This window comes from Pezoporus flaviventris, unplaced genomic scaffold, assembly GCF_033815535.1.
Source record: "Pezoporus flaviventris isolate CSIRO_AGI_PZ_B2104156 unplaced genomic scaffold, CSIRO_AGI_Pfla_v1 ptg000002l, whole genome shotgun sequence".
In the NCBI taxonomy this organism is placed as follows: Eukaryota; Metazoa; Chordata; class Aves; order Psittaciformes; family Psittacidae; genus Pezoporus; species Pezoporus flaviventris.
The window spans coordinates 21,213,449-21,284,458 of NW_026892550.1; the positions used below are offsets into that span (position 1 = coordinate 21,213,449).

General features: G+C 39.1%; 2 protein-coding genes across 3 annotated transcripts; one reads left to right on the plus strand and one right to left on the minus strand.

Annotated features, from left to right (window-relative positions):
• Positions 1-229: 229 nt before the first annotated feature.
• Positions 230-34,617, plus strand: FAM114A1 (family with sequence similarity 114 member A1). 2 transcript variants are annotated; one of them, XM_061470994.1, is made up of 14 exons: positions 230-334; positions 1,822-2,171; positions 3,528-3,615; positions 12,509-12,622; positions 12,783-12,889; positions 13,913-14,047; positions 15,640-15,792; positions 17,218-17,341; positions 25,107-25,192; positions 26,350-26,517; positions 27,738-27,877; positions 29,120-29,192; positions 32,402-32,455; positions 34,031-34,617. In XM_061470994.1, the coding sequence occupies exons 2-14, from the start codon at positions 1,830-1,832 to the stop codon at positions 34,130-34,132; spliced, it is 1,686 nt and encodes a 561-aa protein (XP_061326978.1). In that variant the 5' UTR covers positions 230-334; positions 1,822-1,829; the 3' UTR covers positions 34,133-34,617. The 2 variants fall into 2 exon arrangements, with proteins under 2 accessions (XP_061326978.1, XP_061326988.1); XM_061471004.1 differs by having other exon boundaries at positions 25,110-25,192.
• A 13,691-nt stretch (positions 34,618-48,308) lies between these two features.
• On the minus strand, positions 48,309-68,587 carry TMEM156 (transmembrane protein 156). The gene is made up of 6 exons (XM_061471016.1): positions 68,439-68,587; positions 63,738-64,016; positions 61,953-62,201; positions 59,658-59,765; positions 56,507-56,611; positions 48,309-51,300 (listed from the first exon to the last, which is right to left on the minus strand). The coding sequence occupies exons 1-6, from the start codon at positions 68,536-68,538 to the stop codon at positions 51,191-51,193; spliced, it is 951 nt and encodes a 316-aa protein (XP_061327000.1). The 5' UTR covers positions 68,539-68,587; the 3' UTR covers positions 48,309-51,190.
• Positions 68,588-71,010: the final 2,423 nt, after the last annotated feature.

Here is a 71,010-nt window from a genome sequence, read left to right on the forward strand (position 1 = left end):
GCCTTACTCCCGGGCCAGGCACGGCGCGTGTTTCCTGACAGATGCGGGAGTTTGCTGTTAGGCGCTTTGCTCCCATAAGGAAGGTTTAGCAGACAGCTGCAGGACCCTTGGCCTGAGTGGCTCCCCAAAGATGACTCAGTCCTGCACGGTGTATGTGATCTTTTAAAAGTTGTACTAGTGCTGGGCATTGTTTTATTCCGATCCAATCCCTGTAAAAATTGTGATGCACGTGTGTACTGATGCTACAAGTTTCGGAAAAGGATTCTCTTATCTGACGGTGAAATTTGTTTTACAAACACAAAACCTTTCTTTAGGTGATGTTGCCCATCACACAGTGAGTACTGTTAAAACAATGGCCATATTTACCCACGCTAAAGCATTTTATGGTATTTGCTATATTTGTAATGGAAAACTGCAAATACTTGTGGCAGATGCAAAGGTTCTGTCTTGTAAATTGGTGTTTTCTAAAGGTAATTAAGTTACAGTGTAAGCTAAAGTAATATGAGTGGTACTAAGTGCCTGTTTGTTTTTTTATGTTTGTTGTTCACTGATCCTAAGTGCTATTCTTGGACCTGTTCAAACAGATGATCTACATCAGCTAGACAAACAGGCTGCTAAAGCCACAGATGTACATGATTCTATAGACTAATAAAATACAGCTAAGGGCAGATTTCTCTTAAATCCCAGTCATACGTTGCTTTTTACCTTTCTTTTTTCCTGTTCCTCGGTTTCTCTTAGACCCTCAGGCCTTCCTAAAAGTACGAAGCTTTGAACCATATTTAATCTGGGAGTCCATGAAAAGACAACACCTACAGAGAGTGTTGTGTGAGTTTATTCTATGCTGTGCAACTCAGCATATAGGCAAGAGCTAGCAGTAACAACTCTTTGTCAAGGGCTGTCCTCACAGTGGCAGGCATGCTGTTGATGCCAACAAGTAAGTGTTAGTAATCACTGTAGAGTAACCCTTTTGGATTCTATCAGTGCCACTCCTTAATCAGCTGCTCAATGGCCATTTTTTTCCCTTTCCTGAATCCTCAGGCTGCTGCCTGCACAGTGGTGGAAAATACTTAGAAAAAATAAGTTACATTGGAAGATAAGGAGTAAATAAGAGAAAACTGATTTGTAACGTACCCGAAAAAAATAAAAATCAATAACTGTACCTCGTGCAAGCTTACCTTGGATTCAAAACTGAAGTTTAATCACACAGATGGAACTTTAGGAGCAGGTGAGAAGCATTGCACTCCCCAAACAGTAAGCCTTTGAGACAGGCGATGTCGAAACAGTGTAAGCAACGAATGCTTCCTATCTGCAAAATGGCTGCAGGGACGACGGCCTGTCATGTTCTCAAATTATGCCCTTTCTCCAACACATAAGTATCACCACTGTGTTTGTCATCCTCCTCTCCATCAGTTAGTAGGCTATAGGAGCATGTTTATGTGGAAATGATGACAAGGAGAGCAAGAGGTTCTTGGCTATTGCAGTTCAGATTATCCTGTTCACCAGTGGCCTTTCACAGGTAATAGGTAACATCTAACAGAGAACATAGGAATTAACCATGTGGAAGCTCTTACCTTTGACTCCTCCAGATAAATGAGCATCCTTTCTCCTTCACCAAAGTGTATTTTGGAGAACAGTGATGCTGCTCTTCATATTTGAGTGAGATCCTGCAAGATGAATAGTGCTGTATGTGCCACAGGGTTTTCTCAGCAATAGCTTGTAACAGTGGGGTTTTTTTCAGCAATAGCTTGTAAATGCTGCATATTTTATAGTCATTCAAATGTTTGTGGAGCCTAAAAGATGTAATTTATTTTCTGTATTCAGAATTGAAAATGTCTGAAGACATATGTGATGGCATCCCAGCTGAAGAAAAACCTGAAGTAATGGAAATGCCCAGCAAGGAGGTGTTGCCTCATGAGTCAGTACCACACCTTGTGGAAGCTGAGATCTTGCATGAGTCTTCACAAGATGAACGTGGACAGGCTGCTCAGAGTGCCAGTAATAGACAGGAAGGAGAAATATTTATTAATGAAAACCCTTTGACTGAAAAATTAAATGAAAGTCTGCCTTCCAATGAAGAGGCAACTGAAGACGTGCCAGCTGAATGCAGTGATACCGTGAGCCTTGATGCAGAACCTGAATCTGAAGAAACACTGAATGAACAAAGCAGTCCAGTAAGTAATGCCTTTTTCTTCCATAAAAGCACTCCCCTCCCAGCTTTGTAAGGACAGAATGTTGTACAGTGCGCATACTGTTTTTCGCAAAAGCCTAAGGAGTTACATACAAAAAACCTGCATGGAAATTATGAATAGTTGAATTTCTCTTTGCCAGAATGATATTAATTTGGTCTTTCTTGCTTGTTTGCAATAAAACTATACCAAGAATATAACTGATTTTGTATAGAAATAATACTACCATGATTTTGTTATGTGGTTTTCTGTACAAATCTACTTCATTCAGTTCAGAGAATGAACCTAGAAGAGGACAGAATTTAAGCTGCATGTGAAGCACTGAATCTTGTGTGTGCTAATTTTCAAGTCACTGACTTTACGAAAACCGTGTATGATTTACAAGGCTTGGTGAAATGGCCAGTGGTTTTTGATTTGTTCTAGGCCAGTAGGTTTTGATCTATGGTCCACAGATCTTCAGGAGCCCTATGAGTAACTGCTTAATAATAAATAAAAGAAATAAAAATTAAATAAAAGAAATACCCCCCCCCCCAAATTCTAATAATGAAATAAAAGAAAACAAACAAACAAACAAAAAACAAAACCAAGGCTTTTTTACGGTCTATACAGCATCCAAATCCAATGCCTGTGACATAGCTGAAGATATTCTCGTCTCCACTGAAAATTTTTCAGGAATCCACAAACTGGACAACTTTTAGCCCTTCCACCAATGATCCCCCTTTCATAGGGGGAGATCACTGGTGGATGCTGTATGCTGCACCATGCAGAGCTACCTTGGCATACTTCAGCTTTTGGTTTTGAATTGGTTGTGTAGGGATAATACATTACTGGAGACTTTTTTGAAACAACAGTTTCTTAATATGATTTAAATATGGAATACTGGTAACCACTTAATGCCACACATTAATGTAAAACATGGGCAGGAACTCAGTTGTTGGGAGTTCCAGGTGCACATCTACTGTCTTACCCCTCTGAGGAGACTCAGGCAGAGAAGCCTTTAACTCTAGCTGCTGGTAGAACTCAAGGAAGGAGATGGGTTCCTGCTTCTCCCTAATACTAGCTCTAATAAACTTATATGGCTTTATAGAATCAGGTACCTGACGAAATAGTAAGATGTCTGTAAAGACATCTCTGGTGTTTTAGGTGCTTTTAAGAACAGGTTATGTGAGCTAAGCTTCCTATTCTGCTTTCTTGTGCACAGAAGCTTGAACTCCACATAATACCCAATCTATCATCACTTATTAGATGCTGGACTTTGTTACCTGACAGGTTATTTGTGTTTTCTCCTGTCTTTGGGAAACATGAGCTTTAGACAGTGGAGTAATATTTCTGTTCTTATAGGCCACAGACTCTTCATCTAAAGCAAGTAGATGGGGAGCTTGGGGTACCTGGGGAAAGTCTCTCCTGTCATCAGCTTCTGCCACAGTGGGTAAGTGTTCAATCAGTAAAGTTCATGGAAATAAATTATAATCTTAATATGTTGTTAGACACATTACTGTTGTATTTTCAAGATTCATAGACAGTTTTGTCCTGATATGCTTGGCAAGCGTCATTTCATTTTTTATTTTTTATTTTTTTTCAGTGGGAAGAAGGACCTTCCTAAACTGTCAACAGCATAAATATTTCTTGGTGTCAGATTATGGAAAAGTTACTAGGGTTGTTTGTAAAGTTAGTGGATGACCTCACTGTAGCTTCTTCACAGAAAGGACACATAAATTGATGCAGTTACTATCAGCCAAAGGCTTATAGTTTTTGAAACAAAGCACTCTAAGTCAGATTCAAGCATGTAGCTGTTAGTGGTTTATACACCATGACTTCTATCTCTACAATATGAATTTGCCTCTCATAAATCATTCCAGCTTTCAGTGACACCCAGTGAAACTGTTAAGCCATCATACCAGACTTCAGAGAGCAGAACAATGTGCTGAAACATGGACCCTATACTCCCTCTCCCTATACTGTCATTTCCAATAGTATGTCTGTTTAGTATGTCCTTGCAAAGACTTTTGATAGAACTTGATCATTACACATTGAAACTCACAGACAAAAAGTGAAGCATGCAAATACCTAGTTACCAGTGGGAAATCATTCCTTACAAAAAAGCTACTAAGCTGTTAACTAACCAGTTCTCATAAAGGATCCACAAAACACTTTTAAAAGATGAAGCTAGTAATTAAAATGAATTGCTAATTACTAAAAGTGACAGATTCAACAGAGATACTGTTTTTATAATCCCATATAAGGGTAAATAATTCTCCTTATTCTCCTCTGTTCCATGGGCAATAAATTATTCCTCTGTCTTTCTGGGAGAAGGAGGGAGCTTCCCCTCTCTTGTGTTTTTTTTCAGTAATGCTCACACTCAAGAGTTCCTAGCTATCTTTTCTTTCAGACAATCCAACAGATGAATGTATCTAAATGCAGAATGAGCTTCTAAGATGTCTTTAAATTGGCATAAGTGATGGTTACTGCTGAAAGGAGCAGGCCTGTCTTGCCCCAGCAATGTATTTCTTCCTTCTCGTATGCGAACAGTAGTGTTCATGTAGTGATGTGGGGAGCTGGTTTATGAGACTGATTTTTGAAAAGTACAGATGAAGTAAGAGCTGGATCTTCAGCTGGATCAGTTGTAAATTCCCTCATCTGGTTTACCATTTGGTGACCCAAATGCTACTGAATGGGGAATGATAGGAACACGGAGAGCATGCCGATGGGGACAAGGACAACTTAGCTAGCTGTGGAACTGCATGAGTGTTCTCAACTTGTATTTAACCTTAAAGCTAGCACTTCTCTTTCAAATGTGAAGAAGGATCCTTGTGTTGAAAATTTTACCCACCTTTTTTCTAGCACTATCAGTAGGTCTAATAAAAGGTACTGCTTTCACAGATATCCACGAGCCTTGCCTCTCTTGCATCCTCAGACTATCTAATAACAGCATTCTGAAAAGAATCTGGCTTAGCGGAAATAACTAAAGAAGAAAATTTATATGCATAAAAGTAATTTTACTGTTGAGCAGTTGGAATTGTAATGCTGATGAATTATTCAGTTTATTTTTATAGTTGCAGCAGTAGTTTACTCAGAACAGAGCTTTTTCAGGTCATTCAGTTTCTGCCTGTGAGATAGCCATATTTATATTCTGTTTAGCTTTTGCAATAAATAGTATTTCATCAAATGGCCATTCTAATATTGTTTGTGAGTAATAAGATTATTTGTTACGAAACAGTAACTATGCTTGCAGGCTTGCAGCAGCAATCTGCGTTACAGTCTTCTGTTGCTTTGAAGTCTCGGCCTCACTGAGCAATAAGTTTAATGTCACATAGTGCATACGTTTTCTGTGGACAGTATGGCCATAGATATTTTTTTGCCCAAATGACCTGAGCTTGCCTGAAAACAATAAATGGTGTTGGAAGAGCTTTGGGAGACAAATGTTAACATACCATCTGACTGTATTTGCGTCATAACCATCTTCACAGAGTGCAAATATGTGAAAAAGTTTGTTGTCTAGGCAGCCTGACTTGATAAGGTCATGCAATGGTGACTATTTTGAATATATATATTGTATATATATATTTAGAATTATTCAATGAGCACAGTTGGAACAGGTCAGGTTGCCTTGGCAAAGCAGCATCTGAAACATGCAGAAAAGGAGAAAGAAAATTTAAAAATCGTTTTGATTTTACATGAGAATGGTTGCACTGTGTCACACTGAAGACCCCATGTGTTATCTAGCTTCTGCCAGTGGCCAAGAGCAACTGGGAAAGAGCCTAAACTCAGATGTATGTGAAGCAGCACTTACTCAGTTTTCTGTTCCCATTTCCTGGAATCTACAACCTAAACTTTCTGATCCTGGGATCAGGGTAGGGTTGAGTTCAGATATTACTATCTAATAATTTTGGATCTATGTTTTCTCTGTCAGTTTATTAAATGAAATAGACTTCGAATTAAGCAGAAATCAAATGTACATTATTCCCTGTTCCAAGGTAACTTGAGAGACCACATAGATAATCTCAGATTTGTTGCAGAAAATCAATGCAGCAGGTAATAGTTTATATTCCTGATATAGAGGGCTTATTTCCTCGTTGCTTGTTATGGAAATTCATGCTTGATCCTGTGAAGTATCTGTCTGTCACTGTCATAGACAGGATGTGGAATGGCATATACCATGTATCTGCTTCAGTATGATAATTCCTAGTGAGAGACAGAGAGAGGGAAAAAAAAAAGCTATTTTGAATTTCTATAAGCTTTCTTCTTATTATTAAATATTTATTTTTCCCATTCAAGTTATTCTATTTAATATCTGAGCAGTTCAAACAACACTTCATCTCCTATTCTTCTTCAGAAAATAAGTTTGCTACAATCCAGTCCATTTTAATGTTGCTTAAAATGTTGTCAGTGTAATAAATGACATAAATAAAGCTGCTTTCTTGGAATTAGGCTTATCAGCAACACCTTCAGTATGTGATTTTTCTGTTGCTCTGTTATTATCTTTGTACAACAGAGCTGCTTGCCTGGTTAAGTATGACAAATACTTACTGTTCCTTATATTTTTCTTCAAAATTGTACTCTTGTCAAAATAGCAGAAACAGTTTGAGGTAGACTAGATAACATCTTAAAGGCCTAAGCAAATACATTCAGCTTCTAATAAATAGTATCATAGAACAGCCTAGGTTGGAAGGGACCTTGAAAGATCATTGACTTGATTGACAAGGGGTAACAGGTTAAAACTTAAACAGGGGAAGTTTAGATTGGATATAAGGAGGAAGTTCTTTACTGTAAGGGTGGTGAGGCACTGGCATGGGTTGCCCAGGGAAGTTGTGAGTGCTCCATCCCTGGCAGTGTTCAAGGCCAGGTTGGACAGAGCCTTGGGTGACGTGGTTTAGTGTGAGGTGTCCCTGCCCATGGCAGGGGGCTGGAACTAAATGGTCTTAAGGTCCTTTCTAACTCTGACCGTTCTGATTCTATGATCATCTAGTCCAGGCTTTTGTGGGAAAGGGTGCCTAGATGAGATTATCTAGCATCTTGTCCAGTCACATCTTGAAAACATCCAGCAGTGGCAAATCTACCATGTTTCTGGGGAGGTTGTTCCAGTGATCATTCTTACTGTAAAAAATTTCTTTCTTACATTCCTTTCTGTTTAGGACTGGCCTGAAATGGTTGTTTAAAGGATTTTGGTTTCATAGAATCATCACGGAATGGTTTGGATTGGAAAGGACCTTAAGCTCATGTAGTTACAGCCCCCCTGCTATGGGCAGGGACACCTCTCACTAGACCAGGTTGCTTTAATGGAAGGTGTCATTATGTCATTTCATTATTCTTCAAAGCCTGATTTATTGTTCCCAAAAAGATTAGCATTTTTACTGCATGGCTGTACTTTGTTTAGCATAGCTGATTTTAGTTTCTAATAATAAGTTAGTTTCCGTATAATTTGTATCTTATTTCTCTTTAGCTAACTGCACATACAGCCAATGATTGTTCTGGAGATGGTTTTGGATTCTAAAGAAAAGATTTGTTGTCTTTGAACTGATTTTGACATTACTTGGATCAAGGTCCCAGCCACAAGGCAGATGTGATACTCCCCTACACAACAGAATCTGTAATGCCTTTGAATTAGTGGTAGTCACTGCCTGAACCATGCTTAGTGTCTAACACTAGATGTCACACTAAGAAAGTTATTGAATCTGTCTCATTAATGAGGTGAAGTTTTCTTTTGTTTTTAAAAGGTACAAGAAGTCTGGTTTCCCTCCTTGTGGAACCACAGTAGAGTAGATCCACTGAAATAGTTGCTGGGATGATGAGACGGGAGAAACAGCGTCACTACGATCTGGAGACACAAGTTCTTGTACTTACCATTACCATTTTACTCTTTTTCTTTTAAACTGAATCTTTTAGTAAATCGGCAATTACACCATCCAGTCTTTTAGTAAGAGTGTTGATAAAACTCTGCTCTAACAGTGGGTTACCATTACAGCTAAGCCAATCTAATGGGTAGCAGCCACTGAAATGTGCAGTCCTGCACTTCTTTTCCTGGCATATTTCTTCCTCTTTCCTGTGCCATCATTCGTGCTTCTCTGAGCTCCTGGTAATCCAGTCAGGAAGCTAAACTGACATAAGAATAACTCTAGAGGAAAGAAAAATCCATTTTCTGCCTCTTCAGTTCATTGAAATAACTCACTAGATAAGTGCCAGGGCAAGCAGAAGGGATAAAAATGGAAAATGGGAGGAACAGCACCAAGCACCAGCACCAAGAAGCCATTAGGTCATCTTAGCTTTAACAGCAAACCTTTTATCCCCAGGTGATAAAAAAAGTGAGGAATAATGTATTCTCACTCTGTACTTGAAGCTTGTCACTTCCATTTTTTAAAACAGCATGTATACTTGTAGCAATAGTACAATTATATACAATAGTCTATTGCTATTATTAAAACGTTTACCACTGCATTAAGGAGATCTGAAACTAGTCTTGTTTACTAGCTGAATTGGAGTTACTCCTGATTTACAGACTGGATAACATATGAATAATCAGAATCTAGTCTTTGGTTTTGTTTTAACTACAAGGAAAAGAATTTTTCTAAAGCAAAGCCTTGGAGTGAATACTCCAATACTACCAATAGGGTAGCCTCAAAGTGAGCATAATGGTGTCCCACTTTTTAGTGTACAAAACTAGAACACAGCTGGCTTTTCCACGTATGTATGCTTCATATGGTGGAGTGACTCCCCCCTCCAGCCATCTTTCACGTTCATCGGTTTCTCAGTGTCAGATGCTAATTTAAGGCCTCAATCTTCATCTTTAGCTCAAACCAGCTGAAGCTTCATTCATATTACTTGACTGAAGTTTGATCACTTGCTCATCAGAAGTGCCCTTGTGGTGCAAGACAGCTTGTGAAGACTGTGTGGTAGCCAGGGACAAAATCTCAAAGTCTTCTTCTCCATCTCTACCATAGAAGCAGGGCGTCCAATAGCCTGGGAGTACTGGATTGACAAGGGACAGCAATTCCTTCCGAGAATGGTTTAGATTTCAGACATGCGGAACTGCCTCCAAGGTGTCTGTTGGCCTCTTTCAGCTCTGCAGGGAATCCAAAGCTACTAAGCTGGAAGGTGGAAGATAAAAGAGCCTAAAGTAGGATGTATCTGACTAAAGCATTTGTGAGTGCTGTAATCTGGCCTTGGGCAGATCAGGCAAACTCAAAGGCAGGCCACATGTTTAGGCACTGCTTGTAAAACCTTCCCTTTCAAGTGAAAGATTCCAACCAGCAAGGTGAACAACATCATTCTGCTGAAATCACCAGCCAATAGAAGGAAAAGAAATCATGTAGGCAAGAAAAAGCAGCAACACAGGGAAAAAGGCATGCTTTCTTCAAAAAGTATGCAGGTAATATCCACTGCATAGCTCTTCTGTCCCTGCTGCCACTAATGAGTAAATGGAGGTGTTGGAGGTGTTCCTAAATCTACAATATCAGCTCTGTTGTGTCACCCAGTGTAACAAAACCAGTGCGCTTTCTTCTCTAAAATGTAGCCTCATCTCCCATAATCTCTTTTATTTCTGTGCCTTTTAAAATTACAAATAATAATTTTAATTTCTAAAGCAACATGAGCTTCTGCTGTGTTTGTGCATGTACGTGTATCTAACACTGCTGATATGCTTCAGTTGTGGTCTTCTGATCTCATCCAGTTTTGTTGTTGTTATCAAACATATGTGCCATCCGGCTTACTCCAGCAAAACTAGTCCTAGTTGACCTGAGGTATTTTCTTATCATTATCATTATGATTCTAGTGCATGTAACCACAGCCCTGAAAATGCTACCTATTGTAAGTCTGTAAATATCAATACAGCAGCTGTGTGCCTCCTTTTCTTGAAAGTATGAGATTGTCTGCAGAACTATGAGAACCAAATTACAGAATATTAAAAAAAAATAAAACATTTTTAGGTACAGGAAAAAAAAAGGGAAATTAATCTGAAAATCCATAACTTTCATACACAGTTAAAAACAAATTTATGCTTAATGTTCATAGTTATTTTTTCTGTATAATTACAGGACAATAGTATTTTATTAGCAGGTCAAGACCTCAAGAAAAATTAAGTCAATGGAAAGAATAGAACTTTTTTGCTCATTTAAAAAGTTGTGAGCAAGAGAAATGGAAAGGAATGTGGTATGGAGCATCTATTACATGAGTTTAAAAGCACAATTAATAATTATTTGAGTCTCAAGAATATGTAGAGTAAATAAATGGCTCAATCTATTCATACTAATATTTTTCTTTAACCAATTAAAATGTGCAGAAGATTGGGATTAGATAAAGTAGTACTCTGCTCTCCAGTATCTGCATTGGAACATATTTTGCAAAAGGCCAGAAGTTATCCAGCAAAGAGTTAAATCCCTGTGGTACATGACCTGGTATGTCCTGTACAATTGAACAGACTGCTACATTTTGTCAGACATGAGATATGTAGACAAAGGTCATATTTTCTTTAAACAGGTAAAAGTATTCACCTGCCTAGTCTTTCTGTTTCACTGTAAAACATCAGGACCCCATTTCTGCTGTACAGAAAATTACTTGTTTCTGCTTGTGTGTTCCTTAGGGGACATCTTCTTTGGTTTTTGTATTTACCTCCAGATACCCCAGTTTTCTTGTATGTGATATTTCAGTAGTGTTGCTTCACATATGTTTTCTAGAGTATATTTAATACTGAATTCACAGATCACCTGATGTGCAATCCATCTGGAAATCATATAATCATAAACCTGAGCTTTCCTTCCTCCTACTCCATTTCAAATCGTTTTGCTGCATTTTTCTTTGATCAGATGTTCAAAAGCATATTTGTATGTTTATGTGTATGTTTATTAGAACACTGCAGAGCACTGGCAAATGATAGCTTATTTTGCTGTAGTTAATATAACTCAGAAAAATGCTTTGAACTTTCCTAACAGAAAGTGCCCCCAATTATGGGAAAGTATGGACAACATTTAATTAATTGCTGTGCTTGACTTTGTGCCTTAGATGTCCAGGTATCTGCATAAGCATCTGCCTTAATGTCTTTTCTGAAATCATTTCTCTATTAACAATTCAGCTGAAGGTAACAAAGCAAAGAAGTATGAAATTGTCATTAATACTTCTTACAAGTATTTAGGCAGATAGTTACTGCCCTGCTGCTAGAAGTGATAAGCTTTATGTGTGATGCAGTAATAGTGTACTGAGCAAGAAAGAATCACACAGGGTAGCTGAAGCCATTTCATTTTGTGTTGGAAAGAAATTTTGCTCACTTGGTTGGTTGTTTACTTCTTGCATCTCAGCTGATGTGCAGAAACTTACAACTAAGGAAGTTGTACTAGCTGGATCATTTGTAATGGGAGAAGCATATCAGGAACATACTTGTAGACATACCCAGAGGCAATTTGAGGGTAGTCTTTCTTTAAGGGCAGCATTTTTCAACTACATCTGATGCAGGTTAGGAAGTTATTGCCTCCTTTTGCAACTGCTGGCTACAGGCAATCCATCCTATCCTATAGTGGAATACTACCAGTCTGGGGGATCTGCTAGTGTAAATTAACTCTGTATAGACAAGCAGCAAAGCAATCCTGTTCTATCAAAACTATTCAGATATATTCAGATAGAAACCCTAATAATATATATTCTGTACATTAAACTAGACCATTTTAATAGAACAGAGACTTAGGGAGTCGCTATGTTAGGTAAGGGTCAGGTAAAATCTCTGTGGGAGATCAGCTGCCACTGGAACAATAATTCTATCTGTCATCTGACACCAGCAGTTTACGAAGTATATTAAAGTAGCAGCTTTGAGGTGAGATACTTTGGAACTTGACTTCAAGTGAGCAACTGAGGAGCTTAAATCCTGAAATAACTTTGAGGACCTGGGTCAGTATTCTGAAAACAACTAACATAACACCTCTGCAGCAAACTGAAGATTCCTTACCTCAGCCCTGCAGTCATCCACAGACCATTAATTGTAGCTTAATTGTTCCAGAGTTCTGAAAACTAAATTAGGCCAAAACTATGTCATTAGGAGGACCAACAATTTCTGTTTAAACTGCTTGCAGTAGAATATTTAGCATTTTGAAAAGCAGAGAACTAAACTTACATGTGTCACTGAAACAAGTTTTGCATTTCAGATCAAGTGTCATCTGTAGGATATTTCAGCTTTATCATTTCTAGTCAGAAGAACAAGTGAATTATTAACCTATTAAAAAATTAAGTAATGGGGTAAGTTTAATAGTTACTCTGATTGTCATCATTCATGGGGTATAAAAATACTAGGCACTGTTAGTAAAACATTTTCAAATAATATAATCTAAAATATGCTTTTGCTGCAGGTCATGGGATAACAGCAGTAAAGGAAAAAGCAGGATCTACCCTAGGAATTCATAATACAAGTTCAGCATCTTCAGAAACAGCAGAGTCTCCTGCAGCTGAAATGCCAATTACACGTAAGTTCAAGTTCACTGAATTTTGACAAAACTCTTTGACATTGCCAAATTAGTGCAATTTACAGAATTTTAGTGTTTTGACCACAGGATCTAGTTTACTGTAATTTATGACTTGTAGAGTTGAAAGTATGCTGTATGCTTGCTCTTTTCCTTTTGTTAGAAGCAGAAGATACTCTGGACCAAAGCTTTTCTGAGAATATTCCTTCTTCTCCTTCGTCTGGATCTCGTGGCATGTTGTCAGCTATCACTAATGCTGTTCAGAACACAGTGAGTCATTTTAGCTGGCCTCTCTGTTCTAGTTATTCTGCATCATTTTTAGGTGCAACTTCACTGTAGATCACATTGGTTAAGTTGTAGGTCTTTGTAAAAGCAGTTGTGTTGTAAGTCTGTTTAGAGTCTCTTCCATGGCAAAATAACAGAATCAAATAATAATAAAAAAAAACATTCAGAACAATTAAGTTACTACTTTGTCACCAAAGTAGAAACTACTGAAAGTACAGAAGAAGTCTCAGTGAAAAATATGGTCTTCTCCTAAACTATGTCAGATTTTTCTAGTCCTTTATATATTATTTTTGTAGTTGTGGTATCATCATCTGGTTTTCTTTTACAGTTAAGTCTTTCCAGAGAGTTACCAGGAGATTTGTTATCATTTCTGAAGGCAGATCAAATACGAAAATACTCTATTTGCTTATATTAAGGCTTTTACTAAACTCTACTGTTAGTCCCTGGCCCTTACCTTCACCTCTTTCTCTAGTGTCTTGATTCATATTAGTCTTCACCGAAGGTGGTCTGATTGCAGACTCAGTGAGGCAAAATCTTTCGTCCATGGTTCTTCCCTTTTACACTCTCCATACTTTTTCTGTGTGTTGCACTTCATCCTTTTCTGATTTTCTGTGTTGCAGCTTTTGCAAAATCTTGTACCATACTGTTTCCAAATCAATTTTTGTGTCATTTTCTTCCCCAGTGTTTTTGCACACATTATCACAGCAAATGTTTTCCTCTGATCTTTCCCATATGGTGTTTCCCTTGAAATTTTAAGAGACTTTAAGCATTGGCTAAAAAAGCATAGAAGACTAACTCCCTATTGAGCATGTTTTACAAAGTGCAATTCCTTTATTAGTGCATATCCACTTCACTCTGAGTGCCTCATCACTCTAGTATCTACTAGTTAAAACATAGAAAATCTATGGACCTGAATGTTCAAAAACAGTGTTGGCAAAAACAATACTCTTACAGTTCATATTAGCATAAAGTGGAAAGAAAATAACCATATTGTGTTATTTTGTACAGGGGAAAAGTGTTTTATCTGGAGGCTTAGATGCTTTGGAATTCATTGGGAAGACAACCATGAATGTCCTTGCAGAAAGCGATCCTGGATTTAAGAGAACCAAAACACTGATGGCAAGAACAGTTTCTCTTTCTCAGGTTGGATTTATTTAAATGCAGCTCTGTCAATTCTTCTTCCGTAATTTTAGATGCCTCAGGGAGAGGCTTTATTTATTGCAGTAGATACTGGCTAAGCTTATGGAAATAAATATTGTGCTTTATATTTGCTTCACTTTAGTTTTCTTCACAAAATCACAACAGATAATGTAAAATCGTCTTTTCTGCATAATAACATGTGCAATAGCAGATTTTAATAAGATAGTATGTGTGGTGATAAATCATTACTCTCTGGAGACAGAAACAAATTGTTCATGTTTTTGTATCAGCTCTAGAGAGAGATCTTCCAGCATAAAAATCGGTATAGTACTGTCCTTGGAAATGAGTAATACTGGAATATGACATATGTTTCGTTATGAATTAAAGCTGTGAAGTTATATCTTAATGTTCATCTAAACTAATAGTACCCTTACACAGGTGTGACTCATATGTTTGAAAGATGAAGGACATGATAAAAACAGAATAGAAGCATAAGTGCTGTCAGTACAAAATTATTTTAGTTCTCCAGACACTGAGAGGAGAGAGGCTGTGGAAATCAATAGACATTGAAAAAACCTGTAATTTTACTACATGTTTACTTCCTTGTAGGGAGGAGTAAGATATTTTTCTTTTAATGAGATGTTTCATCTTTAGTGTTTATCATTCTGAGTGTGGACAGACTAATACTATTGTAGCAGGCCAAAAGCAAGTTAACTCCTGTTAAGGCCTACAGGGTTAAAATGAGCTTTTAAGGATGCCTTCCTAAACAATGTGTATTAATTCACACATAAAATCTGAGGCAGAAAGTGACATGAATCAGTTCTCATGGGTAGCATAACACAGTGCTTCCTTCTGAGTGATTTGTACATAAAACTTTGTGAGTGATCTTTTGAAGGTGGAGAGTGAAAAATCTGCCATCATACATCTTTTGTAACAAATTGATAACTGAAGACAATATCTTAGAAATTCTGGATTGTGGACTAGTGTAAGTGGAAAGAGTTTACCTGCATTCAGAGGCCTACATGTGATTTAAGATGCAGTTCAGATGTATTTACCAGCTTTACTGTAGCAAATTCGTACAAGAGGCCATTTCTTACTGGGACTAGAAGGAATAGGAGATCCTCTTCTGTACAGTAGTCTATCCTTCCTATACACTAATAGCAGTGTATAAGAAGACCACTCTAAAACATCCCCCTTTGGTAAAAGTCATCCCTTCCTAGGCCAATCTCTTTTGTTAGTCCTGCTGTCACATAAAACTGACTTTAGTATCAGCTAAAAATATTTTATAGGAAGTATTTTTGTAGGTGCATTATTTATGCAAGTAGGTATTCGTATTTGTAGCTGATATTGCTTTTGAGGACATAAGCAAGATTATTTGATGATTAGCAATTACCACTGGGAAAACCACATTTAGAAATATTTTATTAGAGAAGTTAATCAAAAAAGAAGTTAGATATTTCAGCTCTAAAATTTCACCTCTGCATGTGTGATGTAGTCCCAAATTTTATTACTTTAGACGTGCAGAACCAGAAATAAAACCTGTCATACCTACAGCACTACCCATAAAGCAACAGAAATTATGTGTATTTTTGCAGCTGTTGCGCGAAGCTAAAGAAAAGGAGAAACAGAGGAGGGCCCAGCAAGTTACAGTTGAAAGAACAGCCCATTATGGACTACTCTTTGATGAATTTCAAGGTTTGTCTCATCTTGAAGCTCTGGAAATCCTGTCAAATGACAGTGAAGCTCAGGTACAGTATGCAGACAGCATAAATCAAAATGGTTGGGAAAAAACAGATCTTCACATTAGTTTTACTCTGCAGCTGCATGTGAAATAAGCAGTAAGTTTTCCATCAACTTCAAAGAAAGTTGGATTGGTCCCACAGGCCAGTCCTTGGCTTCAGGAAATCAGTCTAAATACATCTAAAGTTTAACGCCAAGATTAACTCAAACAGCTTCCTAACTTAAAGTTATTTTTGTTAGGATCATATTTAGTGTGTATTTGTCAGCTTGTGACATTATGTAGATGTTTTCAGATGTTGAAGTCATTTGGTTTTTGTGTCAAGCAGGAATTGCAGACCTACTACACAAGTCCAATTCCCTGATAAATATTCCAAAAATCATGCACACATGCACAAAATACAGTACTGTAAGCGTGAGACCTATACTGACAGCCCAAAAGCCACAGGAGGAGTGCAAGGGACTGAAGGCACTGCTAATGTCCTATGTGTTTCTAATAGCAGGGATTTAAAAATATTTTTAAGCTTTTATTTGAAAAGTTTCCATTAAAAAAAGTTCCCAATGAACCCTATAAAATGGGTGATGTTATAGGGAGGGGCCAAAAAGTCCTTCACAGTCTGAATCAGGTCTTCCAGCTTTACCTTGCATTTAACCCTGAGCATATGAGCTGGACACATGAAGGGGCAGTAAGAAGTTAATGTAAGAAAATAGCTTCCTCCAATCTCTCTCCTGAGCCAGTCTGCGCATCTGTTAAGCAAGGTCTAAAAAAAAACAACCCTTGAAACAAACCCAAAAGTAACATTCTGTATCAAAGGGGAGAAGGCATTTCTGTTGGCTTCCCTCGGCAGAGACTGTGATCATGGGATTAACACCATGTAACTGTAGTGCAAACATACAGCGATTCAAAGAATCTCTTTCCATCCCTCTTAGGCATGCATACCTATTAGATATGCAGGAACTTGCAGGTCCCTGAGACATGCAAAGACCTGTCAATACGTTCTTCAGAACTGGTAGACTGTCAATAATTTTGGTTGCATTTTGAAGGAGGCAAGACAGTTTTCTTTTTCCAGCTCTTCCTGTGACTGCTCAGGCTAACCATGAACTCTGTCTGTGCTGTTTTTGCTTGCTGTCTTCATCCAAGCAATCCCCAAGTGCTTATTGCAGTTTGCAGTTACACCATAGATTTATAGTTCAAAACTAATGTTCTGTGAGAATGTAGAGACCTGATGATCTTGCAAGGCTGGTGTAGTTTTTGTGATACTCAACAAATCTTGTTGATGAGAACTAAAAATGTGTCTACAGTGGAAGGTTTGAGCATAGTGGAAGTTTCTGTTTCCTAGCCTGTTTTGGTATCAGGCTCCAAATTATCACTTAAGAAATGCTCTGTTTTGTTGGGGAATGCTTACTTTTTCTTCCAAATGTCCTTTCATTTACAGATTCAGTCATATTTAGCAACACTTGATGGAGAGCAGTTGGAGACTGTGAAAACTGATTTAATTGCTATAAAAGAGATCTTTGTTCCAAAGGAATCAGATGATGAAGCGGTGCAGGCACAGAAAGGTAATTAGAAATACAGAGACTTAACCACATGGATAATTGTTACTTCTGTATACAGTAATCTAAAATGCTACAATCCAAAATATAATTTCTGATATCTAATACTCTTCATAAGGTAGTCACTAAAATTAATATACCAGAAGTTCTGGAAGCTAATCAATGCTTCATTTTGAATTTCTATGGTAATTGAACTGTGAGATGTAGAAAATATAACATCAGGAAGTGTTATATTATTTTGCTTTGTTGTCAGTGAAAGCAAAACAAAAATAAGGGAAAATAATAATCTTTTGGATAACTGAGTTTTTCTTACAGAATCTGTTTATGAAATTGTGTAATCTGAAAGTTTTGAAGTCTTTAGCAATGCTTTTCTGTTTAGCATCTTCACTTTGCACCCTCCCTTGCTAGACAGGGAAAAATTTAGAGTGTAATAAAGAGACTTAATAATCATGAACTTTTTGAGGGGAAGTCACTTTGAAACATAGCAGCAACGCTGCTTTCTAGGTATTGTTTGGCAAGACATGGGGTGTGGAGTGTGAAAAAGAAAAAGAAGTTAAGACAACAGAAGCATGCTGTAACTATGACCTAGTACACAGCATTGAAGGGAACAGGACCGGCATGACTGTCTGTAGATCAGCTTACAAAGGTTACAATAAAATTGGTTAGGAGCAAAATAGGTGTCTTAAACAGGTCAGGAATGTTGGCATTCCCCAGAACAGAAGGATAAAAAGTTAAAGTCACCATAGTTCACGTCTATAGGCCTGTGAGATCCATACCAAACCTCTTCTAGTTGATAGAAACAACCCCTTTAATCTGATTGAGGACTGGCTTATGCCATTGAACACTATGTTGCTGCGTTTCAGAAGCAAAAAGATATCTCTTCCACGTCTTCTTGATCTTCTCAGGGGTCCTTTGCCCTTAAAACCTACATTTTGCAAGATGGTGAGGTGTGGTTTCTCTAGCCTTCAGAAAAGTTAGAAAAGATAGAGATTAACTAACGGTATTTGAAAATGTTAGATCTTATTTAGCCACTGAGCAGTATTTGAAAACAAGCTAATTACCACTTACTGCTAATTTATTACCACTTTCTCATCACCCAAGTAATGGTATTTGTGTGGTGTCAATTGCCAGTGCTATACAGTTGGGAGGAAGACCAGTACTTTTGCATTCCCGTGTTTGGAAAGGGTACCCTAGACTCTCAGAATCTCATTCAGAGATGGTAGTGCTGCTTTTAGTTGCAACTCTAAACTCTTTCAGTCCTGCAGAACGAGAAATAACTGCAGCAATCTTCAGAGGAGATTTTTTGCGAAAAGGACTTAGAATCATAGAATCATAGAATAATTAGGGTTGGAAAGGACCTTAAGATCATCTAGTTCCAACCCCCCTGCCATGGGCAGGGACACCTTACGCTAAATCGTATCACCCAAGGCTTCATCCAACCTGGTCTTGAGCACTGCCAGGGATGGAGCATTCACAGCCTCCCTGGGCAACCCGTAAGTGCCTCACCACCGTAACAGGAAAGAATTTCCACCTTATATCCAATCTAAACTTCCCCTGTTTAAGTTTTAACCCGTTACCCCTTGTCCTATCACTACAGTCTCTAATGAAGAGTCCCTCTCCAGCATCCCTATAGGCCCCCTTCAGATACTGGAAGGCTGCTAGGAGGTCTCCATGCAGCCTTCTCTTCTCCAGGCTGAACAGCCCCAACTTTCTCAGCCTGTCTTCATATGGGAGGTGCTCCAGTCCCCTGATCGTCCTCGTGGCCCTCCTCTGGACTTGTTCCAACAGTTCCATGTCCTGTTTATGTTGAGGACACCAGAACTGCACACAATACTCCAGGTGAGGTCTCACAAGAACAGAGTAGCGGGGCAGGATCACCTCCTTTGACCTGCTGGTCACGCTCCTTTTGATGCAGCCCAGGATACAGTTGGCTTTCTGGACTGCGAGCGCACACTGCCAGCCCCATGTTCATTTTCTCATCAACCAACACCCTCAAGTCCTTCTCCGCAGGGCTGCTCTGAATCTCTTCTCTGCCCAACCTGTAGCTGTGCCTGGGATTGCTCTGATCCAGGTGTAGGACCTTGCACTTGTTATGGTTAAACTTCATAAGGTTGGCATCAGCCCACCTCACAAGTGTGTCAAGGTCCCTCTGGATGGCATTCCTTCCCTCCAGCGTATCAACCGAACCACACAGCTTGGTGTCATCAGCAAACTTGCTGAAGGCACACTCAATCCCACTGTCCATGTCACCGACAAAGATGTTGAACAAGACCGGTCCCAACACCGATCCCTGAGGGACACCACTCGTTACTGGTCTCCAGCCGGACATTGAGCCATTGACCACAACTCTTTGCATGCAGCCATCCAGCCAGTTCTTTATCCACCGAGTGCTCCATCCATCAAATTGATGTCTCTCCAGTTTAGAGACAAGGATGTCGTGTGGGACAGTGTCGAATGCTTTACACAAGTCCAGGTAGATGACATCAACTGCTCTACCCCTGTCCATCAGTTCTGTAGCCCCATCCTAGAAGGCCACCAAATTGGTCAGGCAGGATTTCCCCTTAGGGAAGCCATGCTGGCTGTCACCAAGCACCTTCTTGATTTTCATGTGCCTTAGCATGCCTTCCAGGAGAATCTGCTCCAAGATTTTGCCAGGCACAGAGGTGAGACTGACTGGTCTGTAATTCCCTGGGTCATCCATTTTCCCCTTCTTGAAAATGGGGGTTATATTTCCCTTTTTCCAGTCATCGGGAACTTCACCTGACTGCCATGATTTCACAAATATGATGGCCAGCAGATTTGCAACTTCATTTGCCAGCTCCTTCAGGACCTGCGGATGGATTTCATCAGGACCCACAGACTTGTGCACATTCAGATCAGATTTTTAAGATGGTCTTGAACCAGCTCCTCTCCTACAGTGGGCGCAAGGTCTTCATTCTCACAGTCCCTGCGTCTGCCTTCCAAGACTTGGGTGGTGCAGTCAGAGCCTTTGCCAGTGAAAACCGAGGCAAAGAAGTCATTCAGAACCTCAGCCTTCTCCAAATCCTGTGTAGCCAGTTCTCCTGAGAGCTTCCTGAAGGGGCCTACATTCTCCCTAGTCTGTTTTTTAGTTGCTATGTACCTGTAGAATCCCTTCCTGTTATCTTTAATACCTCTAGCCAAGTTTAATTCTAACTGGGCCTTAGCTTTCCTAACCTGGTCCCTAGCTTCCCAGACAACATCCCTGTACTCTTCCCATGCCATCTGTCCTTGCTTCCACTTATTATAAGCCTCTTTTTTCATTTGAATTTTCCTCAGGAGCTCCTTATCCATCCAAGGAGGTCTCCTGGCCCTCCTGCTGCACTTCCTTCTGGTTGGGATGCAACACTCCTGAGCTTGCAGCAGGTGATCCTTGAATATCAACCAACAGTCTTGGGCCCCTCTGCCCTCTAGGGCTGTATCCCACGGAACCTTCCTAAGCAGTTTCCATTTTGTCCATCACCAAAACTATTCGGTATTAAAAAAAAAAAGAAGAACAAACATGTTTTGCTGTAGAAACAACTTCAGTAGGAGAGTATGGATTTTACATCTATTTTCAGTTCATTTGGGATTTATACTTAATCATACAGCTGTGATAGAAACCTTGCCATTATTTCATTTTCTGTCAGAATATTTTATATTCTCCATAGGATAAGAAAGTCTGTTTAAAGACAGAAATCCAGGGTAGTGAGCTTGCTGCACGCTCTTCTCGCTCTCCTGAGGATCTCAAATTCGAGCATCTCATGATCATTGCATCCAAGGCTGCCCTGGAGCGTCACATTTCCAACCAGCCCTTCCCTGTTCATGAGTCAAGCATGGCACCTCTCCTTGTCCGCTCCTCTATTACTTGCAGAAGGAAGTTGTCTTCCACACAATCGAGGAACCTCCTGGATTGCTTGTGCCGGGCCATACCGTCCTTCCAACAGATGTCAGGGTGGTTGAAGTCACCCATGAGAACAAGGGGCTGTGAGCGTGAGGCTTTTCCTATCTGTCTATAGAGTGCTTCATCTGCAGGTTCTCCTTGATCAGGCGGTCTGTAACAGATCCCCACAGTAATGTCTCCCATAGCTATATTCCCTTTAACCCTGACCCACAAACTCTCTGTGGACTGCTCACCTGTCCCCAGACAGAGTTCCATACTCTCCAGCCTATCCCTAACATAAAGAGCAACTCCCCCTCCCCGCCTGCCAGGCCTGTCTTTTCTAAAGAGCCTGTAACCTTCCATTCCAACACTCCAGTCATAGGAGCCATCCCACCATGTTTCTGTGATGCCTGTTATATCATACCCCCGTAGACATGCACACATCTCTAATTCCTCTTGTTTGTTCCCCATGCTACAGGCATTTGTACAGAGGCATCTGAGCCGAGCTCCAACTGAAGCCGGCTCATTGGCTGGAGCGGCTGGGTTATCTCTACATTGCTCCAAGCATTTATTATAGGTTCTGGCAACTGACTGGGTGTGTTGGAATTGAATGATGCCCCCCTCCCCCAGCACATCTAGTTTAAAGCCTCCTTGACCAGTCTGGCAAGCCTCCTACCAAAACTGCTCTTTCCCTTATCAGACCAGCTCCACCAGCCCCCACTAGACCTGGCCTACAAGCTTGGGTCCCATGTTCAAGACACCCAAACCCCTGACTATGACACCACCCTTTTAACCAGTTATTAACCTGGCCTTTCCTCCTAGCTTTTTTAAGGTACTCCCCTGTATCCTGGAGAATTGACGAAAAGACTATCTGAGCTCCAGAGACCCTAACCACCTCCCCCAGGGCTCTGTAGTCCTTCTTTATGTTCCCCAGGCTACTACTATCTATATCCCTAGCACCCACATGGATCACTAGAAGTGGGTAATAGTCCGTGGGACTTACTAGAGCAGGCAGCTTCTCTGCCACATCCCTGATCCGTGCCGCCGGTATGCAACACACCTCCCTTGAGACAGGGTCTGGCCGGCAGACCAGTGCTTCTGTCCCTTTCAGTGTAGAGTCCCCTACTACTACGACCCGTCGCTTTTTCCTAGCAGCACCAGTAGAGATCTTCTTTCCCAGGGCATCAGCCGGCTGTTTCTGGCTCGAGTGCATTTCCTCATTAGCCCCCTGCAGGACAGCAAAGAGGTTCTGTGTGGGGACAGGGGATTTAGGGGGAAGCCCCTTGCTTTTGGTTGTCCTTTTCCTTCTTTTTTTGGTTTTTTTTTTGTCACTAATTCCCAGCTTCCCAGGTTAACAGCCTCCTTCTTTCCTTCATGAGGTAGAGGTGAAGCTCGAGGCCCCTGCACAGTTTGGGCCAGGAGCAAGCATTCCTGCATCCTCTCAGCTTCCCTGACATCTCGCAGTCTATTAACAGCATCCCGCAGCTCTGCAGGAGGACCTCCACCAGGGAGCACCGAGTGCAGCCCTGCCCATTGTGCACTCTGCCCTCACCAGACCAGTGCAGGCACTCTCTACACCCCGAGCTCTGCACTGCAGCCTCCCCTCTCATCGGCTCTGTCTGGGTGCCTACGCTGGCCACCGCCGGGGCAGCCAGAGCAGAGCTCCCGGACAGGGCCCTGATCATACGACGAGTGCTCACCATCCCGCCCGCCTGCCTGCGCAAACTGCCTTGCCACGCTCCTGGTCGCTTGCGCTCCCTGGGGCAGGTTTTTAACCAGTCAGGGTTGGTGCCACTGCTTCAGACTTCCCCCCGTGTGAGTCAGCTGCTCGCTCTGTCAGTTGAGCTGCCGGCTCCTGGGCAGGTCCTGTCGAGGACTTGAGGCTCCCTCGGTGGCTCCTGTCGCTGAGTTGAGGCTCCTGGACGCTGATCACCCCCCCGCTCCGGTGTTGAAGGCGTCCTCTCTCGAGCTTGTTCTTAGCAACCTTGAAACTGGAATTCTGAGGGTTTTTTCTTTTTGCATCTTTGCTTAACAGCCAGACAGGTACTAAATCAATATGAAAAGACGGAAAGGAAAAGACATTTTCTGACACAAGTAGGAGAAAGCCAAATGCATACCCTTCTCCCTAATGTTTCCTCTTTGATTATGCAACCCTTCCACATATTTTTCACTGCAGTGTCTTTTCCTTTCAGTTGTTTATGAAATAATGAGAGGAGAATATCTGAAAAAGTAGTTTTTCCTACACACCAAATATTTCATATCTGAGGCTAAGGGAGATAGGAACCCAAGTGAGTATTAAATTGAATATGCCAGTTATCAAAAATTTGGGTAAGTTTACATTGATCTAGTGAACTTCTTACCAGTTTTCATCATGCTGCAGTTTATAAAATGATTTGGCATTGCTTTAAGAACAAGTGAATTCAATGTATCCAAGAGGTGCTGTGTTGCAAAACCTGAAAAATCATGTTGCCAAAAGTTACTGATAAGGGCAGCAATGAAACGAACTCTGTGCTTCTCTTTGGCCTGCCAGAATACAATCTTCTTGGCCGGTTCCCCTGTTGTTAAGAGGAAAGCTCAGTCTCTTGGTCATTGCAGGTGAGCAGTTCTTCATGCTAAATACTAATTTATTTTCTGTCACCAAATATGTCTCTGTCCATGGCAGGAGGGTTGGAACTAGATGATCTTAAGGGCCTTTCCAACCCTAACCATTTTGTGGTTCTATAGGCACTCTTTTTACAGGTAAGGGTGAGATGTCCTTTGTTCTGAGTATAGTCTGAGCATCAGATTCCGCTACCTTTCCACGTGTTGCAAGGTATTGTGAATTGTAGACAGTTCTACCAAAATCCCTAAACTCCCTGGAGAGTAATGGCCTTCTGCTTTTAAGCCCAGTACTGATGATTTGCATAAATCAAATCAAATTTGCATACCAGTTGGAAAAACTGGCCCTACCTAATAAATAAACAAAAATAGTCAGAATACGGCAAGACATGAAATTAATTTTTGAAATAGCTAGACTTTTACCAGCCTCAGTATGGGGACTTTGACCTTTTAGTGTCATCAGGCTAAAAAAATGGATTTTATATATTCCTTCAGGAAATGTTAATTAAGAATCCAAACTCAGTAACTACAGGTGAACAGAACCAACTAAATTCCCAACTTTTAGTAACTTCGAGTGTGTTAAAATGTGGCAACTGTAAGTAGTCAAAGGGATATATATAATAATGATGAAATTCAAATAATGATGAAATTCAAATTCAAAATTTCATCATATAATAATGATGAAATTCAAATACTAATGATATTTATCTTTGCTCAAAAATCTTATGAAATAAAAGTGCAGATACTTTAAGGCTCATTACTCCAAAGCAGAAGAGAAAACATTCTTCATTGAAGCAAACCTCAATCTTAAAATAGAAAGAAAAGACATCTCTAGGTGTGGTTTGCAGACAGAGCAATAGAGAAAGTGTCTTCCAGTATTTCCTCTGAAACTTACTTGTGTCTGGCTCTGCTGCAGTTTTTATTCCTTGGTTTGAAAGAATAGGTTAATATCTTCAGTTACTTTGTGGGTCATGTGCTGTCAGATAACTAGGGATCATACAGCTTCTTCTCTTCTTACCTGTTTTTGTGAAACTTAGTGGAATTTAGAATGGGGTAGAAAGAGTAGTGGAAGAGCCAGGCTAGCATATCAGGTTTTGCAGGTATCTCTCTTGCTTATTCTCTTCTTTGTTTAAGCATACGCGCACACACACCCACACGTCCCTTTCTTTCACCACAGTCAATGTTTTTCAGGTACCAGAGTACCTGGGGAAACTATTTGACTTGATGTATTTGATCGTGTAAAATATTATAGTGATAACACCCTAACAGAAATTGTCTTGTTTTTTCTTGCAGCAGATACGGGAGAAGAGTTTGTCAGCATGCTCACTGAACTGCTCTTTGAATTGCATGTTGCTGCTACTCCTGACAAACTCAATAAGGTTAGCACCTGTTAAGTGAGCTGCCCTCTGTTTCTTCAACAAAGAGAGAAGGCTTTGTTCTCAAATCTGACACAGAGCAGTACCTAGCTCAGTGCAGACAGTTCAGAAAGAAAAGTACAGGAGGGTGGGACTAAAATGATGAATACAGAAAAGCTTTCAGAGGAGAAGAGAGATTAGTAAGGCGATACAGCCACAGTGACTAGCTAGCACAATGGGCCCTGTTAGAAAGCCTTGACCTAGGGATGTCTCAGCAGAACAGAATTCATGAGCACAGCAGATTTGGTCTTACATACTGGGAACAAAGGTCAGGTTCAGAATTATTTTTCTTGCTCATCATGTTTATTCTTCTGAGGGACTTCTCCAGACTTTCTTAGCCATAAGCAAAGTCTTGGCTTTATCCCATCTAGCTTCAATCATCTAAAAGTTAGACAGCTAGAAGCTAGTCACATCTCTAGTCACATTTGTACTATCAGGCCCCTTTAAAGGTGATTCACCTGCTTATCTTAGGCTCAAATGAATCTTTATCTCTCTAGCTGCATATATAGACTTTGGATAACTAGCTTAGGCTTAAGGCATAACATATTTTAATTTAACTTCATGTTAAAAAAGAGACATCATAAATATCCTACTAACCTTAACAGTAGCCTGAAGTTGTGTAGAACTTCAAGGCTTTTCCACTTTGATCTACTTTCATGCCTGGCAAGGCAGCTGAAGATACAGCGGTTTTCTATTTCTTTTTCCTTTAAGAATTTAGTACATCTCTCTTACCTCTCCAGTATTTTTTTTCTTCTTTTTTTATACCACCTTCTTATTTTCATTATTTTGGAAAATTATTCTTATGTAAATTCCTTTGAAAGATGCCTCCTAAAGCTGAAATATTAGTAACTTTGTTTTTAATGCCAGCTCTATGTGCTGGTTAGGAGTATCATACCTGTAGAGGACTTATCCCTGACTGATCCATCTTTAAACAGTCAGAAATGCTTCCCCCCACAATTTCTTAAATATACACTTAACTGAATTCCACACAGAGGCTTAATATGTTTAAACTTCTGAATGTAAAAAGGAAGTATTAAATATATTGTAAATTAATGTTCAGGACCATAATTTGATATTCCATATTTGAACTGAACTTTGGGGTTGGGTTCTTTGTTTGGCAGGCTAGGAAAAAAGCTCATGAGTGGCTAGAAGAAGCCACTTTTTCCACACCAGTAGACATAGAAGAGAAGGTAAAAGCAAAACCTGGAGAACCTGGTGAAGAAAGCGCTGAAAAAGAAGAAAAAACTGACAGTGATAAACCAGAAATAAATAAAAACAAAACTGTGGAGGTAATTAGCTTTTAGAGGATAAGTTTCATTAAGTAAATTGTTATATTTTGATAAGATTATTTTTTTATGTTTGTGTGTCAGTGTTATGCATTGTCCTTATTTTTTAAACTCATGGAAGTATTAAGAAATATTAACATATAACTACTCACTGTAAACCCAATAGAAAATTAACTTACATTAGTATTTTTACTGTTAGTCTGTTCATATAAGAAAATATCAAAGTAGCAGGTCCTCTGCTTAATGCATTGGTTTTATTTTTTCATATCTGTGCTTTTGTGTGTATGCATGTGTATGCACAACATACAGCACAGCAAGCTGAGAGATTCTGTGGCATAACGATGATAGCATATTGCTTTCTTTGTCATCTCTTTGTCCCAGTGACAGTACATGGAAGAGGTTCTCTAACTATTTAAACTCTTGAGCAGTTTAAATAACAAACAGACAAACCAGAAATATTCCTCTTAAGGCTAAAAGCATTGTGTCCGTTTAGGTAATCCCTCTTGTTGATAAGATTGATTTTGACTGAATATTTTACACCAAATTACAGCAATATTAAATGTGGTTGGTATCTTTGTCAAGATTTTTTTTAATTATTCTAATAAAGAAATTATCTCTTATGTTTTCTTACAAAAAAGGCCCAAAGAAGGAGGCAGAGTTACACTGTATATATTACTGATTTTTATGTGATTGCAAATTTCCAGCTGGCATCATCTTGTGAAAGGTGTAGTGCCATACTGCTGGGTAGAATTTTCATCATTGACGATAAAGCCACTTTCTTACTGGGAATATTATCCATTTCTACTCTGGAGAGTGATATGAGGGATGACTCAGTACTTTTCACTCCAGATGAAATTAATTATGAATTATTCTAAACTTAAGGGTTCTTTGTATTTGTTAAGACTAAGTTTAAAAGTGCTATGTTAGAAAATCTGAGAGCCTGACCTAGTTTCCATACAAATAAATGGTAGACTTGTTCTTATTAGTTTTTCAGGATGAGGATAAGGTCTGTGTTTTATAATGTGTGGATATTTAATTTTCCAGTATTGTTTGTGAGGATGACATTATAGCTGATATTACTTCACTGTGTTTGTGGCAGCATTTCCAATTGGGGCAGGGAGGGCTTCAATGTTTCAGTTTCTTTCCTATATATATATATATCTATACATATAATTATCAGTGTTGTTATTACTGATTATATTATTTCCTGGTTTTAATTTAAGGAAATCTACATGCTGTCCATTGAAAGTCTGGCCGAGGTAACTGCTCGTTGCATTGAACAGCTTCATAAAGTAGCAGAATTAATTCTGCATGGGCAGGAAGTGGAAAAAACAGCTCAAGATCAAGCAAAAGTACTGACAAAGTGAGTAATACAAACATTTGCTTAAAACTCATGAAGGTCTGGTCAGTTTTTGGCACCTGGGGCACACTAAGTTCATGGATCAACAGACAGCACTGGCTTTAGGGATCCTGGTGGTACATTTTCTCATGTAATCAAGTTATGTAGGCTGTCATTTTCTGACATGGGCAACATATGTATGTTTACAAAAACATGTCTTGTTCACAGTCTGAAAGTCGTTTCTGCTCCAGCAAGTAAAAGTATGTGCTAATTTGGGTTGCATTTCCTATGCATACAGCTTGCTTTTATAGTGTACAATGCAGTCATCTTATTTGCCAATAGAGTTTCATTATCTACAGTTTATCTGCCAAAAAAATACAGAAAAGTCAGTCTGCAGCTCTAATCAAGACCACATTTGTCAGCAACTTTGCAGTAAACCATGACAAAACATACGTAAATCGAAGAAGCTGGTTTATCTAGTGGGACTCAAAATTCAGATCTCAAGCTCTCTGTAGTAATCAATTCTACTGATTTCAGTGGGTTTTGACATCAAGGTGTGGTAAGCACTTGAGTTTAATAATTTACTTTAAGTAAGTAAATTATTTAAGTGTTTATCCTCAGGAATGCTAGTAACAATAGCAAAGGCCATAAGAAACACTTCAGTCTAAAACAACGTACTTGAGCAAGTATTTTTCCAAATTAGAGCTAAGGTATGGTGCACTTTGCAGGATGAGGTTCTAGGTGATGCATTTGTGATTGTTTAACAAAACAGTGAAAGGTCTAGGAATAGAACTAGATCTCTTTGTTTGTTGATATTTTAACCACAAGGGTACTTCCTTTTTAGTACATTTAGAGTAGGTATTATATTGCTTAGATAGGAAACTTCCCACTGCTCTCATTGAAGTTTGATTTATTTCCAGTAGAATTTGTAGGAGTTGTATTGCTGCAATCATCAGAAAAACAGCAGTTAAACTAGAAGTTTGGACTTTAACAAATGGAAACATTGCCCTGTCAAAAAAGACCAGTGTTTGAGCCAACATGACATCAGTTTGCTGCTGTAGTCAGCCATGGATTTTTCAGCGGAGGAATATAAAAACTGTATCATGACAAAGTCTACCCCAAAATATTTAAAAACTTACTAGAAGCAAAATTGCCCTAACATTCTTGGCTTCTAAGATGAAGCGTGTGCCTGGGACAGTCATAGGGGTTTTATCCATTAACTGGACAAGGATGTATTTTTATATTTGTCTCTCTTTTTTAAACCAGCTTAACAAATGCCATGTGCAATGAAGTTTCATCTTTATCCAAGAAGTTTTCTGATTCTGTAACAACAGCTGGGGTAAGATAAAAGCAATTTTTTGTAGCATTTGGGCTTTTTTTAAGCAAAATTCACTTCTTGAAACAGAAATTGTTACCTGGGTCTGGTGGCTTTACCTGAGGTCCAGCAAAATGGGCACTTCACACAGTATCACAGTATCACAGTATGCTAGAGATTGGAAGGGACCTCAAAAGATCATCTAGTCCAATCCCCCTGCCGGAGCAGGAACACCTAGATAATGTTACACAGGAATGTGTCCAGGCGGGTTTTGAATGTCTCCAGGGAAGGAGACTCCACAACCTCCCTGGGCAGCCTATTCCAGTGTTCCGTCACCCTCACTGAGAAGAAGTTTCTTCCCAAGTTTAAGTGGAACCTCTTGTGTTCCAGTTTGTACACTTCTTTCCTCAGATCAAGAACACAGAGCATTTTTACAGCAAATTCCCAGTTGCAGAGAGTTTATAAGCCTCGATAGACTGCAGTGTGTCCCCTGCCTTCTAAAAACTTTCTCATTTTTCCCTATTACCACTCAGAAACTCTTACTTTCTTGTACTGAAAGGGCCCCACATTTGAAGTCCCACAGCTTGATGATATTTTGTTTTCCTACTCAGCCTATCCTTTTTGAATGCATTTGTGTAAAAGTCAGTAACAGATTCCAGCACCTTAAGATGGCTTCATTAGCCTTTGCTAATTCCCTTGTACTAGGGCCACTTGTTTTCAAATGGTTTAAGAGATTAGAAAATCTCTTTGGTTGCCTATCTTAAAAAAAAACAAAACCAAAACCAAGCCACTCCATCTTATATGTCAAGATACTTCATTTAGGAACATCCATTTATCTGTGAACAGCTTTGCTAGAAATAGTATCCTGCCTTTCAAGATGTTTCAAAGATGAGTGACAGATATCTGACTATTTTAGCAGGATCCAGAGGGAAAAACTGTGCTGTTGCTGAAATTGTTCTGTAAACATCAGAGAAAAACAAACTCTGGCTCTTCTGATTACTCCATGAAAATGTGAAAGTACATCAAAGGAAATGTTCCCAGTTCTCCCATAAACTCTTCCAGCACATCTCTGAGCATTTTTTTTTGAGTTATTTGTGGCGAATATGATTTATTGGGTTGCTTTTATTCTGAATAATTTACATGCCTTCCCATTACTCTGGAAGAAACTGCTTATTTTGCATTTTAGGATTGTATTTTAGCATATCTTTGTGTGACAGTTGCAATAAGTACATGCACAGACAAATAAAAATAAATTGCTCATGAAATATTAAGCTGGTCTAGCTCAGAAAATTGGAACCTAAAGCTTTTGCTAGCATTGCACTGGGGTTTGTTCTTGTCAACTCTGTACTGAATTTTCAGTTTTAGGACCAGATTGGTTTTGTGGACATTTGTGTGGACACGAAAAAGATTGAGCACAAAGACATTTTCCACTGCTAAAATAGTCTCTAGAAGATACTTTTAGAAGGGCAGTCTTATGATCTTCACGTGCTGTCCCATCCCTGTAAGCTTTTGGAGGAAGATGTGGGCCTTCTGCTCATCAGGATCAGTAAGAAAGCAAAGAGCACCTGTCACACTGTAGGACTGTAGAAAACCCACATCTTCCTGCATGTCCCAGGGTTTCGATTTCCTCCTTAGCCTGCCAACAGCACCCAGGTTTGCAAACACTTTCCAGTATCCTGCAAAGTGCAGTGACTCGTGGGAAACTGAGAAATGGCTTAGAATGGGAAATGCTATTTTTTTCAAACATAATGCCATCCTTATGGCTGTGTAATAGAGGCAGTAGCTGTAGTGGCGGTTGTACACATAATCTATAATGTTGGCAAAATTGCTGAGTGAGTAGTAATGCAGAAGTAAGAAATAACAGCTTTCCTTGCTACACTTCTTTCAAACTTCAACTTATTGATTCATAGAATCAATAATATTTAATTGCTCTCTATCTGTTTCAGTTTATTGACAATCAACAGTGCACTTCATAATGGATTTTCTAATAATTGACAGTAGAATTGCTCTTTTCTCTAACCGTCTTCCCTTTGATTCTGCAATCTTTCTCCAAGCTAAAATTAAGGTGTTTCATGTTTCTTTAAATCTGTAATATGAAACCTACAAGGTTGTAAGGAAATCCTTCAGTTAAATTAATTAGTATTTTGTTTCTTTTGCTCTAATAAAGCCAACTTGTTTGGTATTGAAAGAAAGCAGATCTTGCTGGAGCTGGAGGTTTCTGTCTTTCTAAAAAAAAACAAACAGTGGAAATAAAGAAAGGAACAAACTTTTGCCATTTTAAAAAGCTGAGAAGTCGATGAATCCTGGTTTTGTAGTCTCTAATAGTGTTACTGCTCATTCTACATGCATTGTACATACCTTACAGGCAGGTGTCAAGAGGATGGAGCCGGACTCTATTCTATGGTTCCCAGCGACAGGATAAGGGGCAACAGGCACAATCTGAAACACAGGAAGTTCCATCTGAAAATAAGGAAAACCTTTTTCCATTAGCACTGGAACAGGCTGCCCAGAGAGCTTGTAGAGTCTCCTCTGTAGATATTCAGATCCCTCCTGAACGAGATCCTGTGTAATCTGCTTTAGCAGGGGGTTGGACTAGACGATCTCCAGAGGTCCCTTCCAGCCCCAGACATTCTGTGATTCTGTGTACCCATTGTTATTTCTATCTGGTGGTGGAGAAAAATGCTATGTTTACTGTCCAGCCTGCATTGTCCAGCTCAACATACACTGCTTCCAATTTGGGGATCTGAGTTCCACCTGTTCCTCCTGTAAGGGAGCTGCTCTAGGCCTTTCATTTCCTCCTAACCACAGATATTTGTGAAACTCCCGAAAACTTCATTTTCCTCCTGACCTGTATTTTTCCTTCTTGTTTCCTTGAAAATTAAAAAATTTTGGGAGAGTTGAAAAGGGCACTGACAGACACATGGACAGATAATGTCACATAAATCTCACATCCATAGGAAACCAGGCAATTTCAAACTCCATGAATTAATAAAAAAGTAAACCTCTCAGCCTGTTTTAGTTCATTGTACTCAGTGACAGAAATATTCAGGGTCTCCTGAATTGTGTATGAAATGTAGATGTGGTTATCAGGAATACTATGATAAACAGCATGAATAAGAATCAAAGTGAAGCAAGACCTTTATAGAATTCATAAACCCACTTCTCAGATATCAGTATATTTCTGTTAAATGTATTTCATGTCCTGGCATTTCATTCTATTTTCTGGTTTCCAGAGCAGAGTGAAGGCAGAGGTTCTTAACCCCATCATCAACAGTGTGCTATTAGAGGTAATCCTTCACTTATTTCATGTTGGGAAATGTTCTAGTAAAAGGATTTAGAAATGAAACAGTCACATTTGTATCTGAAGAAGGAACTATATAAACAGTAATGACAATATAATTATGGCTGTTCAGTGCTAGCTCATACATCTCTTGATTTTGTGTTTAGCCTCTCCCACAAATGCTATAGTGGTAATATTGGAGGTATTTCATTTAGGATCATCATTTTAGTGAGGATTCTAAAGAACTGTATGACTGAAGTGAGACTGGCCAGCTCTGATATTCTGCTGCTGTCAGAGCTCAGCAGACACTTTGTGATGTGCTCTTTAGCCCTTTTCTAACCTATTCACAAGTTCCCTGGAATAAGTGTGTTCTTACTGTTCTATAACCTACTTCAAGTATTGCAAAGTATTTCTGATTCACAGATAGTTTCAAGCTATTCTTTTGTTTAAAATTTGTATTGCAGGTGTGCTACAGTGCTTCCCATCCACGGGTATTTAGATTTCTACAGAGTCACAATCTAGCAGCAGAGCAGGCTTTGGTCAGCACAGGGATTACCATGTGTCAGACACCACCACAGTGTTCATGAGTGATTTAGTTTATTAGATGCCATGATCTATGAGTGACCTCTTCTATTAGACACATCAGAAAAGCACAGTGAGTAAAATGTGACTCAGTTTTACTGAGAGGTCAAGAGAGAGTAATATGCTTATGAAGTACTAAAACATATATTATATGCAGCACAAATTCTTTTAACTCTGCTAATTAGAGCGCACTTCAAACATAAATAAACATGAAGCAGTGACTACAGATTGTCATTCTGTATCTAATAGCTGTGTTCCCTTAACAATGAGGAAAAGATTATTTTACAATAAGCGATTTTGCATTGAATTAACAGTACCTTTAAGAAAAAAACATGGAAAGTTGAATCGAGCTGTTGCAAAGATTACTATATGGTTCTTCTTGTTACAGGGTAAATTTGCTGTTGCAGCTGACATATTTTTCCATGCCTCAGGAACTGCAAAATCTGGGAGTGTCCAGAATTGTGGGATATGATGTTTTGTACTTCTTATATCTTGTATTTGTATACAAATACATATTAGTACAGCCTAGGGTCATGGGAAAATACAAACCTCTAAACTGCTATGTTCAGTAGTAGAAATGCCAAAAATAGCACTGTGTGTTAAAACCAGTACAATAATTCAAACTTAATTTTGATATTTCTTCCACCTACGGCAAATTCAAACTTAGTTCTGTTGATGGAGAGACTAACTGGTTTGTATTTAAAAAATCAAATCTACTTCTGAACACTGGCGTTTTATTCTACTTACATTACAAACAAAACTGTCCAAGAGTTCACACTGAGGGAAATCAGATTTTTATGTAGTGATTCAGGCTGTCCTTTTTAGCTGTAAATTGTTGTAGTTTATCATTTTTGTTATCTGCAGCGTCTAAAATCTTGTGTGAATCCATATGCTAATGTAGTATGATGCTGATGGAAAACAAAAAATAATGTAATTTAAAATGTGATTCCTGAAGTGCGTGACAGCTCTACTGATGAACCATGTTTTCTCTTCCCATTAGGGTTGCAACAGTACTACTTACATTCAGGATGCTTTCCAGCTATTGCTTCCAGTTCTGCAAATTTCCCATATCCAGACAAGTTGTTCGAAAGCACAAGAGTGACAGTTTCCCAGCAGCTGTCACCATCGGGCTTAACAGAAACCGCAGACCTGATGTCTTTTAATGTTTGCAGGTAGAAGAGATGGCACAAGAGATGTCTGGCCTCTTCGAGTCCTTTGAAGACTCTAAATGCAGTTTTGCACATACAGTATTGACCAACATTTTAAAACTCATCAGACTTTTAGACTTCAGAAGTAGTTAGTAAAGTGAGTAATTTCTTTTCCATTAGAGTATATCCTTTGCAGGAATTTACAATGAAGTTTATTGATATTAGCATTGACATAAACACAATTTCTAAAAGTTGACCATTTCAGTTGTGTTCCATGTATGAAGTGAATTGGAATGTAAAGTCGTTTAAAACATTTCAGCCGAAATGACCATTTCTGTTGTTTGCATCCTGTCAGTTAAAAATGTGTATTTCAAAAATTGGTTTCATTATTTAATTTGAGGCAACATCAACAAATTATCATAGTGCTGTGCTCATTAAATATTGCTTACAGTAGCAAACAGTAACATCATAATAAAATGTACCACCCACGTAGCACTTTGTATTGAAAGAGTTGTACAGTAATAGGTATGAACTTTGCTAAATGAAAATTATGGAGGATCTGCATAAAGAATTATACTGAAAAGAAATGTTCTGAGCCAGCTAACAGTGCTAAGTCCTATATTTGCCGATCCATAATTTTTTGTTTATGTCTGTTTCTTCATTCCAACAGCTGAACAACATTGCAGTCTGAAGTAATCTTTTTAATATGCAAGGGATAGAAAATTTCCCTTTTATTTGGCAATTGAAACACCCCTAGAATGATCTCCTCTCAGATAGATGCATCACCAGGTTGGCACTTTGGGGTTTAATTTAGGTTTTAAGCATTGTGAACCTTTTATCAAATGGAGTTACTGATACCAACAATTCAGCTGTACAGGTTTTGGGCACAGAAGAGAAGTTGTGAAAACAAGTTAAGAGAGAATTGCTTTGGGTGGGGAGGTCATAAGTCATCTTTTCTCTGGGGCAGTAGTTACACAGAGCATAAATGAGCAGCAAGAATGATGTTTCATGATAACACCAGTAACTGTGATAATTTGTCTACATCCTTAGTTTAAAATCCTGAGCTAGGAACCTCAGGATTTGTTCAGGTTAGTTTACCTCGTAGACAGGAAGAACATCCCAGTATGTTATGTAGCCTCTTCTCCTGGGTTGTCAGTGTTTATTATGATTCTTTCAGCTGTTTTGTATTTTTTTCCACTTGATACACTCATGGGTTTTATTTAAATGTCCTTTAATTGTAGTCAAGATCTGAATATTTTTTACTGTAGAAGTAAGTTCATACATCTTAAAAATAAGGAAATGGAGAACAAGGAAATACTATGCTGTTTTTTAGGAGAGAGAAACCATGTTTCTGCTTTGCACATGATAACTTTTTTGAGACCAAATAAAAGAGGACAGAAAGGTCTCCGTGTGTCTTACAGTATTGTGGTTCCTGTTCTGCTGTCAAACATATTGTGACTTTTCCTTCTTTTGTTACTTAGAGATGGAATTTTCACTATCCTCAAAGTAAGGTTTGTTACATACAGTCTATTTTCTGCCACCCTGTAACTGAACAGATTTAAGATATCTTTCTGGGTAAGTAGAAGGGGTGCAGACTTCAAATCCACTTGCACAAAATGTAAAAAAAAACACCTTACAGCAATGTGAACAAAAATAAGAAAAAGCCCCTGGGAAGCTGCAAAGGCAAACAAAGCTTGACATTCATTGGTATTTATGCCATATTGAACAGCTAACATTACCTTAACGTGGGAGGAAGTGGGTCACAGGACAATGTGACCAGTCAGCAGACTCACTAGCCCAGATGTAGGATTCAGCTCCCACCAATCATCACACCCACCACACTTCTATCTGGCATCGCTTTATTTCTGAAAGCATCACTTCAAAAGTGTATTACAGAATAATGTTTAGTTGATACAAAACATTTCACCTCTGACTTCTACACTTTGAGAGGAATAAGTGGACTCTTCTCTAGTGGTCCTGCCTGGCAGCTGGCAGACACACACACCTGTGCTTGCTTGGCCAGACGTCCTTCTTCTGTACACACTGCAACCCAGGAGAACAGCTCCTCAGTGCTGTTAGTGAGGTTATTGTATATGGAGCAATACATTGCTCTGGACACCAGTGGAAGCATTCAGTAGCTCATAAAAAGGCCTTGTTTAAGGTGTGTGTTTCTGTTGTTCTGTACTGGCAAGCAGAATATAATAACTGGTTAAAGCTTGTTTATTTTTTCAAAGACAGTAAAGAAAAGTCTAATGTTTTCACCTATCAATCATTACAACTGGATTTATTTTTACTTTAATTTGATCATTATTTTTCATCAAGAATCCTTTCTGTTCACTTTGGAGTACTGCTCTGCATTAGGTATCTGTAAAGATCATATTACTGCCAAATGAGTCACAGAACATGGCAGTAGCTATTCTGTATCAGTCCTAATCTGAGTTAGTGTTTTCTGACATAAATTGATTTAGTTACTTTTTATATGGATTTTTTTTTTTCCTCTGAACTGCAGTGCAGAATATATAGTGTTAAACCTGTCAGAAAAATGTGTTGAGTAGTGGTGGTGCCTTTTAGCAGAGCCTGAATAATACAGTATTAGAAGCCTCAGGGGATAATGTTTGCAGTGGTTGAGGGGCATTCATAAGACAAAGATTGCTTGTCTGAGATACTGTTTACTAGAGGTTTCACTGTCTTGCTTAAATTATGTATGTATTGAATAAAGTACCCTACCCTGAAGTAAAAGAAGCCATAAAAAATAACATGCAGACTTAAAGTGCTTACATCCATACAATGTACAAGGGAAAATAGGTCACAATACGAGCATAGGGTTACTCCATCTGATCTCAGATGCAGTCATCTTGCCTTAGGAAAACTGAATGTTGTATCTTTACATCAATTTTAGGTAAATAACATTTCAGTAGAAAAGTACTACGTGGATGTAATCAGAATTTTTTGTTTAGAGATTTGTATTTTTCCATTGGTCAAATAAATGGTTTTAGAGACTGAACAAAAAAAATAATGTTTTGAAGAATAATGTGGTGGAAGGATGCACTCAGTGAAGTCTTTCACTTTGTGATTTACCTTTGGAATGATGAGTGATTTTCCTGAGAGTCTGGCAAAACCAGATGTTGCCTTAAGCTTTTATGAGACAGTGTTCTTTCTTTCATCATCACCTTTTCCGAGGTCAGGATGCTGAGTGTGCCTTGGCACTTGTCAAACTATGAGGTTTTAGATGGTTATTTGAGAAATAACCTAGACTGTGAAGATCACCTGTTCTTTCGAGCAACTCTAGGGTTTGTGGCATTCCATTCACTTTTGAGCACACCTTTTGATGCAGAGACAAAGGAAGTAGGCTTTTGCACTTGCTAAGCTGAGAAATTTGTCAAGATGAAACTTAAACCAGTGTCTGCAGACCTACAGCCTTGCAGATGATCCACTGGTATAGTCATCACTGAAGGATGACCTAGAAGTAAACTGTTAGACAAGCATTTGCTCTATTTGTATATAGAGGTATTTGCTATTTTATTTTTTTTTTTTTAGGCAGACAAACCAAAGCAAGCTGTAAGTTGTTTGCTGCTTTTTAGGGTATGGTCTATTCATGTGTAAACATCTCTTCCCCATGATTTGCTCCTCCACCCCAGCATCCATTGCTTGTGGCAGCTAAACAAAGGAGCTGTCTCTTCCACTTTTTTCATGCTGTTTAGATCATCCACTGAAGCTGTTAATATCTTCCTCTAAAATGTGCCTCAATCTTATAGTACAACATCGCAATCATTACAACCTGAGATGCTTTTTAATGATGTTTCCAGAGTCACCCACCAGTCAGGATTCATAAATACTTTAATGAGACTGAAATGCCATAGTGTTTGGAGTGATAAGTACAGATTTCCACCGTTTTTCTGATTACCAGAAGTATTTTTATTGTGCAGGCAGTCACCCAGTGCATAGGATTATCTTTGAGACATAGCAATTCTATTTCAAATGACAGCCCTGTCCTTACTGTTAGTCTCAAAAGAATGTAGACAGTAGAAAAGGACTTTCCTAAGATCTTTATAAAACCTCTCAGAGCAAGGCTTAGCATAACACTATCAGCCTGCCTGACCTACTTTGGGATTCTTACAGCCTGGCTGGAAAACCCCCTGGAAGTTCAACACTCTTTTTCTGTCTCTGGTCAACCTGTGTTGCTGAAGCTTTTTTTAGTGTATGACCTGTATATTTTTCTTGCTTTGACTCCTACTTCAGTATTCAGTGTTGACAATGGTGTGTAGTTATAGAATTAAAAAAAATGGAAATAAAATGTCAAAATGGAGCTGTTAGAAAGATGGGGGAAGGAAAATGATTTTTCAAAGGAAAAGAAAGAAAAAAAAAAAGGATGTGCTTCCTGGAAATAGAAACAGTTTTCAAAGTTGGATTAGAGAAAAGGCTCTCTCACAGAATTTTTCAGCATTGCTCAGGATAAACAAGAGATGGCACCTGATTAGTTCTAGGGCACTTCTGCAGTAAAATGAAAATCTGCACGAACTTGAAGGAAATAAAGATCAGAACATTCAGAGAGGAAGAGCTCAAAGGAAAGGTGATGGCTAATTGGATCACTGTGGACCTGGAGTGTCCATTCTTCTGCTGGCTGCACCCCAGCAGTCCCTGGGCACACATCTGCTAAGAACTCCCATCTCCAGTATCTTTGCAGTCTTTTTGAGGAGGAGCTGTTCCAGACACAAAGCAGAGCACGAGCTGCGCATTCTGCCTTTAGAACATTTTACCCAGGGAGTGAAAGAATATTTCTTATGTAACACAATAACATGCAAAAACACTGCAGTGAGGACTACTCATAATTCTTAGTGAACTGAATTTGCTGCTGCTGTAAAGAGGAAGTCGTGAGGATGTTGCTCACACAAATGTGTGCTATTTCTCTCCCACACTACAGGGTGGAGGCTGAAAGGCATTTGGCAAAAGGGTGCAGTTTTGGAGTCAGACTGTGCCACCTAGATGAAAGCCAGAACACAGTGTTAACTTTTTAAACACCTTTAGAAGCCGCTCAACCCATTTACCAGGCTTGGAAACATGCAGTCCCACTCCTCCTGCCCTTGCTTGTCCCAGACACTGTCAGCAGCCAATACAATGTAGGCATTTAAGACGCTCTTGCCTTTCCTCCAGCCCCTTTACCAGGTCTGCCCCACAGCCATGTTGCGTGTTTCCAGAGGCCACCAGTTCTGCCTTTCCCAACAGTTTTGTTCACCCCACTCACTTCCACCTTCATGTGTACGTCTCGCTGCTGGCTTCTGAGGTTCTTCCCTCCTACCTGTCCATCATCTTGTGCTTGAGAGGCTGCACCAAGACGTCCTTTGTCTCACATCTTCAGTTTTGAACAGGCCAGAGATGAAGACAAGGGGCTAAGATGACATGGGAGGAGAGAAACCGACTGAATCCCAGGAGAAAATGGGAAGACACTACACTGGTTGCTTTTTTAGCCCCCTCCTTCCTTCTCCAGTGTAAGGAGGTTGGACTAGAGACTGCCCAAGGCCCACTTCAACCTGAATTACCTTAGGATTACTTTTTTTTTCTCACCATTCTTGCCAATGTATACCCATTCTCCCACTGCTTCCTGTAGTTCGGCTCATACTTGCAAGACACAGTGTATTCTATTCAACAGAGATTAAAAGCTTGTAGGAGCATTTTGGGTTTACTTGTTCTTGGTGTTTTTAAAGGTACCTTGGAAGATGGAACCTGCCAGGGTAGTAAAACCAAACACTTATAGAACTGTGGGGTAACTGAGGGTAATACGCTAGTAAGTCACAGTTTAGCTACCCAAGGAAAAGGATAGAGGTTATAGTCACCAAGAATAATAGAGTTCAATTATAGGAGACAGGGAATCAAATTGGGGTCACGAGAGCAGGGATGTCTCTATCAACAACATCTTTGGGTTACCAAAGGGGAAGACTGATAGATAATGCCATACTTTGATATATTCAAGGAGCAACTAAAGTGGCCTTAGCAGTTCTGCAGTGTTCTGAGGTAGATATGTCTCTTCATCTTAAACTGCTGTTTCATAGTTAGAAAGGAAGAGAAAAAAAAAGAAACCAAACCAGAAACAAATTGTGAAGTTTATTTTATAGACTGTATTAAAAAATCCATTTCTGAAAAGGTTTACGTTATTACCACATATAAGCAATAAAGCCTCAAAAGCGCCCAAATCAAAGAAGTCAGTATTTTTCTCTGATTATTTTATGAGATGGTAACAAACAATAGAAATGAATGCTTCAGACTTACCCAATCAAATAGAAAAAGTTCCATATGGCCTCAAATCACTCAGAAAGCTAATGCTCACAACTATTCCTATTAAATTTGGTGTGGTACCTTGACGGGAGAAGCAATTTCAGAAAGCTTCAGGAGGGAAAAAGCTATATAAATGTAAGGGAAGAAGGTTATGAAGTATTAACATGGTGCTAAATTGCTGCATATCATATTTGCTATGGGCAGTTTACAATCTGTTCATCCTGATGGATTTAGCTCAGGGGAGTCTCAAATTCTGTCTCTGCAATTTCTGTCTCTGCCTTGTAATTGATGTACCCACAAATTGTACCCACAAATAACGCATGTGTACGTGTGAGCACCAAATGAGCCTGGACCCCACGCATCCCAAACGGATCTGTCGCACTCAGAGGAGCAGGAATAAATGGAAAGGAAGGAAAAGTTCCAGGAGATACTGAGTCTGAATACTAATAACCTCAGCCAGTACAAAAGATAGAAATGCAATTTATCAAAAAATGCAAAACCTATTTGTGTCTTAGTATGTTTTTAAAAACAATAATAACAATTTTGTGGTTTGAAGCCACGTTATTGGGGTTTTTTTTGCATTTATTTCTTTATCATCTAAGATGTTGCAGAATTTCCAAAGGTCTCCTGGTTTACAGGAGAAATTAAAACGTAGTACTCAATACCCTCCTTCTGTGATCTTTCAGTCACCTTCCTCAACAGCCAGAAATTGTATCTTTTAAGCATGTTAATCATCTAGAGTATTAATTATGCTGAAAAGTGTGCTTGTTTCATGAAAGTAGAGGATAATTTCTGTCTTTAAACAGACTTTCTTACCCTATGGAGAATATATTCTCTGATAGAAAATGAAATAATGGCAAGGTTTCTGTCACAGCTGTATGATTAAGTATAAATCCCAAATGAACTGAAAATATATGTAAAATCCATACTCTCCTACTGAGAAATCATGGCAGTCAGGTGAAGTTCCCGATGACTGGAAAAAGGGAAATATAACCCCCATTTTCAAGAAGGGGAAAATGGATGACCCAGGGAATTACAGACCAGTCAGTCTCACCTCTGTGCCTGGCAAAATCTTGGAGCAGATTCTCCTGGAAGGCATGCTAAGGCACATGAAAAACAGGAAGGTGCTTGGTGACAGCCAGCATGGCTTCCCTAAGGGGAAATCCTGCCTGACCAATTTGGTGGCCTTCTAGGATGGGGCTACAGAACTGATGGACAGGGGTAGAGCAGTTGATGTCATCTACCTGGGCTTGTGCAAAGCGTTCGACACTGTCCCACACGACATCCTTGTCTCTAAATTGGAGACATCAATTTGATGGATGGAGCACTCGGTGGATAAAGAACTGTCTGGATGGCCACACGCGAAGAGTTGTGGTCAATGGCTCAATGTCCGGCTGGAGACCAGTAATGAGTGGTGCCCCTCAGGGATCGGTGTTGGGCAGAGAAGAGATTCAGAGCAGCCCTGTGGAGAAGGACTTGAGGGTGTCGGTTGATGAGAAAATGAACATGAGCCGGCAGTGTGCGCTCACAGTCCAGAAAGCCAACTGTATCCTGGGCTGCATCAAAAGGAGTGTGACCAGCAGGTTGAAGGAGGTGATCCTGCCCCTCTACTCTGCTCTTGTGAGACCTCACCTCGAGTATTGTGTGCAGTTCTGGTGTCCTCAACATAAACAGGACATGGAACTGTTGGAACAAGTCCAGAGGAGGGCCATGAGGATGATCAGGGGACTGGAGCACCTCCCATATGAAGACAGGCTGAGGAAGTTGGGGCTGTTCAGCCTGGAGAAGAGAAGGCTGTGTGGAGACCTCCTAGCAGCCTTCCAGTATCTGAAGGGGGCCTATAGGGATGCTGGAGAGGGACTCTTCATTAGAGACTGTAGTGACAGGACAAGGGGTAACGGGTTAAAACTTAAACAGGGAATTTTAGATTGGATATAAGGAGGAAATTCTTTCCTGTTAGGGTGGTGAGGCACTGGAATGGGTTGCCCAGGGAGGTTGTGAATGCTCCATCCCTGGCAGTGTTCAAGGCCAGGTTGGACGAGGCCTTGGGTGATATGATTTAGCGTAAGGTGTCCCTGCCCATGGCAGGGGGGTTGGAACTTGACAATCTTCAGGTCCTTTCCAACCCTAACTATTCTATGATTCTATGATTCTAAAATGTACAGTTGGCATTCTCATGAAAAGGCAAGTAACAGCTCTCCAAACTGGAAATGGAGATGCTTTCGTCTGTGGTGCGTGTATGATGTGTCTTCTTTCATCACACAGTAATGATACTTCACATGACGTTATCTGAAGCTAAAGAAAACAGTATCAGGAAAAAGAGGATGTTAATCAGATCTTTCCTAATTTATCCTAAATGTTACTCTTTTGACTTTCACAGCAATGAATTCCTCTCTTTCTTAATAAACAAAACAACATTGTAACTAAGAGGCAGACAGAATAGATTATACACATCAGATTGGAGCAGAAGATCAAGGAATGATACCTGCCAGCAGAACAGTGGGTTAGGTACCTGCCCCAAGAGAGCATAATAGTGGAATAGGAGTGAGAAGCACTGGATTGTACTCACTTCCAGGGAAGTGTGGCAATGTTGGAGTGGCAGAACCAAAAGCTGCCCTATAGAGAGCACCCATCCCATCCACCTGGTTGGAGTGCTCCAGAAGGATGTCTGTCCCTCAAGTGTCTCAGCCTGACTTTCTGCAGCACATCCCCATCTATACACAGCTCAGCCTGGAACTGTCTTTTAAAGGTAGGTGGTAAATGGTCTCATTCCTTTGAATAACTGGGCAGGCTTCACTTTTTCTCCCTCCAGGCAGCTGGATGAGGGGAGAAGTTTTGTGTGAGATCTGCCTCCACTCCCAAATCTCTTGCTCTGTGTCAACTCTTGGGCATCTCTTCATGAGCTGCTCTTCCTGCAGCTGAGTGTTCAGAAGTGAACCTGGGATATTAACAAGATCTACTGCATCTGATCCAAAATAAGTAAAGCTGTCCTAATGAGGGAAAATAAAAATAGACCAATGCAAATCACCAGCTGGACAAAAGAACTTGCAAACCTGTGCCCAGCTCCATTTCCCATATTATACTTGTATGCAGTGAGACAAATTTGGAAATAAGGAAATAAGAGCAGCTTCCTCCACATTCCTAAGTGGAAAATACTCCTCAGTAATCATCAATGAGACTTGGGAAACTTAGACCACAGCTCCCACAGTAACATGCGATGAGGAACCTTGACATATGAAAATGTCCAGATCCCAGCCAAGCTTGTCTTGGTTTTTAAGGAATTATGCAATGCCAGCGTCATGGTTTAAACCCAGTCAGCCATAAATCAGCCACGCAGTCTCTCTGTCACTCCCCCCCTTTTCTTACCCCTACTCCTGGAGGGATGGGAAGGAGAATCAAAAGAATGGAACTCCAACAGCCTGAGATAAGAACAGTCCAGTAACTAAGGTATAACACAAACCAGTACTGCTGCCACCAATAATAATAATGATAAGGGAAATAACAAGGGAAGAGAATACAATACCACCCACTGACCGATAATACCTAGCCTGACTGAGCACCAACCAATACCTAGTCCAACCCTGCAGTCTCCCAGCCCTTCCAGGTAACTCCCAGTTACATCCTGGGCATGACGTGCTGTGGTATGGAATACCTCTTTGGTCAGTTTGGGTCAGGTGTCCTGTCTCTGCTTCCTCCCAGCTTCCCCTCCTCCCTGCAGAGCATGAGACTGAGAAAGTCTTTAGTCAGACCAAACATTTGAGCAGTAACTGAAAACATCGGTGTTACCAGTGCTGTTCCCAGGCTGAAAGTGAAAAACCAGCACTGCACCAGGTAGTACGAAGGAGAAAAAATGACTGCTACTGCTGAACCCAGGACAGCCAGGTGGTGTGGGGGGAAGTACAGGATTTCGTTACTTCTTACTCGCACACCGAGTGAAAAAGCAAATGTAGCTTGTCACCCATTCTGGTAGTTCACGTAGCTGCAAGCCCAATAACATCTGTCTCCCTTTTCCTTTACATCATAAGAACTGGGATAGGAAGGGTTCCTTGGCTGTAAAATCATACTGGAGGCAGCAGCTGCTGAAGTGAGCTAGAAAATTACAAGCTTAGGCAGGATACAATGCATCAAAAATTGATGCTGGCTGATGGAACAGTGGGTTTAAACAGCCTGCACAGTGCCCATTACAGCCCAGTTCTGCGAGCAAGCCAGAGTGCTTCCCTTCGAAAACCTCCCAGTGTCTGTTCTGGAGAGAAGCACAGCCTGGCATGAATTTCATACAGAGCCCAACAACTGTGCCAACTGCTCTGGAATGCACTCGGCTGTCTGATTCTGTGAGCTCTTGAGTACTGAGAGGAGTTTTCATTTTAGTGCCTGATTAAGACTTGAATCTAATGGAAGCAGAAACACAGGAGGAAGTATCTTTCATAGCATTAAAAAAAATAAACATGCAATTGAGTGACTGCATACAGTCCTGAAAACAATTTAAAGCTGCATATGGACATAAATCTTTTTTCATCATTATCTACAGGAATTCATGAAAGCATAAAAAATGATGTCTTACTGTAATGGCCAACTGGCAAACCCAGTATGTCAGTACTAGCAGGATCTTCTGCCTGCAGCTGCATCCCTCCCCCTCCATTTCCTGATGATTTTAACCACAGTACTATCACTTCTGAGCACTGAACTGATGCTTTTGAGAAGAAGTGTCAAAAGCATAATTGGAAGGGTCCCAGCAATTTCAAAGAGCACCTACTGTTCTTCACAAATCCATGCATGATTTATAAACACAGCTTAACTGTAATCTTTCTCTTGCTCCTGAGTACACTTGGCATGTGCCTCTGCTAGAATGTTTTGAACTGTGAGTTCCACTGTTTCCCTTGCACAGTTTGTTTCTTCTGCTGTTTCTGTGGGAGTCTTGCTTGAAGACAGATGAGAGAGGGATTATTTTAAATACAAAAACATTTTTGTAAAGCCACAATCACACAAGGAAAAGCAGGCAGAGAATATTTCTAGTTGCCTTTTCTGTTTGTGCTACTCAGTTCTGCAATGATGGCATTTAAAGACCTCTGCAGGAAGGCCACAGAGCCTGAGTCAAAGCCCAGACAATATCCCAGGTGGACCTGCATTGAATTTTCATAGAGTCATAGAACAGTTTGGGTTGGAAGGGACCTTAAAGATCATCTAGTTCCAACCCCCTGCCACAGAGAGGGATACCTTCCCCTAGACCAGGTTGCTCAAAGCCCCATCCAATCTGGCCTCAAACACTGCCAGGGATGGAGCAGCCACAACTTCCTTGGGCAGCCTGTTCCAGTGTCTCACCACCCTCACAGGGAAGAACTTCTTCCTAATGCCTAATCTGAATCTACCCTTCTGTAGTTTAAAACCATTCTTCCTTGTCCTATCACTACATGTCCTTGTAAAAATCCCTCTCCAGATTTCTTGGAGTCTCCCTTCAGATACTGGAAGCTGCTCTAAGGCCTCCCCTGAGCCTTCTCCATGTGAACAAGCCCAACTCTCTCAGCCTGTCTTCATAGGAGAGGTGCTGCAGACCTCTGATCATCAATTTTCCTGGTATTACACTGGCATCTGCACAATTAAATTTCTAAATTCTAGGGGAGGGTATCCTCAGAAAATGACAGCAGTGATGTCCCTCTGTGAATGTAGCTGAATATGAATCAGCCCCTCATACACTTATTGATGTCTTGTGTCAACTGTCCCACATGGGACATTTTGTGTCCATGGGCTTTTAGGTTGTAGGAGAGGAAAGGGACCCATCAACTTCTTTTATTTGACAATTTCTGTGAAAGAGGTTTTCACCTTTTTAACCATACACATGTTTCCCCTGTGCGCCATCCCTGTCAGTTACCTGTCATATACCTTATGTTCCAATTTTGTGATCCATTTCACCTAAAGATAAGATTGTGCCTTAAATTCTGTATTCAGTGGGAGATTAACTTGACTTATCTAACTATGCCACTACATTGTCATTCAGGAAGAAACAGAGAGATGTGAAGCACCTTACATGTTCAAGGATTTCAAAGCTTGTCACAGAGAAGGAAGTGCTGATGGCGAAAGGCAGTGTGCTAAAAATCGTTGTCAGTTGCTGATGTGGAACTTTCATTAGCTTTTATGCAGCCTTTGACACATCCACCAATTTTATTAAGAGAATTAATGGGAGGTAGAACACTAAGATTTTGTCATCTTGTCCTTGGGGCATTCACTGTCAAAGAGACTGATGCAGTAAATGAAGGGTTCAGGCTAACAGAGAGAAGTTGGTGTGAATTTGATTCAGCAGCAGCTCAGAGCAGGATACTGGAAGCTTTTTACAACAACAAAAGAAGTCCACAACAGTTGGCTTTAAGACACTGAGTTTTCCTTCTTTCTTTCCTCATAAAATGGCAGCACTTCATGCAGAGACTGTCAGGTCTGTATCTGTCTCTAATTCCCACAAATAAGAGAATACTGCTCTGTCCCCAGTCATTCATGAAATCTATTAACACTCCTTTTGATTCAGAGAATACAATGTGCTCCTCCCCACATGGGCAAAGCACAGAAGTACTGCAGGAGAGGGCTCACAGTCACTCTGCATGCACACACATGATGTTCATTCTGCCCTGAGCACTTTAAGAGGAAGTGCACCTCTGGTGTGTTAGAAGCCCCAAGACCTGCCCAGCCAGCCTGCCCAGACTCCACTTGGCCACACCACTGGGGAAGATGGAGTGCCACAAAGGCAGGTCACAGTCATGGAGGTAAGTTACTCCTTAGGACAGGCTTTCTTAAGCCTCCAAGGGCAAGTTTAGCCAAAACCTTTTCAACATAACAATGATTTCAGGGCTAACCATCAGCAAAATCATCTCACTGAATGCTCCAACACCTTCAGATAGGCTGTTCGTCATATGCAGGAGTGTTTTAATGGGCATGGTGATATGAGTCTTACTTGTCCACTTTTATTTCTTACTCCCCACTTATTCTTTGTCCTCACTGTTTTAGGGAACAGACATTGAAATGTGTTCAGAAATGCCAGTCCTCTTGCAGTTTCTCATGCTACATTTTTTGAAGTAAAGAGAGCTAGTAGCCTCACTTCAATAGACAAATTCAGTATTTATCCTTCTGATCTGCTCTCCCAGATTTCTTACTATCAGTCCCACTTCTTTTTTCTGTCTTTTCGTCTGTCACAGAAGACGGTGTTCACTGCTGGCACACCAGACCCAGATATACCTCCCGTAGCGTTTTAAAGATGCTAAAAATAATAGTTAATGCAAGTAGTGCTCAGAAAGTTGTAAATACCAGTTGATGCAAGTAGTGAGTAATGAGCACTACACAACCTCTGGTTTAGCTGAGGAGAAACAGTTCTTACCATGGGGCAAATACGTAACGATGTGTCATTGGCAGAGGCAGAAAAGTCTGATTCTAGCAGGCTGTCCCCAAACAGCATTGCCTCCGAATGCGAGTATTTGCCCTGAATAAAATGTTTGTGCTCCCTGTCTTCCTAACATCAGCCTTATGGTAGTTAATGTCACCTTTTGACAGCACTAAAGAAATACATCTACAGCTGTAATATGTAAAGAGAGGACTGTCTTAAAGCTCTTGAGAGACTTGGCTCATTCCTTTTTTCCAGGACAGTTGCTAATATTTGCTCTTTGTCAAAGGTACAAGTCCAGAAGTTGGTAAATTTTTTACTAGCTGAATTAACTGTCACTGTAATAGTAACCAATGAAGAGGAAGTAACAGATCACATGCATGCACCTCTGTGACCACAAACACAAATACATACAGACAGATGTACAGATACACACACATGTGCGCTATAACATTACACACAGAGGAACATGGCCACATGTGTGGCTGCATGTATATTAATATACTTACACTCTATAATCAACAGTATTGTCTTCAATATAAAGACATTAACAAGATATTTTCAGAAAGAAACGTGTCTTTTTCTGACATAAAGAGAACCATTCGGCAGAAAGTAGCAATCTGTGGTAGGTTATTGATCTCTCTCCATCTATTAGCAAAACAAATATTTCCTTATTGCAGTCTGAAGCAATAAGCAAATAATATGCCTTATACTTTGCTGTCCTGCCTGATCTGGATTTTGAACTTACGAAATTCCTGTGGCTGAAACCAACATTGTCAAACCTTTCACCTGTCAATGTGTTGGGTTAAGGGCCTTTTCTGAGGCCATCACCAATTTCGCCATCCAGCTCAGTAGCAACAATAATGGTGGCAGGAATGAACCTTGCTTTTCCATTTCTTCCTCTCTACAGCTGCTGTTAGACGTGCCACACCTACTGCGTAGTGAGCCTCCTCACACAGAAGTCAAATAAACACTCTGTGCTTTGGTTAATGCTTTCTCCGAGTGCAGCTTCAGCTAGCTGGAAATGAGAAAAGCGTAACTCAGAAGTGGCTTGCCTGTCCCTGTCTTGCCTGTTTGATGCAGGGTAGGCACTGACCTAACTCTTATCAATGAGTCTGAAGCCAGATTTGCAGCAGAGACGGGCAGATATTAGCGCTATCTGCAGTGGAGCTCTCCCAGGTTTATAACTCTTGTCTCCAACCCTTCCTTGTTCGAAGCTTTTGTCTCTGCGGTCTGAAAGGCTTGTGCTTCAGGGGAGCAACTGGTAGTATGACACAAGCATGTTGCTTTTTGATCAAGAAGCTCCTGATACACACTTCTTATCTACATCCCACCTCCTTCTTGGGTAAAAAAAAAACCAGGTTTTATCAAGTTGATGTAGTTTGTAACTGTCATTGTCAGTTCTGGGAATTTAATCATCTTAGTGTTTTTCAGTCTCAGCGCTAAGATGTCCATGTGTGACACTTCTCACACAGCCAGCTCCTCCCCGCTGAGCAAGCTAGTCCTTAGTAGCACTCTAGAGATTTCATAGAGACAACCTTCGCATTTGTGAGAAAAGTAGACTACAATCTCCTCACACAGCCTTAGTAACCAAAAGGACTTGTAGTTAGCAAGTTTTCTTGTAACTGCAGTGTCAGTTACAGTGTTAGCCACAGAGCCACCCACGAACACCCGTAGTAATGAGTTGAATCCAACCTTAGCAGATGGAGGGGGAAGTGTTTGTTTGCAGGAAATGAAGCAAAAATAAAGCAGAAAGTGCTTTTATTATTTTCACACAGTAGCTTTGAGGCATTATTCCTTTGAGAAAGGTTATTCAAGATCTAACATGGTGAAAAGCAGGATCTAGATCTAAGTTCCTGCCTCTCCAGCCACATCTTTTGACAATCTTTCACAATGTCACATAATAGTACAATTTCAGGTATTTGGCATTAATCCCATGTATTACATCCAGTTTTCACCTCATTGCTGGCAGTTGTTCTGGCAGGAAGACTCTTATGACCTGGAAAGCAAGCCTGCTTCTATACAGCTCATCACTGGAACAAAGTGTTTGGGAGTTCTCAAGATACCTAATCTTCTTTCAGTCACTGACCCAGAGATTAAGGAAATGGATAATGCCAGCCCAAAGTGTGCTGGATCTCATGTTTTGTCTCACAGAGCAACTAAAGAATCAGCAAAGCTGTTCCATCTTTTCTTTCTACCCTTTAATACAAAGATAACGAAACCAACAGGAGTGCTGACAGGTTGATTCCAATGGATAGTCCCACCTCTAGGAACCCAAAAGTCAAATTTTCATGGGAATGGGCCATGACTTTTTTTTCCTCCTTCTAAAAGATCACTTTTGGTGAATCCAGCATCCAGGAAGAACAAAGCATGCTAGTGATCAGCCATAACAGTGTATAAATGAAAGCAGTGGATACTAATGAGAACCCCCTTAGCAACACATCCCACTACAACCTTAGAAATATCTGGGTTTTCACTCCTGGGTAAATGTTCTCAAAGGAAACAATGAAGGTGGTGGGCAGATACATGGCAGACAGGGATGTGGGAAGATAAAGGTTTGCCTGAGAGACAGTGGACACTGAGTTTGATATTGAATTTCCAATAAAACTCCATCTGATTTAAACAGATATAAAGAAGGAGCTTCTTAAGCTTTTAACCTAAAAATTCCCCATTAACAGTAATACAGTCTGTGCAAAGAGTCCTAAGCTTGTCTATGCAACTGATATATTAGTCTCTAGTATTTATTCAAGTAGCATCTGTTTGTTTCTAGGCATTACAAACATTGCCAGGAAGCGCTATCACTTACTGCACATTACTTTTCAGATTTGTTTCATTACATCTGGACTTCCTGAAACAATTACTGGAGTAAAAGGGCTGGAGAAACTTAGAGCTGGGAAACTAGTTTTAGTTCCAACCTGAAACCAACTTCTTGTCAATCCTTCTGACTGGTATAAAACCAACAGAGTGATAGATGTCTTTTGTCTGGGGAATTTGATTAGCAAACTATTCACTTAAAACATGTTTTCCTTCAGAGATCATTTGCAAATTGCTTCTTTCCTCTGCACTTGTCGGAAACAAATGTCAACATAATGCTGAAGTCCAGGAAATAATATTCTAAACCAGGAAAATAATGTCAGAGTTTGCACTGGGGCCTTCAGGGACGCAGGTTTAAAAGGCTGACACATTAGATTATCGATGACTCTTGGTACCAGAAAGAAAATTGATTTTGTTTCCCTGCCTCCTAGCTCTCACAAAACACATTTTCCAGTTTGTCATCTAGCATACTTGGCTAGAAGAAGTAGTAAGTTATTACAAGCAGATATTGCATAATACTAATTCTAAAAATACAAGGAAAAACAGAGTAATTGGAGTTGTAAGGTATTTACTCACCTTCTACAGTCGCAGCCACATGACAGTGCTCTCTTTCAGGAATTATGGGCAGTATCTTTGTGGTCTGTGCAGTCAGTGGAATTTGCTGTTTGCTGGGTTTCACTATTGAAAGTTGAAATAATTATTAGATATATTATTAAACAGCAAATACATCTGCAGAGTGTTAAACACTGAATCTACAAGTCTGAAAATAACTGAGACCTGTCTGCACAAGAGGCAGAGCCAGGTTTTCAGAGGGATTTCAGTGCCTAGAGATGCAGATACATGACTTTTGGGAACTCCCAAAAGCTCTAACCATGTTTTGTATTTATGGTGGGACTATACCATGCTGATCCTAAGTCTCCCTGGGAAGCAGCTTGAAGTAATTTGCTCTTGGAAATTTTACTGCTAGTGAAAATACAAAAGCATGCAAATTTGAGGTTATATAAGAATATCCCAAAATACAAAACCCTACAGGTGGCCAGTTAAGCAGAAACAACTAGAATCTAGAGTGTGAACTTTCAGATACATTTTCACATAAAGGCAGCACAGATTGCTGCTCAGAAACACGATTTAACTTTGCGACACTAACCCTAACTTGTCATACACGCAGGGAGAGCTACTGGGTGTCATCCAGTTGCTAACAAAGATGACAGCATGCATCTTAGAAGCAGGGAGTGATGCCTTTAGCATGCTGGCAACACAGATCCTGAAATGATAACTTACTGGGATGCAGATATAGAGAGGAAGAAATAATAGCATTGTTGGGCAAATGAACTCAGAGCTGTTGATCCAATGCATTTTTCAAAGAACTACTGCAGAACACAAATAATACTTTAACTCCACCCTGTCCATCCTGTCCCTGACCATCCATAACTTCTATAAACCTACAAATGGGTTTCTACTGAGTTTATAACAAGAGGAGGATCTGTGCCACTTAGATTTAGCTACCTCCCTTCTCCATTGACTTTATCATTTGGGCTTCTCCCTTTATAAATGCAATTAAAAAGTAGAGTTTGGATCTTGGTAATTAAACCAACAGAATATGAAAAACGAAGTTAAAATAAAACTGGGGTAGTTTTAAAAATAGCAGTGGGTCTTGTTTTACCCTCAGGATGAACCTGGAGAGAATGGAAATGTAGTCCCTTCAGAGCCTGTGTGTAGCACTGTTCTGCATTCATGCAAACTGAGCAGAGAAAAGGCCCCTTGTGCGTCAGTGCTCTATGGAAAGCTTGCAGGGACTATAAAAAGCTCCCTAAAATTACCTGCATCCTATAGATTTTATGCTCCCATCTGAAAAATAAAAAAAGCCCCAAAGCCTTATTAGCTTCACATTTTTCTCTGGAAATATTGCATCTCAGAAACACATAAATCTGTGTTAAATACTGAATATTATGACAAGCTTTGTTTTTCCCAGCATTATTCATAGAAGTTGCAGAGGAAGAGACAATTACTCATCTATGTCAGGAACTGAGAAGGATCAAAATCAAGCATGTGATGCTTCACTTGGCCAAGATTAAACAAATTTCTCCTTTCCTGGCTTTGCATCTATTTGCTGCTGTAAAAGCAAGGAGCAGTGAATCTGAACTCACTGGGATGCCAGCCCTGAGCCAGTGATGCCACTACTGAGCCAGTGTTTGCTTCTGTTTTTAAGTTGTCGACTAACCTGAAGCTGTAGAAACACATCTGAGAGCTGGCAGAATTTTGCCTATTTCTTTAATAGGATAGCACAGAAAACAGTACAGGAATTCAAATGACTGGGAGGAAATTTGTCTTATTATTTCTTATGCGCAAATTACAGCTATCAAGCCCACTTATATCAAATTCTATGAATGTCACAAATTCTGAACAGTCCAGAAAACAATCACAGGCCAGAATCCCTGAGGTTTTATTCTCTGAGTCCTGGTTGTCACCATGATCCTGCAATGTCCTTCTTTCAGGATAAGTTATAAAATTACCATCCATCAGAATTAACTTTGCATTACTGTGAGCCAGCTAAATGATTCAAGGAATCCTGTATTTGTACCCTAAAATGTAATGAACCAAACTGTGAGTCCTTAAGTCTAAAAATGAGAATATTTTTCCATTTGAGCAACATAGAATAAGGCATTGTGTTTGAAATAAGATTGCCCACACAGACTGTAAATAACAGTATGAATAAATAAATAACAGTATGATTTCCTGTCTGCACAGTCCCATTCTAACATAGGAATGGGAACAGGCCTTTTTTCTAATATACCTTATGCTGCTTTCAAAATAGGATAAACATAAGCAAGGAATGTCATTCTTATGCTAGAAAGAGAAGGTCTAAATGGGACTTTATAGTGACAGACTTCTAGTAATATAAATTCACACTTACGTATAACCCATAGAATTATATGAATGAAACTTCCAGTATGAAAAGGTCCTGCTAGGCAGATTCAGTCTAGGTATTAAAACACCCTGATTTATGCAATGTTTCTTGTGCAAATTCTCTTGGGTATTTTTTCACAGTTCATACACACTGGCCTGCTGCCAATAAGTGATTCTGCGCCATTTTTTCAGGTTACAGCTATAAGAGAATAGCTATTATCACTTGCTAGTAGTGGAAAAGGTACTACAGTGGTTCAAGAAAAGTGGGCTAAGGAAAACATATAACAATAGGGTAAGTATAGCTGCCTTCCCTTTCTCTGGAACTGAGGCTGATTTAAGCAGTAAGCTGTGCATGACAGTTTAGCAGCTTCTGAGTTTTTTAAAAACATTGTGGGGAATACTATCTAGTCCTTGTAATTGCAAATATTAATTAATTAAGTTGTTCCAAAACCTCTTCTACTGCCTCTTCAATTTTAGAAAACTCCTCAAAGAAGTTCTTGCCAGAAAAGTATCCTGTGTGGGAATCTCTCTAAGAGTCTGTGTCATGAACACGAAGAAAAAAAATTGACTTTTCTTCATGGATTATTTTCCATGTGCTACTACTGTCAATTTCTATTAGGTATGAAAATGCTCTGTGTTTGGAAATACAGATCAGTCACTTAAAGAATACTTACTTCTTGAGCTGAAGAAAAAGCACCCTCTACTCTTTCCTTTCTCTTGCGGCTGCATTTAAGAGAAACTGTGTTTTGTCAGTTCATACCATTCAAGAGACTGATTTACACAAATGCAATGACAGAACCAGATCCGAAGTCTAGAGAAGATGCTCTGTACAGCCCACATTGCAGTGCATACTTTTTTGGCTTAACAGCACAGACAATGTTTAGTCAAATTCATGACCACAATGCTTCAAAGCTCCCATAGTGTCCTGGGTTCAGCATAACGTCCTGGGTTTAAACCATGACACCTATCCTCACTATATGTGCATAATCTTTTGTAGTACCATGAATTCAGAAGGCTGAAACTTTAATCCTACCTTAGAGAATATACTATAGTTTTCCTCCTTCCACTGGCCATCAGGCTTAATGGTTATGATTCATGGCCACAGAGCCACTAACAGTTTCACAATACTTGCATCTATACTGTAAATTACCTTTTTGTAGGACCACAGTGATTTTAAGACATTAATTTCCTGAGCCTACCTAGGAAATCATTCTCATTCTCAAAGTATAGGCTTCCTTCTTTTATTTCCCTTAGCCATCTTGAACTTTGAATAACCTTTTAGTAGTATCTATACATCTTTTCCTCTATATGATACATTGTCACATCCTCTCAGACACATAGTTATTTAGTCTCATCATGGTGTTTCCACAGTACTGTCTTCAGTGGGTATCAATGTTTTATTTCAAGATTCCAAGCTATGCAATAGTCATAGTGAAAATATTATCAAGGGCTGTCAAAGAAGTCATCTATGACTATTTATAATCCATTATAACAATAGTAAATCTTGAATTTAGCAACTGTGAACAGAATAAACTCTTTCATATGGTCTTGATTCCACTTTAAATTCTACTGGTATAACCTGGGAAATTGACTGGATTGACTGGAATTAAGGTGTGTGAAATCAAGTAATTTAATACTAAAATAAACCCCATTATAGCAGTTCATACAACTAAGCATCTATCTGGGTTAAGTGGATAAATTTAAGTGAGAGGCACATAGAAGTAAGAATGACAGACTAGTAAGGGATTCATATTCTTTTCAGTAAGATCTAGTAAAACTGGATTTGAATTTTCATAAAACTTCATAATGAAAAATGCCTTTGGATATACAACATTAAAAATGCCATCGTGAACATGCTGATAAAACAGATATGGTACCAGTGAAGCTACCTAAAACAAAAGATGTCAGAAAGAGAATTCTTTTCCTGCAGGATAAAAATAATGACCTCATAAATATATCTTAGAGGTAGCCAATGCTGTAAGAGTGAGAGGCATAAACTGTACTCACAAGAGAATTCATACAGACAAAGAGCTATTCACTCTTTTCTAGGTGAAATTGAAACGCCACAAGTTACTGAGTTGTAGAGAGAAATTACTGAGTCTCTTCTTTCTCCTCAAGAACTAACAAGACAAACAGCAAAGTACCCAAGCCTAACCAAATTCAAAACATGTTTTCATTTGCTGGCTTTGTGTTTGTTTTTGTTTGAAGCAGGGTTGGTTTGCTATTCAAAGCTATAATTCTATAGGTTCATGTTAATCTTTTTAAAGATAGAGCTGTCTTTATGAAACCCAAATCCATGGAGTTTATTAAAGCATATGACTCTCTGAGCAATATCAGTAACACTCAGAGCTACAGCTGTTAATTTCCTCTCACAAAGAGGTTTGCCACCAAATCATAATTTCTGGAACCAAAACTTGGAGTTTAGCCATGCCATTTAATTTACCTGGGCTAAACATACTACACTCTTAGAAGACCATATTTTAATTCCTATCTGAAACTAGAAAATTGTAGTTTGGGGGACTTTTTACCTAGAAATAGGCTACATAGTGCCAGCAGAGCCATTCCCTGAGTCCTCCCACAGCCATCCATTCCATCCTTCGGTTAGCATATTTTATCAAGTCATAAATCCACAGCACACACATACATGTATGTGGCTATATTTTTCATACAAACACAAAGCACTCAGCTGCCAAACTTCAAATTTGGCACACAACAGGACCTAAAATTAAAAGGCAGTAAAACCCCAAAAGTCATTAATGCAACACATTCGAGACTGGGAGAAGCATTCCCAGGTGATATACGTAAGTCTTCTTACAGTTTTATTGTTGGAATTTTTTTCTTTATCTTTTGTGTAGGAACAAGGTTACTCTGAAACAAACCTGAAGCATTCCTTTGCAGGAAAGACTTAAAAGGTCTTTCTTGACCTTCTTATGCCTCAAGATTTGTTAGGGTTTTATTTAACTTTTATATCACTTACCAGGAAAAGGATGAATTCTAGTAGCAGATATGGTTCTTCTTGCATGTCTGGAACCATTTCTTCTTAGAATAGTAGAAACTGATGCTGTTACTCTGTGTTTACAATCTGTTTTAAACAAAATGTGTTAGCTATAGAATTACATTCAGCTCTGATTGGAAGGAAAGCTGGTAAAGCCCTTATTCTTAAACAGCTGGACACCTTCCATGAAGAAGCAGGAAGGTTTTGAAATAAGGTGATGAGGAAAAGCAAGGGCCAGATGGTTTATATTATTGTGAATGAAATTTTCTGGAAATTCCATTCAGGTTTGCCCCTTTCAAATTATTCTCTCTCAAATTGTACTGTGCACCTTGGATAAATTTTGGAGATTTATAAAAATGTACATGTTCCGGCACAGGTTCAAACTCACACTGTTGATAGTGGAATAGCAAGGATGGAGGGCACTGGCATCCTAGGAAGCTGACTGATTCCTTTTAAGTGTAGGGTGTTTATCTTAGGAAGCATGGTTTGAGAGCAAGCTCTATAGCACTCAGAGAGATAGAGCTGAGCTGAGCAGCTCTGATTGCTCCTCAGCACCAAGTTATGGCTAATCCTGTTCTACCGTGGCAGCAGTTCAGGGCTCAGCAGGCTTCTGATGACATGCTCACTCCAATTCTACAGAACTGATGTTTATCTTTTTCTTTTGGGAGCACTGGAACACTTCAGCTTTAAGAAATTCATTAAATTAACATTATTTAGGTCATGATTTTTTTGTGAATAGCCACTGGAGATCTAAAGCACTGAAGCCCAAAGCATGCGCTGTAACAATTAATGTCCAAGGAAGCTCTGGGAATGGTTGTAAGACAAGTGGAAGAGAAAAAGCAAAAAACCTGCTTCTAATTTAGCTCTTTTGTCATGGATTAGTTGTAACCTCCAACAAGTTTATTTGGATATTTTATTTTATCCCCTCATGGAAACAATGTTTCAGAGGGTCTCAGAGCCTGCCTCACAGAATGTCTTGCAAGGTCTCAAGACCTTGCATATTTCTGAACAGCTTTCAGTGGTGCTTGGAAAAGAGGAAAAATACCAATCATATTACAACTGGAAAAAATCTTAGCAGCTGTTTTAGTCACATAGTAATATTCTGCTGTGTTCTTTGGACACCACTGGAAAAAGCAGTGTGTAGCCTTGCAATTAAATGTGACATCAAAACATATACGTAAAAGGAATACAACCCTTAAATCTGCTTGGTTTTTTATCGATAACAATGTGACGTTGTTTATAATGTTATATATGATAAATTTAACCAATAAAACCACACTATTCTTCTATCAGCAGAAAATGTATTCTAGAAGCAAGTCAGTGATTAGAAGCCTCAAAAGGGCATCTTTCCTCCCTGCTTGTGTCCATGACGATTCTGAAAAATGTGCATTTAATAGAAAACTGATGTTTAAGAATAAAGGCAGTAAATCATTAATCATCACTACTAATAGCTCTGCATTTAAAATAGGATGTTATGACTCAAAGAACAGAAAATCATATTCATTACATTTATAGGTAGCTTTCAAATTACAAATAAAAGTTCTTTAAATTGGAGCATATAATAGCCTACTTATAGAGACCGAATGTATGCTCTATGGGAATTTACGTATATAAAAGAGGTCTCAGAATTTGGTTCTAGCAATAAGTAAAAGATGATGTATTTTAACCAAGATAGTCTGATAAGGCATTTCTTTAGCAATTTGGGGGGGTGAGCAGGAGGAAGGCTCACAGATCTGCCATTTTAAGCAATAGTTTTGCTTTGTTTATTCCTTTAAAATATATGCATGAAATATTTACATTATGCTAAAATAATCATAGAAACATTTTGTGGGGGGGCACCCTTCTTCCTTCTGTTATGATTAAATCTAGGCTCCTATTGCTCTTTCATTACAAAACTGCCTGTCATTACAAGGAAGATGATCAGGGTACTGGATATGGCTTATCATTTTGTTATTACCACTGCAACCAAGGTCTCCATTCAGCAGCTCTGGACTACAAGGGGAATGGACATCTGCCTGGTAATAGCAACTAAATGCTGATTGCCTAGAGGCATTCTGTGCACTCAGGGCTGACAGAGCCCAGAAAGTCTCAGGAAAGTGCTATGAAGAGCATCAAGGAGCTGTTATCTCAGGTACCAGGTTAAGTAACACTCTTTTCACACTGATGAAAGGAAGTGTGCTCCCTGTGTCACCTATCTGACTTGGGATGAAAACCAAAGATCAGCAGCTCACAAGCCTTCCATTTTCTGTGCTTTGTGCAGAAGACTTTTCCTTGGATTGCTCTGAAGTCTCATGTTCAGAGTACTGCAACACTTTTATTCTTGCTTTCTTCAACGTATATTGCTAGCAGAAATACTGTAAATCTGGTTTCAGCCTGTAACCAAACTGAATTGCATAGGAAGAGCCTGTCATGGCTGTTGAAAACATTGCAGAATGAAACACTTGCTTCAGACTCTGAACTAGCAACAAGTTCTTTTGTAGGAAAGTTTTAGTCACTTGGAATAGTCAATACTGCTGATTCAGAAATCGCAGCACAATAACTTCTTCACTGAAATAACAGCAACAATAAGAAATGGTATCTGGGCTTAATTCAGCTCTGGGGAGAAGGCAGCACAGTTTGGTTCACTTGCATGGGATTACATCACTGCTGCATTCAGACAACCAGTTTTTAGGACAGACAATTGAGTGCATATCACCTCATACCCAATTTTTCTTGGCCGTGACCTAGATGAATCATCTTCAGGAAGGAAAGGGTATTTCCATCTGCTTATATTTGCCATTGGCATTTCTGCTTAAGACCTTCAACAAGGTTCAACTGTAATTGTTTTACCTACTGTAATCAGGCTGAAACCAGTTCATCTCGCTAAGGATCAGAGGCCACCAAGAGTCTGTCAAAACCCCTATATTTTATTAACCATCAATAAGCTTGAGCTTGCATCCACAGTTCAGACATGAGAGGTGATAGTATCAATCATCAGAGTATTTCAGTCCCCCTATAAGAAACTTTTACTGTATTGCAATACAAATATTGGTGTCTGAGGCTCATTAGTAATCAACACTTTTGTTATTGTAAATTAACACATTTTCATTGCATAGAAATTTAAATTCATGCAGATTAACTTTTTGTTACTTACAATTTTGTTCATTTTCTTGGACTATTTTGTAGATGACAATTAAAACAGTAAACACAAGAACTACTACAATCATGGTGAGCCAAATGATCTTCGTCATACACACTGGATCTGTCCATAAAATGTAAAAGAGACAAAATGAAGCAGTAAATCACAGGCAAAAAAAGCAGAACATTCACCCTTGCTAGATTTTTGGATCATGCTTATCCCCACAAATACAGCTTTAAAAAGATAAAATTATGCTTTTCTTTTTCTTTTTTTTTTTTTTTTAATGCCTTCTTTGTTGTTTGACACCAAGTTTCCCATCTGGAATTTAGCTTAATTTTCACATCTATCTATCTCCCCATGTCTAAACTAATTATAGGTAACTAACTGAATGAAAACCTTTCCTATTTGTATAAACTACTATATGTAACTCAGCCAGGAAAAAACAATGCTTCAAAGATCAACATTTATACTTAAGGTAGATCAAGGGTAATACATATCCCCTTTTTGTTTGGATGGAGCAAAGAAGGAACTGGTCCACTGTCCAACACTGGCCTTCACTGGCATTTGCAACCTCCTTGTCCCTCTTCATATATGAGAGAAGGTAAGATTTTCCATATAGAAATTTTCTCATCGGGAAGTGAGGAAATGCCACTAACAGGACCCCTCTGGGAAGTTTTTTAACTAAGTCTGCCTTAAGGGAAAATCAGCATGGGACTGGATGTAGGAGGTAGGCTGCTCTTTTGGACAACAGCTGCTGCAGAATGCACACACATTCCATGGGTAATTAGCTCAGTAACTAGTGCAAACCAGGACTATATACCACAGAGAAAGGATGTGGGGAATTTTCCTCCCTGGTGATTCAAAAGGCCTTTCAAACTTCTTCAGCAGCTGCTTGTTAATGCATACCTTTGCACTGTCAGATAACTATTAGAAAAAAACCAACTATATTGCTATGACTCATATACAATCAAATTACAGACCATAGCCAAACCACTGTTTTCCTTTCCTTGCCTTAGATTAGCATAATTAGACCTACATCAACTTCCCCTGTGCATCTTCTCCACTGAGAAGTCATGAGGTAACTGCCAATAACCCCATGGCACTTGGAGGCAAACAAAGCTCATCCCTCCTAATTCAGAACTAAAAATATCTTTTATATTGTCCTCCAGGCTCCTTTCAAACAGAGTACTCTACCCTGTCTTGCAGTGACTTGTAATGACTTGAACATCAGCCTTGCTTAGCAAAAGCCATGAGCACCTCTTTAGCTTTGTTTTAAAGTAAATAGAAAAGAGATGTGTTGTTAATTTTTATTGTTAATTTGAGATAACCACTTCCCAGAAAAACACCATTAGCAAAGGGTGGTTAGCTTACAGTTTTAACACAAGTTAGGCGGGCAAGGTACAAACTATACTCCTCTCCTAGCTACACCTATATTTCTTTTTAAAAAGCAACTAAGCTGCCCTCACTTTTCTAAGATCTTACCTGGTTTTATTTAACACAGGTTTAGTCAACTCCAAAACAAGTTGTTTTTTTTTTGCAGCAAAAGTACATTATAAAATGCATTTGCCATACAAACCAAAATGAATGTAGTAATTCATCAATTCCCAGGTGGCAAGTGTTGCATATAGACAGGCTGGAAGCCACAGTCAGGGAATCTGCCAAAAAACTCCTGCAGCACAAAGACAAATTAAAAAACCTGACAGGCTGTCCTCTGGGAAAACTAAGTCTAGTTCAGCTGAAGGTTTCTCTTTTAAGTGTGCTGTAGTAAGGCCTTATAAAGTATACTATGGGAGGACAACGGTAAGAAAAGTTAAAACCATCTCCTGGTTCTTCTGCCATGCAAGTTAACAGGAATTTTTCCATTTACCTCCAGGACAACAGGGTTATGCCATTATCAGGGAGAGGTGAGGAAAAAATGTAATTCCAGGTTTTGTGATACATGCAATTTGTGACTCTATCAGGGAGAGGTGAGGAAAAAATGTAATTCCAGGTTTTGTGATACATGCAATTTGTGACTCTGTCACTGCTAAGCAAAAAACTGTACAGACACTTCCTTTGCGCTGCTTCTAGGGGGAAAAAAAAATACCACAACAAAAAACCACAGCTAAACCTTCTTTAAATCACTATGGAAACCTTCAGTTAGCTATGAAAGATGATCTTTTACTAGGGGATGATCAAAATTGTATTATCTTCTTGTGAGATACCTAAATACTTTCAAACAGTTGCTGAAACCAGAGAACTTACTGATTTTTTTCAAGAGTGGTATTGTTTCTGGTTTGATTTCTATTGTGACTCTCCTTTGTAACTTACATTCCACATAAGTCTTCAGTTGCATTGAAATATTTATACAGTCATTTTGGTCTTCCATCATTGCCACCAGACAGGAATGATTTAGGTATTCTTCGGCTGCATTTCCTCCTCCGACTGTAGAATTGTTAATGTGGATTTCCAGCAGGTAGTAACTATTATGCTCTACTTCTTTCTCAGAAACCATAGTGAAATTAAAATATTTATACAAATAAATAACATCTTCTGATTTCACTTCAAGCGAGCCTTTTGCTTTTGGAAATAAAAATTGAAACTGTTATGCAGCATGTGGTAGACAAAGAGACAACTCTCAGAAAGAACAATAAACTGAGTTTTCCATCTCATCTGCAAAACATAGAGTAGGCTTTTACATTACTGACTTTGATAAAATAGGAAAAAGAATACCATGTAAAGTTATTCTGAACAGATCTGAAAAGTATTGATTAGCTATACAAAGTATGTTTCCCTTACAAATTATAGCCCCTTTTTTGCTTTACTATCAGCTTCTGAGCTTTTCATTTTTGTGTGGTTGTCACAGGTAACAGACAAAACTCAGGCTATGAAAAAAAAACCCAACCAAATAAAAGCCATATGATGATAGATATTTGAAGTGTACATCTAGTCTATCTGCTACCAGTTGCAGAAGGTTCTTGTTTTATTTCACACAAGCTGTGAGTCTTGCAGAATGTTAACAAGAAGCATAGGCAGGTGAGACATTGTCAGGAGTCGTAAAGTTGTGTAGGTATGACTGAGAACAGTTTGTCCACACATTTTGTCTTGTAATTTTCCATACTTGCTAAGACAGCTATTTTGTAATAAGAAAATGAACTGCATTTCTTATATTCAGGACTTGGCCTGTGGCCAACAATGTTAGGAAAGCAAAATTCAGAGGCATTCTCTTCCCCAAAAGTTTCCAGATACTTTGCAAGTATCTGCATACAGCACAGAAGGAATATGCTGCTACTGAAAAGAATGTGGTTGCTGCTGAACTCTTCCCTATATTGCTGTGCCGGCCCTTATTCAGTGCTGCCTTCTTTGAAACATGCAAGGCCGTTTCTGATACTACACAGTTGTGGCCTATTGTAAACGGCAAGCACAAAAATGGTTATTTCTTGTATAGCTGCCATAAGAATGGTTACTATCTTTGAATTAGTTCTTCAGATACTTGCTAACAACCTATCTTCTTATAAGGTCTAGTGTGAGGTGTCCCTGCCCATGGCAGGGGGTTGGAACTAAATGATCTCTAAGGTCCCTTCCAACCCAAACCATTCTATGATTTTATGATTCTGTTATAATATCAGCATGTATAATAAAATCTACATGTAGAGTTCCACAGTGACATTTAAAATCAAATTCAGTGTGAAAACTGATCAGAAACTACAATTCCTTAAAAAGAAATTAAACATTTTAGAAAATTTAGCAAGTTCAAGAGAATAAAGATGGGACTATCGGAGCATTCATAAAAGCCAGATGGCAGAGGTCAAATTTACAACAGAAATATTCCAGGTGGCTGTGATTTTATACAAGATCCTCCAAGAAAATAAAGCAGCGTTTTGCTATTGGCATGTTTCACTGACAGCAAGGAAAGAATGCCACTGAGAATTTGACATAAAACATGCATCTTCTAGCCATGAAAAGTCAAGCTAAAAACCTCCATTGTTCATTGATGTGCAAAGACCATAAAGAACCAGGAGCATATTAATTTTTTTTTTAACTACCAAATAAAACCATATCTTTTATGTTGTAATTAGCTACTGCAAAATTAAGTATTTCTCTTCCCTTACTTACTTTTTTCAGCTCCTAACCCTGATCCTTGATGATCAACATTCACGTCTCCCTTGGATTCACACTCTCTGTGTTTAGTATGGGACTGTTCCATCCTGGAAGACTGGCAAATACATGGAATGTTTTGGAAATTTGAATGATTTACAATGGCCTTCAGTAAAATAGTCTTGTTTTCTCTTCTTTGTTGCATTGATGCTTTGCAAGAATTGTTAAATGTGCAAAGTGGAAAAGTGGTGTTATTTGATGAGCAGGTGTCTATGCATGACACAATTACAGTGTTAACTGTGAAAAAAAAAGTGCACTGTATTAGAAAGACAGTCATATAGGACACATGAACAAATACGTAGCATCATGTAACAGAACTTTTAACCATTTTATGATGTAATGAGCTTTCTGTTTTGAGGGCAATGGCAGCATGTTGAAAGCATCAAGTGAAAGAAAGCAAGCACAGTGTTCCAAAACCTAGATACTGGATTTTATTGCTGAATTGTATAAAATCTCTTGTAATACTAACTTGAATTGGTGGTTGCATTCTTGTTTCAAAGCTGCCCCACTTTGATTGTACTTGAAAAGAAGATGAAAGCACTCATGTTTGGAGGGGGTCTTAGCCCTGGAACTGTGCAGCTGCATGGCACCAGTGTGATTATGTTGTAAAATAGCTATCAGAACAAAAACTTTTTTTCCAGTGATATTGAAAACACACAGTGAAAATACACAGAAATCTTCTGAATCCTCCAACCACATCCTTCACGTTCTCTTATATTCAATCAACAAACACAAATCTTAATAAGGACCATTGGTTTTGTAGTCATAGTCAAATTTCAGTATCAAATTACGGTAGCTAAGAGTACATTAATGCAGTTTTGGTAAGTAGCAAAAAACCCACATAGAATTAATTATTAATGAGTGTTATTTTAGCTCTCTTCCACATTAAAGGAGGGCTTATTGTACAAGTCTTGCATTTTTACTTGAGTTAATGTTCAACTGTTTTTTTCAGTATGAAAAACACTCTAAGAACAAAAACTTCTGGGACCCCAACATGGATGACGTGTTTATGAACAGAAATAACCACATCCTGGAGTTGGTGCAGCACTAACCTACAGTTTTGTAGTTGAGCTTCCACTTCTAGTAGTATGCTTGCATCTCTATGAAGAGAAAATTTTCCATCTAACTCCCATTATGAGTAATTGGATGAGTATGTTCCTAAATCCTTATGTATATAGAGAAAAACACAGCCTTTATTCGCTGCAGTGCTGAGCTGCAATCTAACAGCTTCAACAGACCACCTGTACTCACATAGCAGCAGGCTGACCTCAGAAACCATTCAGTGAAGGATTTCAGACAGGATACAGAAATGAAATCCAAAATCCAATGCAAAATCAATTATCTTCACTAACACTACATTAGAGAGTCATAAACTCCATATAAAACATGATAAATAGAACTACAAAATGCACATCCTATGCAGGCAAAAAAAAAAAAAAAAAAAAAAAAGAGAGAGAATTCATTTTAATACAAAAAGGAAAACCGTCAGACAAAATCTTGATCTTTCCCTGAGGCAAGACACAACATTTTCTCTAAACGCTTATGCTCTGACCAATGCAGCCTGAAGTGGAGCAGACTCCTGAGGTCAAATTCTTCCAGCTGAAGAAGGCATTTTGTGTAGAGCTTCTCTCTGGAGATGACTCAGGAGCAGGAACTGAATGGTTACTCTGCTCTCACAGCAAGGCGTGTGTGCATCATTTTAAAGGTACTGCTGCAGCTTTCAAGGTCAGCTAATGGTAACTCACTATCATATCCCTTCATCAAGGAATTTGTAAGCTGACTTGGGAATCCACACGCTGTGCTGTGACAGCAGTCTATCTTCAGCACTATGAAGTCCATTTTGGGCTTCACATCACAACTAATCAGGCTCCAGAACTGCCTGTGAGCTGTGTTATAGATAGGTAAATGCATATTATAAGTTTGATTGCTGTCCTGTTAGGGAGGGTGCTTACCTCCTGATCCTCTTGAAAGATCTCTAATGAGAAATCCAACCAAATTGCAACCCAGCATCAGCATTTATGTTCTTCCAACTCACAAGATTATGGACTTCCTAAGAAGTGATATATATTATTGATAAAGACTGTAACGTGGGCTGAAAGACTAGACTTGCCCAGTGGATCACATGGCAGAGAGATTGCTGTACCCACGAGAGGCTTCCACCTTACTTCAGGACTGGAGAGCACCCTCACAAAAGTAAACATCACTAGAAAAATGGAAGGGGTCTTGTGAAATCTGAATGCAGACAGACAGAAGAGTTAAGAGGATCAGTGAGATGAAACCATGCAAAGTATCTCTAGGAAACAGCTTTGTATTCAAAGATCTGTAACCCACATGCCTAATATTAAGAAGTTCTGTGATTATGAAATTCTTTTAGTAAGCCTCATTTTACAGGGTGTTCTTCCACAAAAAAATCCAATTCCATTGAAAAGAAATTATTCACAGGGAAGATACGAACTTGTAAAAACTTTCTTCCCATTAAAATGAAAATCATAAACATTTCATTTTGGATTGACTCGACTCCATTTGATCTATGATATTCCATTTTGAGTCAATTCAGCAGTATATGAAATTGTAATTTTTGTCACCTCTTTATGGAAATTATTGTCATCACATAATATTGTAGAGATATAAGGCCTACAGTACAAGTTGGGGAACACACAACTGATAGATTTAAAGAGATACACTCCATCAAGTAGCTGGACACAGAGGACAGGACTGGAATTGAGAGCACCACAATCCAAAACTACAACCTCCTGCTCTAAAGCAATCTAGTTTAAAGGTTCAATACCTTGTGTTCAAACAAGTGGGTTGCTTTACAAACATAAAGGAAACATTTCACTTTTGGCAATGCTGAACTGTATTCTTTTGATAAATTTCAAAGGTTTAGCATTTTTGTAAATTGATTTCTCCCTACATTTCTTTTTAATGAGAGAGTCACATTCGTATTCCCTCTGCAGAATGAAAATAAATGCTGGAGCATCCCCTGGGATAAAACCTCCAAGTTTCACTTCTATCTGTATACTTTACTTGCCTGCAATTTCACAGGTTATATTAAAAACCTGAAGTACGCACATAGTACGCACGCGATCCTGTAAAAGCCTGTAGAATTAGGAGGTCTTTGAAACTCATTTAGGAGCCCTTCACAGAGGAAGATACAGTGACTATGTTTCACACCTCAAAGATGTCCAGCAACAGCTCTGTGTGGTGAAGCCTCATGGGGTAAACAGCAATTTGAAACACCTACAGCAACTTCTGTACGTATTTTTTTGCCACAAAATCTGCCATAAAACCAGTTTCCAACAGAAGGTTTTCAATGAACCAGAGACCCAAGTTCCTTGGAATTTTCAAAATGAATAGTTCAATATATTTACCTTCTCACGTAATTCAGACGTTGTTATACCATCTGCTATATACTCATATAGCTTTTAGAACATTCAAAATATGACAATGATTCTAATTTTCCAGACGTAATTCTGTGCTGTATTCTGCTCATGTACTTCACAATCTTAATTTAGACACTCTGTGATTAAGATCATAGGCAGATATCATAATTGCAGTGATCATGCTATTGCAGCATAACGCATCTCCAATAAGAGCAATCTAGGAAAGCAATCATGGAAAATTGAAATAATTCTTTGGTGTTTGACAGTAGGGTCAATATTTTCTTCTGGTAATAATCATGTCATTGTTTAATTGCATGGTCTGTGTTAGCAAATACTTTTGATTACTTCTGCGTGGTGATAGAACATTAATTATTTCAATATCTGAAACTGACTCATCAATTTTATATTTGAAACTTCTGATAGCATACCAAGTTTGTTCATTTATAAACTATAAAAATCTATTAAAATATTCTAGTTACTGTCATGTTTATCCTTTGTGGTTAATAGAGATATAAATATAAATAACCCAATCTGGACTTTTTTTTTTCCAGAAAATTATGCTTCATAAATAATTAATTGCATGATGCCTGGGAACACATGCCATTTGGCAAAGGGATGCTTTTTATTATAACATTTATGTATTCAAAAACTTAATTGAGAATAGGTGTGACAGAACTATTTTAATGTTAATTTATTTATGGATTTTTAAGAAAGCACTGAATGTAAAACTTATACACATGTATTTCACATTCATCCTAAATCCAGGGTTGATCTTTAGGATCACCAAGATGTAACTGGCATTTATGTTACATGATTTGCTTCACTCAGCTACATTTATGCCACTCTACTTTTTGTCAGGTCAGCACTGCATGCTTCTTTCACAGACAGCATCTCATACCAGACAGAAATTGTACAATGTATTATAGGCATTTAAGTGTAGGAACTTAAAAAACAGTTCTTTTTTAAGACATGAGTGCCTGCTATAAAAGAACATACACGCTTAAACTACTCTCTTCATGAGGAAGATAGTAAAAGCACAGTTGTGTGGAACAAGTTACCAAGAATTTTGCAGTGTAGATAAATGAATTACAAACTCCATTCAAATTGCCACAAATAATTAACACTCTTGGTTAAAAATCTAACAAAAAACAATCTATATGCTTTGCATATGAGCACAGCATTCTGACGGTAGCTTTTAGGAAAGCATCTACCAAATTTTCAATTGCAATCAGAGTTTCAAATAAAGAAAAGGCTATTTTAGAAGCTGCTCACTCACCTTCATGGATTTTGAAAAATTCAGGTAAACATAAAATGAACATGGTAATTATTCCCAGGACTAATCTGAAGAGTTCTGATTTTCCCAAAAGCAAGCACATGTCACTGAAGCACTCCCATCTAGCATAGTGGTGGTAACTTCCTTCCTGGTTTAGCTTTTAACTTAGTGCACACTTTATGCAAAATAGCGTCTATTCATTTCCTTTTCCCAATATGAGCTTTCTTTTTACTTCTGGTGACATTAAGTTGTAGAAGGCCAAGTTTTGTTCTTACAGTGACATAGATGAGGATGACTCAAATGACTACACTGAAGATAAAACTCATGTACCAGGATGAAAATAGAAGAAAAAACAAACATAGGAACTATTTTATTCATTTGGGATAGTTTTGTTTCAGGAACATCACCCCCTAATGGCTACTTTCATATACCTTCTAAACAGTAAATGAATCATCTCTGCGAAGGAATTTTGTACTCATTTGGCTAAGCAGGTTTTAAAAAAATTATTCAGACCCTCATTATAAAGATGAGTCAGAACCACATGAGTCAGATATGGAGACTTGATTGGTTTATTTATATACATATGCCTTGGGGCTAGGAGAAAGATAATTTTATCTAATACAGAATCTTCAAGACTTCAATAGACTATGAATTTGTTCATTATGACCTAAAGTTTCTGATCTGGCAAATAAGTGAGGTACTAAGTACAATGAGATGTTCGTACTATCATTGCTGCTGTATTCTTAAAAGACAACAGATGTTTTGTCAATCTGTAGAGTGTCTTCAGTTTGTGTATTACTATCCTTTCACCACAACAAGACTGCACAGAGACACTGCTATTTCTATACATTGTAGTCCAATTATTCAGCTAAACTTCCTAGTTAACGGAGTGAAGTCTTTCCTTCTGTCAACCACTGTATTACATGAATTTTCTTACTGATAAGATTGCAAAGAACATTTCTGAACTGTTCCAAATAAAAGTACTCTGATTAATGCATATGTAAAAACAAATCATTTGACACATATATAGAGTATATGCAGTATGAAAGATCTGATTAATTCAGAAAGGTCTCTTCTGATGCAGTATTTTTCACAAATGCATTAAATATTAAGTAGTATCAAAATGAAGCAATGCTGTTGAAGTAAAAGAAGAAATGTCCTATAAACCTGAAATGTCCTTCTTGTCACCTAGTTATCTGAGAAGATCACTAAGCCAGGTGGAAGCAAATACAGCATTCATTCTGTAGAAAGACTCTTTATGGAGCTGTAGTGGATGTAAAATTGTTAATATGATGTTTTAAATGTAGCAGGTTTATGCAGTGAAAGCAATGAACCCAAAGCAAAAAGAACTGATTTTTCTTTTTGACAGTATGGTACAGCAGCAGTAATAGGGTACAAAATAATCACAAGTATGAATTTTAAAAGTAAAATACTGAACAACTTATATTTGTCATGTTAGCAATTTATATTTGTCATGTTAGCAAATTAGCTCTTCTTTGTGAGAGACTATTGCCCCTTAAGTATCTGCTGTATCATTTCTTTGTATTTTTCTGTTTTCAAGGTTAAATGGTGCTCACCCATCCTTTCTGCCCTTTGGGAATGGAGAAAATACTGGAAAATAACTGGAGGACTTTGTCAAGCAGTATGTGTATCTATCCCTTTCTGGTACAGTCAGACTTTCATCGCTGTTGGTACTGCCCAAGGTCAGACCAGAAACTGGCTATAGCATCACGCCTGCATTCAGCCTCGTGCAGTAATAGCCTGTGGAATACGTTGAGTTTGAGATTTCATGGAAGATTTTCACAAACTCTGCAGTAAGCAGATGGGGAATATCTATTTTAGGGCTATTGTGGTGGCAAATTTTAGTTTAGTTCCGGAGTTCAGGAGGCACGTATATGATCTGTCCACTCATCCCCCAGGGACACCCTAAGCTTCAGACACAATTGCCCCCAGGCAGCTCTGTGTGTGTAATGTAGCTGGATCATGTGCATGTGTGTGGCTTCACCCTCCAACTGACCTCAAAAACATTAGTTTTCCTTCCTGGGAACATACTTCCCTCCACCTAGCTAATAATTTTTGCCCAGCTGGAAGAATTAGTATTTTTGAAAACCCTGTCCTTAGGTCAAATTTAGTTAAAGTCAGCTAAATTGTTTAAAGTCAGACAGGATGAGAACAGGTAGGTGAAGCACACAGCATGTAGACCACATTTCCTTACAGAATTAGGCAAAGAAAACACTATATGCCTCATTACCACATCAAACTCACACCGCCACGCCTCAGCAATGATCTTGTGCGCCCTTAAATCAGTTCGATCTGTTGGAGGCACATCTGAGTGTCACACAGTCTATTAATTCAGAAAATTATACTTTCTTTACAAGGCAGAGGTCATCGGTAAGGTGCCGCATGATAAGGCTGGCAACGGCTGGTGTGTGTGTGCCCATTAGATGCAACTACAGGCCGCCTCAGCACCGCACGGTGCCAGGGTTCGGAGCTGGGGGTGTCAACGGCTGCCTCGTGCGTCACCGCAGATTTATTTCACTTCAGTGCGAGAGCTCGGACCCGGGGAGCGCAGGGC

Bases quoted from the DNA above. Each gene is read 5' to 3' on its own strand.
- TMEM156 (XM_061471016.1), bottom strand. From the start codon at position 68,538: ATGTGCTTGCTTTTGGGAAAATCAGAACTCTTCAGATTAGTCCTGGGA. The intron at 62,202-63,737 runs GTAAGTAAGGGA...TATTTCCAAAAG, and splicing joins AGGGTTAGGAGCTGAAAAAA to CAAAAGGCTCGCTTGAAGTG. The intron at 59,766-61,952 runs GTAAGTTACAAA...TTTTATGGACAG, and splicing joins ACTGAAGACTTATGTGGAAT to ATCCAGTGTGTATGACGAAG.
- FAM114A1 (XM_061470994.1), top strand. From the start codon at position 1,830: ATGTCTGAAGACATATGTGATGGCATCCCAGCTGAAGAAAAACCTGAA. The intron at 25,193-26,349 runs GTTAGCACCTGT...TTTGTTTGGCAG, and splicing joins CTCCTGACAAACTCAATAAG to GCTAGGAAAAAAGCTCATGA. The intron at 29,193-32,401 runs GTAAGATAAAAG...TCTGGTTTCCAG, and splicing joins ATTCTGTAACAACAGCTGGG to AGCAGAGTGAAGGCAGAGGT.